Source organism: Pelodiscus sinensis, chromosome 6 (genome assembly GCF_052426305.1).
Source record: "Pelodiscus sinensis isolate ZL-2025 chromosome 6, ASM5242630v1, whole genome shotgun sequence".
In the NCBI taxonomy this organism is placed as follows: Eukaryota; Metazoa; Chordata; order Testudines; family Trionychidae; genus Pelodiscus; species Pelodiscus sinensis.
Window position 1 is genome coordinate 54,776,856 of NC_143057.1, and position 72,089 is coordinate 54,848,944.

Genomic DNA, 72,089 nt, shown 5'->3' on the forward strand with positions numbered 1-72,089 from the left:
TATAAGTTAAGGCAGCTATAAATAATAGTCAGATAATTGATCATCTAATAAATCCTGTTGCGCTCCAGCAAATAGTGCATAGGTAAGGTTTTACATCATAGCTGAATTATTTAATACGCAAATGCTGAGCCATAATATCATATCTTTGAACTATTTTCCGGAATGCCACAGGATTTGTTAGATGTTTTCATTACTTTGAAATGGTTTGAGAGATAATTTACTCACACTTCATTTAATTATGCACAAGCAGGACAAAACTGGAATACAAGCTTAGAACTTCTCTCTCAATTTTGGTATGCAGGAGTGAGTAGTGGATGCTTCTCCAGTGAAACAACAGGTCATACATATCCATGTCTACATTTCTGTTATATACTGCATTTGTATAGTAATTGGTCCTGCATCAGGACTGGTCTACACACTGCGGCAATACAAATATGCAAGTTCCTGTCATAAATGTGCAGTATATAAAATATATGACAGTCCCTGGGAAAATAATTCTAGAATCAGCATATAAAATTGCCATTTGGAAAAATTCAAGGAGAAATTTTTAAATTAGTAAGTCTAAGGGAAACAGATATATTTTCTGCAGCTACTCATGTAAATCCCATTTGCATTAATTAGAACAATCCACACAGGATGAAATTTATGCCTGTAAAAAACACAGTATAGTTATGAGTAATATGTAGTTTAGATTAATGCTTTTCTATGTTTTTTTAATCAGCTATTCACTTTAACTGCTTACTATTCATAGTATGTGATTGGTCAGATGGTATGTTTTCTGCTTCCTGACTGGATGTCAAACTTTTCAGCAGAGATTGACAAGTAACTAATAGCTAATAATACACCTTACATAATTTGGTTCAAAAAATGTGAAACTTTAGGGATGTGTATACATTGTCACAAATACCAGCAGCCTTACAAAGATTTGCAAGTAGTGAATAGTATATCCCCCTTAGATAAAAGCAAATCAAATTCAAGATAATTGTTAGAAAATATATTCATTTTCCATTGTTGAATCAGCTGTGCTGACCAGCTATAATACACCAGGGGCCTCAAAACTGCTCTGCCCATGAGACTTTTCTGTTCTCAGCGGAGAAAAAGCACATCTTTGTTTCTATGTTCCTTTTGTCCATTTTCTAGATTGCCAGCCAGCATGGTTCTGATGATATGGACAGCTACTGACAATGACCTAGATTAAGCTCAAATCATTTCCAGAAGCTTTGTAATGACAATAGTTTCCTTCTAGAATCACTGAGTCACAGAAGAAAGGCTTTATAGCCAATTTACAATTGCCTAAGACATTTAATCCCCCCAAATTTGACTCCTGCTAATTATATATATTATATTGGCTCATGCAAATTTCCACAGTGTTATTAGATAATACTTTGAAACAGAAATGTTAAGCAATTAAAGAAAACATTATGAAAGTGTGCATATGAGGGGAAAATGAAGAAAACATCCTGAAGATTTAAAAAAAAAAAAAAAAACACAGAAGGAAAGGTAGGGTTAATTAAAACTGCTTTTTTTGCTCCATAGAGAGTCACATTTAATATACTTTTCAGACTGTAAATTCAAATTTAAATGAAATATCAGCATATGTAGATGAATGTTTTTAAAATGAAAAATGGTCTGACAATTTAATGTCTACATTATTGACTATATTTTAGACCTAATTTTAAGTACTTTTTAAAATATTTACATGTTGTCATTACTGGCCCCAAAGCAATTTACTTGTGAGCTGTTAACATGAGCTGGAAAGCAATTAACATAAAAATGTGAAGCCTGTGTTTTCATTTTTAACATTTGAAAATGTCATCTGAAGACATCCATACCTACAACTGCAAACAGAATTAAAGGTGTGCAAGAATGTAGTTTAAAAAAAAAACCCTAAAAAATAAAAGGTGTAGTACCAGTAGGGACCATCTGAGACTTACGGATATAAAATAATTATAAAATCAGACTTTTTTAATATGTTTAATTGCATCAAGTTACATTATGTCCTGTGACATGAATTCATCTGACATACACAAAACTGTGCACACAGGAGACATGTAATGGGGTGGCACTCTCCTCCAGTGCATACCCCCCTTTGGCTGAGTGCATGTGCCAGCAATCTCAGTTCCAGTGGTTCTTCCGCAACTCAGCCCTGGAAGAGAGTTGTATCCCCCCCCCCCCCCCCCCCCCCGAGCTTCCCCTCCTAGAGGGAGCATCCTTGCTCCTCCTCAGGGCTTTATCTTAACAGTCCCAGCACAGTCCAGTGATCTCTAACCAACTCTCCCCATGGAACTGTCCTCAGTGCTGCCACTGTCTCAGCCAGCTAGCCAACCATCCTTGGTCTGCACATCTTCAAGGCTCCAGAGACACTGAGCTGACTCTGGTCCTTCCGCTCTTTTTAAAGAGCCTTCTTGGCCCCGATTGACCATTTCCTCTGGAGCCATTTCTCTGTTGTCCTTTTCTGGAGCAAGATGTGGCAAGGCCAGAAGCCTCAGGCAGGAGGCTTCAGGCCTGGTCCACAGCATCACAAGAGAACATTAAATTAAAAAATGATTGGCTATACTAATTAGTATATTTGGCACCCAGGGAAGCAGAGAGGGATGGCGGGAAAAGAACATATTATACAGAAAAATGTGTGTGGAGAACTGATCTGGAATGTAAAGAATCTCAGGTGTATCTCATATTTCTGAACTCCTCATTGTCCCACTACCAAGATGGCAATAGCTGCTCCGTGGTTTCTCCTATCCTATTCAGAGCTCCTTAGAGTTCTCCATTCTCTCAGATTCATTCTAGAACATATGTTTAGAAATGAAAGTAAACCTAAAACTTGTAACTCAAATTGATAGTATATTAAAATAGTTCTTAGATATGACTATACCACTGAGAATATCCTCTGCCCCCTCCCCCAATACCATGAAAATAGTGGGCACCTTCACCTCCCATTAACTTGCATAACAGTTGAGGGCGTTTTACCGTTTCACAGGAGCTATGGACCATTCCAGATCAGGCCTATTATCTCATTCCCTTTTGTCCCATCACATAAATACCAAACCCAAGAGATGAGAGGGGTAACATCTTTGTTAGATGCAAACATGCCTATAATAAAAATATTTGAGAGAGACAATGTTCTCTAGCAAATGTAAAAAAGTGAGGATCCTCATAATTATTAATCCTTCTTGCAATGCAGTCCTAGAATCCAATCCTGTGGTCCCTCCAATTCTACTGAAGTCAATGAGAGCTATGTTCATGGAGAATCTACACATTATGGCCTTTCATTTAATAAAATTGATTTTTTTTAAAGTTACCAGTACCTCAAAAATAATAGACCTTGGGTGCTCAAATGGTTATATAGCCTGCAATTTCATGTATTTTAATGTATTTGTGTGGGCAATTCCTACACACATGCTTATCAAAGCAGTCAACTTCTTCGAATAACAACTCTGCTTTTCTCTGAAGACAGAATATCAGCTAATTAGCATTTATTGCTTCCAGATTTGTTTAGTAATAGTTCCAAAATGCCTTTTTAAAATAATATTTTTCAATACATCTATAAACTACAATGAAACTGTAATGGTCCATGTCTGTGGGACACTTCCATCTTAACTCAGTTAAACAATCTTTGAATAGGAAACATTTCTGCCCTGGTATTCAGTAAACATAGCCCAGGATATCCATTTGCATGTTGCTCATCTAGGGCATGTCTACACGAGAAAATTTATTTCAAAATAACTAAATTTGAAAAAAAAGTCCCAAAATAACTTTTTGAAATAAGCTTATTCCCCAAGGAAAGCAGGAGTACACATTTCAAAATAACCTGCTCATTATTTTGAAATAACAGGCTTGGTAGTATAGAAGCTCACTTATTATTTTGAAATAAGGGGGCTTATTTCAAAATAACTCCATAGTGTAGACCAGGGCCTATAAGAACTCTATCTACAAAATAAGTAAGTTAAGACCATTCTGATACTAACGACCTCTGGATTGAAATAGGCTGTTGTATTGGGCATCTCACAACATGAAAGTCATTACTATTTCACTAAAATCCTAAGAGAATGCAATAGTCTCAGTTTCTTTGGGGACAGAAATTATTCATTTAATGGTTGCTTTGAAATGGCAAATTTATATGGAATTAGCAAACCATTCATAGCTGAAAAATGCAAATATGACACAAGGGAGACACTAATGATTGTGACTTGTTGACCTTTCCTTTCTGAATGTGTGAGGTGACTTGGAAATAATCTTGCAATGTCTATTCATATTAATTCATAATCATAGCTTTGTTAAGATTTGACATTTCATATTTTTGCATAGTAGCACAATTAAGTTAAATACTCATCATGGGTACATTGTGAATCATTGCTCTCCTCCAAAGTTCCCAATGTGCAACCCAATTCTTACTCTTCCTTGGGGGAAAAAATACTAGTTCATAATGTAATGACAATGAACTTCATTAGGTCAGTACTGTCTTTATGTTTTTATTTGCAAAGCAACTTGGCAAAATTCTACCTACCATTTTGAGAAAGGGAGGATGAGTAGAATCTATCTCCGTGGGTTAGGATTCATAGAGGCATAGAAATGCAGGGCTGGAAGGGACCTCAAAGTCATCTAGTCCAGCCCCTGCACTGAAACAGGACCAAATAAATCTGACCTGTGTTTATCTAACCTGTTATGACCTCTAAGGAGAGGGATTCTACAACCTCCATTGGAAGCTATTCCTCCACCACCATCCTTATAGTTAATTCGCTTCTCCTAATACCTAACCTAAACGTTTCTTGCTTAAACTCATTACTTTTTAACATACCTTCAGTGGACATGGATAACAACTGATCATTATGCTCTTTGTAACAGCCCCTAACAGAGGATCTGGCCCCATATCTATAAATGGCTCATGGCTTAATTTTCTATCCTACTTCCCTATACAAGCTGAACGAAGCATATTTATTTTGTATGTTTTAGGTGCTTTGACTTGATGAGCCCATAAACAAGATTTCCTTTGGATCAGGGAGTTTCTCCACGTACAGAAGAAAAGTTTGGTCACAGTGGCCAAAGTATACCACATAGAAAAACTAAATGATTTTTAAAAAGACAAAGCTACATAAGGTGAGAAATGCAACAGTAATGTTCCTTTCTGAGTCTATTTTTTTTTCCTCCATGGTGACAGACGAGAGTTGGAAATTTTTATCCCAAGCCCATCTCCACATCAGAATACTGTTCTGATTAATAGGTTAATATAGACACAATTTATTTAAACTTGGCAATTATTTTGTTGCCTTTCCAGCACTATTCTGTATTAATTTTAGTATTTACGTCAATGGGAAAGAAAGCTGCTCCTGTTGTCCCCATTTGTGGCTGCTTTCAATGCAGATAAGGTTTGTTTGGGAACCTACTGAGTTTGCTAAAGACAATCACTGGAGACAGAATCTTAATTTAACCTCAAGCCTGCAGCATTTCCCCTGGGCCCTAGATGACTGATAACATAGCAGAGGGCAAGCAAAGTACAAAATTATTGACAAATGGAAGCAGCAAATCTGGAGTGTTAAATTTCTTCTTCTAAATCATTATTTACAGGGATAGTCATGCATGCCTAAGTCTGGAGACACTGGGAAGCAGCTTAAAACAGAAGTTTTAAAATGCGGTTGGAGTTTCTGAAAGCCATCGCAAAAGCTCATGAAATACTCTTGTCTTTTCATCTTGTAGCAAAACAATGCCATGACAGAATCAAAACACACTTGCTCATAATAGCCTCTGCACAGGTTAGGTCAGCGATTACTAATGTAAAGGAAGCAAGTCCTTAACAGACAGCTTGATAACCTTTCCCATGGGAACATTAGAAAATGGTGTTAATGAGCATTATAATAGCCTGCTTCTTTACGGAGCTGTGTAAATAGATCTTTATTAATTGAGATCATATATGATGTTTCTCTGTATAATACCCGTCAGAGGGTACTGTAAAAGTAGTCTTTCTGAAGTAGCTAGAGTTTTAACTTTAACTTTTCTAAACTAAATATCAAGCTACTCTGGTGAGGTTAAAAGATAAATAACGTTTTTATTTGCTCATGGTAAAGCTAATTCATCTGACGCTCATTGTACCAATACTAGTTATTTTATATTTTCTATCTTTAAAAAAACACAATAGAAAAGCCCCCCTAAGCTTCATTTTCACCTCCTTTTTTAATGAAAGAATTTGTCATTGCAGATGAAACATGTGCAATATCCTTTACTAACTGATTAGGTGAAGAAATATAAATAGACTTCTCACTCTCTACAGAAAAATATATGTCATTTTTATTGTGACTTAAGTGCAGATTTTATTACAATCACTGTTTTCAAGCTGAAACAAGCAAGGTTTCTCCCATGTTGTCTATGTGCCAGTCTGATTAGCTGAAGATATTAAAAGAGAAAGCTAAGGTAATGTGGTAAATTTTGTGCCAAATGTTATCCAGTGAACTTGCATGGAGTATTAAAATGCAGAAATGTGGACCACATACTAAAAATGTTTTTGTTACTAGCATGAAAACATTTACAAAACATTGTTGTTCAGAGGCCACCAATGTATATACTTATGTTTCTGACTTATATTTCGGCTTGATAATACACAGTTAAATTAAATAAATAAATAAATAGATAAATAAATCCTACATATGAGATTTTAAAATGTCTTTGTAGTTGTAAAGAAAACAGGAGATTGTATTTTGATAAGGCCTTTAGTTCAGCAGAAGGCCAGGGCAAGAAGTAACCCCTTAAGAAAGTATACCGTGTTTCATATCAAGCAACAGCTAATGAAATCCTAAGAGGGTTTGTTACATGAGCCAGTGGACTGGAGCAACCTTTAACATGTAGGAAACTGGAGTTAATTAAACTGTTATGGGCATCCTATCCATCATCCCACCAGCAAGCTGTTTTCTAAACCTATTTACATTTTGCAATTGAAAAAAATGTACTTAAGGCTGCTGCTAAATGATGTTTACTGTCTTGATGGATTTGGTATTTGTGTATAACCTTTATGTTTTAATTATCTTATAGTATTTCTTGAAGCCTCTTCTGCAGCAGTAGGTATTTGATTTCCAAGCAATTAGACATTTCTGACAATTAACAGACTGCAGGAGAATTACTTTCAAATGAATTAATCAGTTTGGGAAGGTATTGGATTATCAGTACAGTAAATTTGCTGTGAAGGTTGCTTTACTAAAACTCAGTTTTATACCTTTGTGGTTACTGAAGCACATTAAAACTCAGATAATCTTACACTAGTAGACTGAGCTGCTTTGAAGGAGTTTTCATTTACATACAGTTAGCTTTCAAAAGTGTTGTAACTTTCTACCATCAGTAAGATAAACTTACACCTGGCTATTAACTGGAGTTAGTAGTAAAAATTAGATCAAACCTTTTTTCCTCATGTGAACATTTGCAAGGTGAAGATGAAACCTGGCTACTTTGGACCATTGCTTTTTCATTTTTGAAATCTTCACTACAGACAGATAGATATTTTAATTTTTATATTTCCTATATCCCAATTGCCTGACTTAAGGATTTATCAACTGTGTTAAAACATTTGGTATTTTTTTCAGCTCTTTAAAGTCAACATTCTTTCTCCTGCCTTATTTTAATATAAATTTGGGAGAAATCAGTTTCTTTTTTCATTGTTTGAGGTCAGTTGTGACACTTAAAAATAAAAGGAAGATATTCTGATTTATAGCTTTGGAGAAATAGTTCAAGAGATAGAGTTTAGAAGTAGAAGCCTAATCACTCAAAGCATTGATCCCAAGACTGAACAAAATACTAAAAGAAACACTGTAGGAAACAATAAGGTCTTAGCTGACAGATGGCCTGGATGACTTGGGGCCTGATCCTGCAGCCAACTATTCACCAAAGGCAAGATTCTCACTGCCACTCACCAGGGCCAGCTTAACCATGAGGCACAGTGCCTAGGGCCTATGGAAAATTTAAGGCCTATGAAAAATTCGTAATTGACTCAAAAATAAGAAAACTGCTAAGTCACAAGTAATAATCTGCTGTTTTTATTAGAATACAGGCAGTCCCCGGGTTACGTACAAGATAGGGACTGTAGGTTTGTTCTTAAGTTGAATTTGTATGTAAGTCGGAACTGGTACATATTGTAGGGGAAACTCTAGCCAAACATATTTTTTAGTTTTGGATAGCATAGGGAAAGGTTAACTCCCCTCTAATGTTTGTTTTGCTGTCTGTTCCCCTGTTCAGAAGATTTCACATCTATTTCTGTCCCTGTGACAAACTCAGGACTAAAGGAGTAACTCATCAAATACCAAACAGCTCTGCACCATGCTTTGAGCTAATAGCTTTATTTCCACACACCACCCAGGGTTCTAGGAGGAGGGTCCTTTTTTTGCTAACACAATGAGGCCAGCACTTTGTTTGTTTTGGTGGAGTCTTTGTTTGCCCAGGGAGCCCAGCATGTATAGGGGGAGGAGGGGCGGAGAGGCTGCTTTTGTCTGCTGTTCGGCAGCCTGTTGCTCAGGGGAGGGGGCAGCCTGTTGCTGGCAGGGGGGGAGGGGGGAGGCGTGCAGGATGCGAGGCCGCGGGGGGGGGGGGCAGCGGGCGTGGGGAGGCACTTTTCCTCTGCCCGGCAGCTCTGCGGGATCCCTGTCCCTGTGGCCAGCTGCTGCAGGCAGAGGCCAGTTGGAGCCGGCCGAAGAGGAGGAGAAGGTGGATTCTAGGACCCAGGTGAGCGAGCCCCGGGACGCTGCTGCGCTCCGGGAGCCCGGCATGTATAGAGGGGAGGAGGGGCAGAGAGGCTGCTTTTGTCTGTTCGGCAGCCTGTTGCTCAGGGGAGGGGGCAGCCTGTTGCTGGCGGGGGGGGGGGGGGGCCGCGGGCATGGGGAGGCACTTTTCCTCTGCCCGGCAGGTCTGCGGGACCCCAGTCAGAGCCGGCCCGAGGAGGAGGAGGATCCTAGGACCCAGGTGAGCGAGCCCCGGGAATGCTGCTGCGCATGTGCGGGAGTTGCCTCACCCAGTTCGTATCTAGGGATCCGACGTAAGTCGGATCCACGTAAGTCGGGGACTGCCTGTATGTGCAAATGTTGGAGATTGATTAAATGCAGGTGTATTATATCTTTAGTCAAACAACATACAGGTATAACACAATTAAATATTTACTTTGCAACTCTTTTTGTTAGCAAAATCACAGATTGCATCATTAAATATCATTTTTCTCAAAAGCTCACTCTCAACTGAAAGTAGTACAAGGGAAGATCGACACTAGAAAGATTCAACCTGTAGTCCAGCACCCTCAGAACCTGACCGGTTCTGAACAAATTTTCTGGACCCCGGGAGGTCAACATTGTCTAGTAACATTACCAACACTTCTGCTGCTTACTGAAGTATTACAGGACATTTGGGGTAAAGTAGAGTGAAATAACAGCACAGAACACTGAGCACCAGGACTGGCAGCAGCAAACAAACTTTAGGAGACCATGGGAAACTTTGCCACACCCATGTAATGTGGACATCTGGCTAACTAAAATCATTCCAGACAACAGATGCTTCTGGATGAGAGAGTTCTGGATTAGAGAGATTCAACCTATACCTAAGTATCAAGGTTCCCTGTAAGATGGGCAGCAGCATGGCCTCGCAGCTACTTAATGAGCCCTATCCAGGAGTTCAGTGGCTGCTTCACAGGTAGCTGGGGGCCTGATCCTGGAAGAGGGGTACTTCTCCCTCAGTGGCAGCAGCAGCTCCATGCTGGAGACAGTGTGCCTCTTCCAGCTGGTAGGGAGGGGACATAAGGAGAGGGGCAATAAGTGGCTACAGGGGGGAGAGGTTTAGAGGGGGAAGTTTGGGATGTCCTGCCTGGGCTGGGAGAGGAGAGGATTAGTATGATTATAGCAGCTAGGTTTGGCTGCAGTTTCATGTGAGAAACCCAGCACTCTCTAGCCTGCTGGGATGGGAAGGGAAGAAAGGGGGAGCAGACTGCATGGGGTAGGAAAGTGAGGGAAAGAGGAGATGGGTGGGTATTGACATCTGTGTGGTAAGGAAGGGGGAGTTTTTTGGGTGTCCTGACTCATTACTGTCTGGGCTGCAACTGCTGGTGCAAGGTAGAGAAATAGGTCTTTCTCCTGGGCTGGGAAAGGAGTAGGAATGAAGGCTGCATGGGAGCATGGGGCATGGGGCTATATGCGAGATGGGGATGCTGCTGTGGAAATGTCATTGTCTCATTAATGAATCAGAGGGAGCTTAGTCAAATATATCTTCCTTTTCCTTCTTGAGTCTGGAGTGAGGAGGGGATGGTGTTAAATTACCAACTGACTGGTGACATAATTACAAGATTTTAAATGTGTCAGGAAAATATGATGAAGAAGAGAATAATGCAGCACTCACTGTTAAACTTGTAGAGCAAACATAGAAAGTGACTCATCAGTTCTTGAGGTTTACAGGATCTGTGTCGACAAAGGCTTTATTTTCGACAGATCTGCATCTAGATTGATGTTTTTTCCAAAAAACCTCCATGTTTATGCTAATGAGGCATGGGATATTTAAATCCCTGCTTCATTAGCAATTTTGATGTGCCTAATCTACATCTCTCTGTCGACAGAGAGGTGTAGTCTAGACACACTCTAGGGCTGTGTCTACATTGGCAAGATTTTGCGCAAAATGTGCAAAATCAGTGGTTCTTGCGCAAATACTCTGACACTTCCGCTCAGGGATAAGCCCTCTTGTGCAAGTATTCTTGCGCAAGAGGGCCAGTGTAGACAGCAACATTCATTTCTTGTGCAAGAAAGCCCGATGACTAAAATGGCTATCAGAGCTTTCTTGCGCAAGAGAGCATCTACACTGGCACGGATGCTTTTGTACAAAAGCACATCTTTTGCGCAAAGGCACATGACAGTATAGACACTTTCTTGTGCAAATACTTTTAACGGAAAAACTTTTCCGTTAAAAGTATTTGCGCAAAATCATGCCAATCTAGATGCAGCCTAGGTGTTTTGTTTGTACTAATGGTGCACAGAAGAAAATTCAACCCGCCCAGGGATGGAAAATGTTAGAAGGGACATTACTATAGTGTTTGCATTTCACAGTTGTCTTTCAGAAACCCTAGGCTATTAAACACTGTTTCTGGCAGAAATGTGTGGCCAGCATCAGCCACTCTACTGTTATTTCATAAATGACACTGAACAATCACGAGACACAATGTTGCCAAGTTTTCAGCTCTGCGGTGCATTGCTCTGTGGATTTTACAGTTGTATTGCCGGCAACAATACCTTACTTTTCTCCTTATCAACCAATTAACTATCAGGTGAATTCTAAGTATAACTGTAGTATACAACCAAATGACTGATTTATTTTAGAATGAAGTACCATGAATTTCTTACATGGTGCACCACTTTCAAGAGCAAAAATTAAAGTGAGTGATATTAGGTGTATAGGTGACAAGGCATTTCTCCCTTACATATTTCTATATAGTCTAATTTAAGCGCCCACAATTATGAGAGTGCCTAGGGGCTACGAAGGCCTTAACCTGGCTCTGCCACTCACCAGTCCTAATGTTGGATAAGAGACCCAAATAAGTGTTAAGGGGGCAGTGTAAAGCATCACATTCAGCTGGATGTGGATCGTCCCAGTGCAGGTAATATGGAGGACAGCTATAGCACTCTCCTGAAAGGACCCCACAAAAGCCCCAGCAGAAGGAATGTCTTTTGTGGGGCTGGTGACAGCAGGATTGTTATATTCAGGAATAGATTGCAGCACACAGTGCTACAGAATTCCTTGGCAGTGTTGCATCTGATAAGGCAGTCTAGGTAGCAGGCAAATTATTGCAGAAAAATTGAGGGGAGGGTGCAAAGTTTGCTTTCCTAATTACTACATCCAAAGCTGGGAAGGAGAAGTAGGGGGAAAGAGTTAAGCCAGGGGTACCCAGTCCACATAGCAGCCCAGAATAAGGGGGGCAGAAAGTTGCCTTAAAGCTTCCCGTTTCTATTACACCTTTAAAAGATGCCACACAAAAATCTCTCTTCCAGACTTAAGTGGGAGTACTCATGCAAGTCAGGGTTACAGGGTAGTGCCAACGACAATGTGTCTCTCTCTCTCTGGAATGACTTTGGCTCTGTATAATTGTACTTTGTTTGGATTTTCTTTCTGACCAGTAAATGGCCATTTAAACAGTGGAAATTTAGAAATAAATGAAAACAATGTTTTATATTCATACTTTAAAGAACATGGTTGCCAGTATTTTATTAAGAAAGTTTATTACTGGAATTTTAATTTATAAACTCAGGCAGAAGAGATAATTACTTTTATCAGGCGGAAGGAAAAGATTGCAATCTCATTCCCTTCTTCACTAATGCTTGCAGTATTGATTCTTCACACCTAGCACCCAGCAGTAAAGGCAAGTAAGCAGGGTTCAATGTGTTCTACTATTTAAACAGACTAAGCATCTAAATGTAAAGGGTCAGAAACTATTCCTTAAAAACCTTTTTAAAAATTGCAGCTAATTGGCAAACATTACATCCTGAGCTAATTCCTGTTGGAATTCGTGTTAGCTCTTAGCATCGGTCCTATGATGTACTGTCACCCACCAGCATGATGCAATGTGACCTTGCGTCTACTGAAGTTGAGAGCATTCAGAATCTCATCACGTAATCCAGAGGCCTCCCTTGTAACCTAAGCATTCAGTCATTATCTTTTGATTTGGCTTTAGACATCTCCTTAAGATGGAGATTCGGACTCCACCTTGCAGTCCATAGGCACAGACAACACCCATCAGTTTCAACATAAGCCCAGTTATCTCATTGGGAGTTTTGCCTGAGCAAGGGACTGCAAAGATGGGCTCTCTGTAGAAACTGGTCATTTCAATGGAGTAGTGAAAAATTTTTTTTCTTGGCACAAGAACTCAGAGGAACAAGAAAGAAAGGTGATGGGTGGTAAAATGCTCTCTAAATATAAATGCCATTGGAGTTGCTCATTAAATTGGATGGTTTGCCCTCTGTTAATGGTCAATATAGCCATGTATTTTTCTTTATAAATTCTTATCTTCTACCAGCATTTATGAATACTTTTCTCTCTGGCAAACTGCCAAACACTGTATATTCTCCAGAAGAATTGTGCCGCTTGACTCCAGGAATGTACAACATCATTACAAGAAAGGAAGGGAAAGTGTCACTCAGTAAAAGCTTTCTTCACAGCTGGCTCTTAAATGGCAAAGCTGGAACAGCCTGAGGAGGGCCTTGTTTGATGCAGTGCCAGTTTTATTTTAAAGTAATGTACAAAAACTGCCCTCTTCCTTGCTGTCAAATGGGATGAGGCAGACTTTGTCAGGACTATAAGAGCTATAGCATGGCATCCTGAAGGAGGAATGTGAAAGTATATGCCTAACAAGAGGGGTGCCTTCACTTAAGAACTGCTGCCTTCTGATTGGCTGGAAATGAGAGACTGTGTTAGCTGACTGGCTTTTGCATTTGGGTCCTCTCTCTTATAAATACCTTCCCTTAAGTTACAGTGTGGAAGCTGTGTTTTTGTTCTGTTGCAGATCTGATCATCACATTTTTGAAGACTGGGAAGTAATTTTTCCAATTGGACTAAATCAGCAAAGTGGGGAGTTTGTTTTTGTTGTTTATTTGGTTTTGCTTTCCTTTCAGCATTATGGATGCATGGTTGCATTGAAAGCAATCGGACTGGAAAAGTTGATTAGTAAAAACAACAACAACAAAAAACTGTTTCGCTTATCACAACTTCCACCCAGTGTTTAGAACAGCTCTATGTTAAAAGGCCAGTGCCTGGAAATAAATGAGACCCTGGATTTCACTGTGTGACCTGAGGTCCCCTTTGGGTAACTTTTAACCTCTCCTTTGTCCAGGAGATTCAGAAGTAATCTGAGTCCTAAGGTGAGTAAACTGTGATAGGGTTGCAAAGCACACAATATAGGATACACAGAAGCACACAATGCAGGACTGAATTTTCTTCCATATTAATGATTCAAAGATGTTTCTCTTCCAGATTCTGTTATGTTGCTGGAGGTATCATTCAGAATTGATTTTTGATAAATTCAGAGTAGTGCCTCTGCAGCCTCTGAATAGGTACAGTATCTTTAAATATTTATATTGTGCTGCTGGAGATAATTATTATTCCAGCTCAGCACAGTTCTAATGCATTTAAATGTCAGTGTTCCTCAGTTTAATTCATCATGCATATATTAAGTTGCTTGTATACATATACTCAGTATGCATCTCCAAGGATGGAAAAAAAGACCTATTCATATTTTAGCAGCTGTGAGAGAACAGATTTCCTTTACATTCTTAACTGTAAATATTAATTAGAGGCTTGACATTCAATGATTTTTTACTTAAAAAAAACTTCCATAAAATAATCCATCATAAATTCCTTTATCACTATGCCAACTAGAACTATTCCATTGTGTTGTGTTCTCTCTGACTAGAAAGTTAAAGACAATGTGTTAAAATAAAATCCATTTATTTATGTAGTTTGTTTCCATGGGGAACAAAATGGCTCTGCTGTGATACCTAGTAAGTTATGAATACAAGAATGTCATGCTTTATTATCTATTTGTGTGCTTTCGTTGAAGCGCAATTATGCTATTTCTTATACTCCCAGTCTGTCTTCTGGGCTGGCAGAATAGAATCTGAAAACAAGTTTAAACATTTTTTTCTATAGTCTCCAAATGCAGGACATTACCAATAAAAAAATATTTCTGCAAACATAACTGAGATGCAATTTAACCCTGTCTTGCCAGTTTATACTATTTGATTATTTGCTTTAAGCAAATTATTAGAAAATGAAACCTTTCACTCCGAGGTGGGCTGCCAAATGATTTTCAAGGTCAAGTGTAAGTACACAAAGGAAACAAAACCTCATTCCTAAACCCATAACAGCCTCTCTAGTGCTGCTACCTGTGACATTGACTCTATTTAATTCCTTTAAAGGGGCGTGAAGAGAGTCATGACAATCTGGTCTGGGTGTAGCCTAAAACACTAAACTGAAGATGTCTATTGTCAGCATGATGCATAACAGTTCAAACCGAGATCCATGGATTGATTTTATCAGTGTTCATCCACCCAGTCTGTTTTTTCAGCCTAATGTTGCATCTCCAGGAAGTGTAATTGTAATTGACCAAAAGAGAATGTCAGGATTAATTACTGTACTTGTGCTATTAAAGGAAACACATTTTTGAGTGTCTCGGCCTTTATTTATGGTATTTTATTATTCTAACATGTAATATGTGCAATTATTTCTAAATCATATTTTGTGGAAAACAAAATTCTGTGTGCATTGCAAGATGTCAAATATAATATGCACAACATGTGCACAGAACATTTTCACATTTTTGCAAGTCATGAGAAATTTAGGAAATTAGCAGGTTTTTTTAGCTCTTACAAGGAATATGCAAGCATTCTATGCCTTCTAAGTGGATTTACTCTAACTGCCTAATTCATTATGCTAAAACCATGAAGCAAATTTCCTGTTCAAAGCCCAGCTCACAGGCTCTCTGTTGTCAAGTATTTGAATTTCAGATTAGAAATGTGTTCATTTGGATAGCTTGAAAGGAAAGCTTTGTTGTCAGCTTTGCTTTATGTTCTGCCAGCAGCCAAATCCATCTTCTTCAACAGTCACCAGCAAAATACCAGACCTCCACTCTGCTCTCAACTATCTGGAAACAGACACAAATGCCTTTGGCCTTTGCGGTCTAAGCACTGGTTTGAGGTTTGTGTCCCTCCAATCCCTTTTAATATTTGTTTAAAAGATTATTTCTCACAGAGAATAACAGTAAATGCCTAGGTTATATAGAGAGTTTTCTCCCATCTCCAATCCCCCGTCTCCTCCCCCCTACCCCCCAAAAAAAGAGAGGGAGAGAATCAAAGCATTTTACAATGAGAAACTGGAGCCAAAACATTTTAGTTCTATTAGCAGATCAGGAGTTTGTTATGGCATAATGAAATTGCACCATTTTACCCTCAGAATGTTAATAATTATCACATACTGTGCTATAACTATTCCATTCATTTCTCATTGCTAGCCACGTTTTGCTTATTGGTCTTAGAAAAACACACACACACACACACACACCCACCCCCACCCAGAGACCCCACTTCATTCAAAAGAAAACGAAGTTACCCGATACACTAGGGATTGAAAGAAAAGAGTACTTAACTAACTCTGGTCAAGGGGCATGGAAGAGGTGGGCAATACAGTAATGGAACTCAGACAAAATTTCTTTACATGGGAGGGTCCCTTTAGGAAGTCTTCACTTATTGTAAGATATTTCTCCTAAGTTTAGGAGCTGTATTCTGGAAACATTCAACACTAAACACGCGTCCTTTATTAATTTACAAAAACATTCACAGAAGGAATGCTGCAACCTAAGATTTGAACCTTAATTATTTTTAAATAGTTGGCAGCAAGAACTATGTGTTGTAATAAAGGTCACTAAGGAATTTGTAATCCTTTTGCTTTAGAATACAATAACTCTGCTAATAAACTTTCCAATATAAGAAATTGCCATGAAGTTCCAACATCTGCCTCCAAATTTTAAGAGTGAAGAAAAAAATCAGGTCACAATGCTACACCTGTTGGTACAGTTCCCAACACCTTTTTCTCACTAATCCCAACAGTGAGCCTAAGTCATTCAGATCCAGCATCCTCCCTGAATCTCAAACTATATGATGTGAATGCAAATAATATTCAACTCTCATTTCTGTCTGCCTGCTAAATACTCTGTAGCTCTTCTGTGGAATTTGTTTCTTCCCCCTCAGGTTACACAAAGAGTATTAGAGAGCATTAATATCAATTATGCAAGCTTTAAATAGAGAACTAAAGAATTCAAATCCAAACCATTTTAGATTAACAATTGCATAAAAATATTGTGCTGCTAATATTATAAAATAAAACTATTACCACTATACTGAAGCACAACTGCTCTACATCACCATAGTTAGAACCACACTCCAAAATACCGGATACTTTATTTGTTGTATGGTATATTTTACTGTATACTAGTGTTCTACAGTTCTCATGTCAGTATGGTTGCCATTAGGGTTCTAGATATTGTTCCATTGATTAAACACTGATTTTATTATTTGACCAAATCCTGAAGTTTTCATTCATTCTGGGCTCAGCCCTTGTTCACAGAAAACTGAGTTATGTGAAAAACTGAGTCATTTCTGAGCAGATACGATATTTTTATTCAGTAGCAGTGTGTTACTAGGTAGATAAAGATGAATATTAAATCTTACTAATTATGAACATGTTTTGTATACTGCCTCCTCACTGCCCCCCACTAAAGCTGCTATCAATGGAACAACATAAAACCCACCTTCTAAAATACACACACGTAAGAGCAAGTAAAAGATTCCACTTGAAGTCCTCCATAGAGATCTATGCAAGTATAAACAGAGTCCCTTTGAAATCAGTGGAGACCTCAGTAGGCAAAAAAACCTGTCTACATGGATCTCTTTTCAGGATATTGGATCAAGCTATAACAGAAGAAAGAACAGATTAGAAAAGCAAGTAATTATTTTAAACACCTTGGCTACGTCTACACCGGCATGATTTTCTGGAAATGCTTTTAACAGAAAAGGTTTTCCGTTAAAAGTATTTCTGGAAAAGCGCGTCTAGATTGGCAGGACGCTTTTCTGGAAAAGCACTTTTTCCAGAAAAGCGTCCGTGGCCAATCTAGACACGCTTTTCCGCAAAAAAGCCCCAATTGCCATTTTCGCGATCGGGGCTTTTTTGCGGAAAACAGTACTGTGCTGTCTACACTGGCCCTTTTCCAGAACAGTTTTCTGGAAAAAGACTTTTGCCCGAACGGGAGCAGCATAGTTTTTCCGGAAAAGCACTGATGATTTTACATTAGATCGTCAGTGCTTTTCCGGAAATTCAAGCGGCCAGTGTAGACAGCTGGCAAGTTTTTCCAGAAAAGCGGCTGATTTTCCGGAATAACTTGCCAGTGTCAACACAGCCCTCATGGTTGTGTGTAGAAAGGCAAGATGTTTTTCTAAAGAGGAATGGATAAGAAATGAGTAGATAGCTAGTTCCATGCTTTAAGACTCACACAACCAAATTCATGGTCACTGGTAAGATCTAGAGCTGGATAGAAAATCTTCTTTGGCTATAAAATGCAAATAATTAGATCCATCAAGAGTTTTTGGTAAATTTGACACCAATTCACACAATATTGGTGACAATATTTCGGTCACGGAAAACCCCAAATAATTTTGTATTTTAGAAATAAAAAAAATATGTTTGTATTTTTAACCAATATTTGGTTTGCCAAACAGGAGTATAATTTTGTTTTAGGTCAACTCAAAGCAATTTATTTTCCAAATTAGCTGGCAAACAAAAAAGCTAACTTATTTGCCTATCTCTAATGGAATCCTCAAGCATCAAGTGAGGATTCAAACTATAATATGCTTACATCTTTACAAAAATTTACTGAAATGATACTGTTTATGGCAGGTGGCACAGTTACACAGTTTTACAAACTTTTTCTTGATGTGTGAGCGAGTTTTGATTCTTGGAAAGACATGCTGTGTTAGTTGTGGTTAGGGAAGATTTTTGGTGCAGTCAACTTCAGGAAAGAAAGGGCGCCATTGGCGCAGCAGAAAAAAGTTGATCTATCTTGGGCTCTGAATAGTGTTCATTTGAGAGGCAAAATGGTTCATTGGAAATCTGGGATTAGTGTTGAACTGAGTTTCCTGGATACCCAGTCTACAGCAAATTACACTTAGAATATGCCCAGACTCTGCATCACAAATTTCTCCACCAGTGGGAAGTGGACCAGCAAAGCCCCAATCATATACTGCAGTTCAGCAAAGGAGAGACATTGGGGTAAAAAAAAGCCAATAAACCCCATTAAACCACAATATTGCAACTGCATTCCCATTACTCCAGCATTATGCAACAAAAACTACAGTTGTAGCACTGCCACAGGCTGGTACTAGACAACAAAATTGTTTTTGCTTCATAATGTTATTGATGTTAGGGATAAAATATCAGGGCAGAAGAGAAACATTTAATACAAATATTTGCAAAACAGGGTTTAGAAAGTATTTGGAAGAAAATAATATTCCTGGGGACAAAGGAGAGGGATGATAACTCTTAAATGCAGAGGGGAAATTTTGGTTTTCCTGTGTCTTATTGTCTACATTCCCATTATACCCTACATCAGGAGTGGGGAACCTAGGGCCCAGAGCCAGATGCGGTCCCCAGCTTGCCTGGATCCAGCCCCTGAGGGTCAGGGCCCTCCCCAGCATTGGGGATCCTGTGCTGATGCTCCAGACCCCGCCCCTCACTGCAGGGCAGGAACACACAAAATCTATAAGCCCAAGCCTGCCTAGGCTCTGGTGTGCGAAGGGAATGCAGGAAGTGTCTTTATCTATCTCTCTCACTTGGGGGCCATGTCAGAGAGGGTTGTTTTGTTTTGCTTCTCACTGTGGGTCAGTGGCCCACGAGCCAAAAAAGGTTCCCCACTGTTGCCCTCCAGTATCATTTTTGAAGTTTATTTCATTTGTTGCATTGGCAATTCAGCTACCGAGTAAAAAATTCAAACCATATTCTGATGCAAGATCAGAGTTTTAGCCTGACAGCAAATGTAAAATCTCATGCATTAATCACTTAAAGAACAAGTAGGCTCTACTGTAAAAAAGAAAGGCAGCCCTTGCAACATTATGCAAACATTTTACAGTGATGTACTTTGTCTTTTTTCCCTGGTCTGCTCCAATATATAAAGATATAACAATTTGTCTACTGTACCTTTGATACCCTCTGCCCCAACCTCCTTCCCTGTCTGTCCATGAGCATGATCTTCATTATGTTTTCCCCTTCAGCAAATCTCATTAACTAATCTGACTAGTCCATAGGAGCCCAGCGCTAGCAAAGATCTAAAAAAACAGACTAGTTACATGGCCTCAGGATGAGACAAACAGAGCATGTCAAAGAACCGTCAGCCCCCATGCAAAGGAAGAGTTCAATATCTCTTCCAGATTATTGCAAACTGACTCAAGAAACAGTCAAGCCAGTTACAAGATTTGACCTGCAACAGTGGTAAAATGTTGCAATGTAGCCTCCAGCAGCTGAGGGACAAAATCTGGATGATAAAAAATATGAACTAAGCAGCACACACTTGTCACACTGGACATTAAACAATAGTTCACAAAGAAGCAATAAGTGATAGGTGATTTGAATAGGGCTTCATTTGCTGAAGCCTGAGTCATGAAACCTGTTTTTTAAACGGTTTCTATGTGTGATGCTGGTCCAGAAAACAATTCTCACTGTGGGAGACTTAAGACAGCACCCTGGATCACAATGGCTCTACCTTAAACAATATTTTTAAAAATTCCACTGTGACATGTTATTACATTTGAAGGATGATTGGTGTATAAATGTCATAGGCAACTGTGGTTTCTCTTCTCTCTCAAATGGATGAGAAAAAGGTAGTGTGACTAGAGAACCTCATACAGATAAAGCTCCTAACCTACAGCTGAAAGTTCTGGCCAAGGAACAGACAGCTAGATATTCAAGGTGCAGGCAGGACAGAGGCGACCAGCATCCTGTGGGGCAATGAGAGAGGCAGAACAAGGACATTCATCCTCAGCAATTAAAATCTAATGGGGATACTTGACCCATCTAGAGGTGCACATGACCTCTCATGCCCCCTTTCATGCATCACATAGGGGAAAGGGATCGGAAAATTTGTAAAATTTGTAACAATCTAGGACTCCTTATAAAAAATATATTTTTTAAACTGTAGATTTTACAATCTTGTGGAGTAACATTTACACACAGAGGTACTTCTCAGGTAAGAACAACAGAAACTAGATTGAAAGCAACAGTGAAGTTTGCTAACAAAAAAGTTGACAATAACATCTTGTGCCACTTACACAACCGTGTTATTTGTATAAACAGAACAAAATTCAGGATATTATACAAATAGAATCCAATGCCTCTTCCAAACAAGGGGGCAGATTTCAGTAACTCAATAATGACCTTTCTACTAGCAATAAGAAAATCAGTTCAGACAACAATGAACCAACCTCAATCCTCATTCAAAGCTCCTTTCAGATCTTGAAAGCACTCGGAGAAAGCCTTTTCGCTCCTCCCTACAAATCGCAACTGTGGACATCTTCCCTTCAGGCTCAGCCCTCAGTAAAAAAGGCCTCCTCTGTTGACTCAGCTGCCTTCATATCTGCATTCTGATTTTTCCCCTGAGTCAGGGGAAGGCAGTGCATTCTGGGACTCCTTGAACCTGAATAAACCCTAAATGGAGATTCCATTGAAACTGGCTAGAAGACAAAATGCTGGGCCCTTACCTACTGACCTAGAATAACTGAAGTCTGAGGGTTTATTAGAGAGCCAATCAGGAAACTGGGTATTAGAGGACCTGCTGCAGGTCAAAAAAAGAATTGGGAGGTCAATGGGGTTGGTATGGGGATTTACAGAGACAGGTGGGATTCAGGTCAGGAGGAAAGAAGGATGACAGACAGATAGAATTACAAGGAGAAAAACTGAAAGGAGACTTGAAAAAGTTTAAATAAAGCAACTGTGTCAAGGCTTTCATTTTACAGAGTCAAATTTTAAAGCCCTTTGAAGTTCGTACAGCAGCATTTTCAGCCATGTTACAAGAATTCCAAAGCTTGGCAAATGTGCAGCTCTTTTCCAAAAAACCTCACAAGATGAGGGTTTAAATAGGCAGAAGTACAATATGTCATTTCTACAGGTATAGTTGCCAGGCAACCATTCTCTTCTACAACACAGACACTATGTCAGCATTGATCAAGCTATAGAACAGTTAACCCATTAGCAGCTCAAACACTAATTACACAATCTTGAGCTAGCAGGTTCATGAAGTCAGCAGGATTATAAAACAATTATTTTGCAAAGCATAAGGTTATACCTAGGCACAACTAAACCATGCAGATCTCACAATATGGGAGAAGCCTGACTGGATCATAAAAAAATTAATTTTCCTCTTGTTCAATGATTCACTGTAGTGAAGCATGTGCCTTTCTCTTCATAATTTAGTGACAAAGTGATAAAGCAATGTGAAATATTTATAATAAATTAACACATGCCATCAGGGGTTGGTAGAGTAAGTTTTGTCTTGTTCACGGTATGCGTTACTGCTCAGTTTCACTTCATGGTTATCTCTTCCATACCATTCAGAAGGCGACAATTTTACACAAGAAGAGGTCCCCTGATGGTATGTATTAATTTATAATAGATAGAAAAGGAAGGGAGCATTTCTGTACATCAGGCCAGTAAAACACCCAAACTGCTCCCTCAAGGCACATACATACACACATTAAAACATTAGCCATGGCACTAGAGTTAATAAGAGCTATGATATACAATGCAACCATACAAACAGTGCTTCTCAACAATCCATAGGCAGCATTCATTGCACTAGATCAGTCCTTTAATACATGGAACTGTATATCTCAAAAGAAAATGCATACAATAAAATAATCAAGTTCCATGTCTCTACTTTTACAGTAAAAATAAACAGTAATATCCTGGCTATTGTGGATCATAAAGCTTGTCTATTATTCTCTCTTAGTTCTTTATAATGACTTCAATCACTATAGTGTTTTAGCACTAGTGGGGATCATATTGTCCTAAGCCCAAATCACACATGCTTCCTGCAACTGGATAACAAAATGAGAGTTTCCAAAAGGACAGAAAACAAGAAATGGGATTAGTGATTTTCCAACACCTTTTTTTAAAAAATTATTTTTGTCTAAATCCAGTCATAGTTCTGAACCCAGAATAATTGTGTATTGCTAAAGTTATTAATCAAATCTTGAAATTCTTGCTTACATTTTTAGCACTAGTGGTAGCTTTGCCCGTGTAAGGACTGAGTTCAAATATAGGTTTGAACTTGTTTGATGCATGGTGAAGCACTAGCCAATAGAGTCAGAAGATACCATCCAATGCCATGCAACTCTGATCCATGTCCTATGACCGAGACAAGGAAATAAATATCAGTCTCTTATCAGTACACTGCTCAAACACTTTACAATCAAAGAATATAATGATCAGGACTCACATGAGAATGGAGACACATGTGAACAGTTTTAAAATAGCAGACCACAAATGTCAGACCACAACTTTTTTTCTAAAGAAGGGACAACACCCTTCCTCTGACCAGGGAGAGCCCATTTCCCTGCCAGTACAATCAAACATTGCTGCTAAAACAGAAGAGAGCATTTTATGTAAATGTAGCAGTGCATTCACCATCATGCTTTAAATAGGCAAGGTTACTTGAGCCAGAATCTACTCTCAGTTACGTCCGCATAAATCTGGAGTAACTCTAGTGACAACAGTGGAGTGATTTCAGATCTGGCCAGTTATCTCAGACTAGAATGCAGATCTCCAATGTCCTTTAGTTTGACACCAACAAAATATTAATAGGGCTGTCAATTAATCTGTATTAACCCCTGTGATTAATGCAGAGCACAAGTAACGCATTAATTTTTTAATGCATTAATCGCAGGTGTTTCCGGGGTGCTGCCCCTTTGAAACACCGCCAGGGCATTTGAAAGGGGCAGCACAGTAGGAGCCTGGGAGCAGCTGGAGTCCCCACCTGACCCTGGGCAGCAATGTCCCTTTGAAACACCATCACTACGTTCCAAAGAGTCAGCGCCTGGGGTCATCTGTGAGGTATTGTCCCTTTGAAGCGCCACCCTGGCATTTCAAAGGGGCAGCACAACGCAGCCCGGGATTAGCTGGGAACTCCAGTTGATACCAGGCTCCCAAGGCGCTGCCCCTTTGAAATACCAAGGCAGTGTTTCCAAGGTGCAGTGCTGTATGGAGCCAGGGCTAGCTGGGGATTCCAGCTGATCCCGGGCTCCTGCAGTGCTGTCCTTTGGAAACACTGCTGCAGCATTTCAAAGGGGCAGCCCAATGCACAGCCCGGGGATCAGCTGGAAACTCCAGCTGATCCCGGGCTCCATCAGCGCTGCCGGTGCCCCTTTGAAACATTGTGGTAGCAGCCTTTCAAAGGGGCAGCGCTGCACGGAGCTGGGGTCAGCTGGGAACTCCAGCTGATCCTGGGCTCTGTGCAGCACTGCCTCTTTGAAAGACCACCATCGCGGCGTTTCAAAGGGGCAGTTGCACTGATTCTGGGGTCAGCTGAGGACTCTAGCTGATCCCAGGCTTCATCAGCCCTGCCCCTTTGAAACATCGCCGGAGCATTTCAAAGGGGCAGTGTGTGTGATTAATTGCGATTAATTTTTTAATCTCGACAGCCCTAATTATTAATTTTTAATTTGCATCTACAAGTTAAACTTGTTTTCTAATTCTGGTTCTAGTTGTGTTTCTTCCTATGGAAGCAAATGCCTTGTTCTTTTCTCTCTTACTCCAAAGAAAAGTATGCCATATTGGTCTCAAAATGACCTCTTCTACAGAGCATGATCTTACATGCACTGTGTGGGAGAAGTTGCATTGGAGATGCATTTCCATCTTGGCTGGTGTGTTACACTAGTACCCACACTTTCCCATTCAGGACTATGCAACAAATTTAGTGAAAGTAAAAATAAGGGTGCTGTGATAACTTCTCACAGGGTTCACTCACCAGTGCAGTATCCTCTTCTGGCTGCATCTGGGGAGTAGCTCTGCTGGCCAAGCACCCGCATTCTTCAGTCACTCAGGCCACAGCTCTTCTTGCTTTTCAAGAGTCACAGTGCTTCTTCTATGTGGCTTGGCATTCTAGCTAGGTCACTATACAATTTCCTTCTTCCAATGTAACAAAATCTTACCAAGCCATCTATCTGGGCACCATTTCAGGCAGTTTTCTCTTTCCAGGCTATGCAGTTTTCCTAGCAGCTAATATGGGAACCCAGGTTCTCCCACTATTCCAGGTCCTAGTCCAGGGACCCTATGACCACAACCAGTGTCTGCATTGTCTCAGCCCTTACTGCTGTGTTTTTCCCTGTGCTTCCTTCCTACTCCAAACTCTGCAGGCTTTCTTCTCCACCACCCCTCTGGGTAAACCTCTTCCCTCTACATACATAGCCTGGGGCTTCTCCTCACTACCCCCAGGTTTTCTCCTTCTCTCTTCAGTAGGGTCAGAAAGTGACTGAAGAGTCTCCACGGTCCCCTCTTCCTCTCCTCTCCTCCCCCCTTCTACTCTCCCTTCCTGGCTTTATACAAGCTCCTATCAACTCCTTCCCAGGTTGGCTCTGTCTTCAATTAGTGTTTGTCACAGTTAAGCTTCTCCCCACAGGAGTGAAGCCTACTAAGTTAATTAGCCCCTTCTGAGTCACCTTAACCCCTTCAGGTATGGTATAGGTTCCACACTCCATTACAGCCCTTTAGAAGTTTTCTAATGCACATTTCTAATACACCAATTATTTACTCTCTAAGTCAAACTAGTAAATGTCACTACCATAGTTACTTGTGCAAATCTACTGATCATTGCCTCCAGGGATACAGAATCAGATACTTGCTTCGCAGTTTAAAGTACAAGACAATCTTTAAGGTTTTTCTTGGTCATCTATATAGGGAAACACTCATGCTACCACAGAGGTGTAACTCTAAAAGTGTAAAACAAACAAAAATGGCTGAGAACTTAAAAACTGGAAGGTAGCAGATAGAAAATTCCAGTGATGACCGAGAGCTCTCAAACGCAGTTGGAACTATTTCTATCACTTCACACTGATTCAGACATACTATAGGATTCAGAGAAACACACACAGTGACAATCCTGGAATCTTATTGTATAGGGAGCCAACAACTCTACTCATGCAGCAGCAATGGGAACAGTATGGAAAGCACTTGGGTGAAGCAAATGATCTATCCCACCTCCCTTGCCTCAATAAATTTCAGGGTTGATAACCTGTCCTATGTGATCATTTACTTGAGACTGATGGGACTGAAACAAATAGGCCATGGAAACCATAGCCATCTGCTTTGTATCACACCAAATAGTTGCAGTGTTTTATACATAATCAAAGCAAAACCCCAGTATCCTGCAGACTTGGTCCTTCTGAAGGCCAAATAACTAGTCAGATTGTTGCTTTTTTCTAGATCCCACTTCTGGTGACAGAACTGAGGGACCAGAAGAGAGAATGTCACAGATGCTTCAGATTTTATTAACATAAAAATACAGAAGAGCATGAAAAGTGTTCAAGAGATATTAATGCTCCTCTGATCTCTTTCAAGTGAGGGAGTTATAGGAAGTAACATGAAGCAAGAGGGAATAAGAGAAGGAACATCAGAAGGTCAATAGAAACAGAGCTGGAGGATATAATAGGGTCTATGGTAGAAGAAATGTTCACATCTCTCTTTCTTGATGGGATTCTATTCTTCTACCAATCATACTGTCAGAGCCAAATCCTGCAGAACGTTCAGAAACTCCTGTGAGGTGTTTGTGTCCAAGAATGGGAATTGAGGGAGTCCCCCAGCAACTTACACAATAAGGATCTTTGCCTGGTTAGGTTTTGGACCATATGGTGTTTGCTTTAAGCACTTCTGCAGGCATCCCACACAACTCCCTCGTTGCTAAACTTAGTACCTCCATACCCACTCTCTGGTGCCCAACAACCCCCTTGTGGCACAGCATGAAGATAGTGATCACAAAAATCTTCACCCCAACATTGCACATGGGCTGCTACTTTTGATTATGACATCTCTCTGACCTTGGAGAATTGTCCTCTGAACAAGCAGGTATTAGCCTCATATCAAAGAATCTAAGACCCAATTTGAGTTGTCAAATAAAAGCAGCTTTTGATTGCAATTATAAACTAAAACATAATTAAAATAAAACTTTTTTTTAGGTATGCATGGTAAAAAGTGACCTCTGTTCTCTCAAGGACTGACTAACCAGAAAATGTGTCATTGTTTTAATGCCTTCTTGTTTGTCTAAGAACTGTGAAGTGAAGTGACATGGTATTATGCCATACGCCCTCATCAAGCCAGAATTATATTACTAGTTTCAGATGACTCAAACCTTGTCACACGCACCTGCTGTTGCCTTTTTAATTAATTCTTTCCCCTTGCACTAAATATTATTTCGCATCTTGGAGATGGATCATGAGAAACTAATGTCACTTGACCTTTGACATTTTGATTGTATATCATTTAATATTTGTTGCTCTTTTTTTTTTTTTTTTTTTTTAACTCTTTGGTGCAGTCCAATACTTAGCACCATGAGGCACTAATCCTGATATGGCATTACTTTATTTAAAATGTAATTGAAAACAAACATTGTATATTGTACCCACCCTCAATAAAAAAATTAGTTCTTTAGATAAAAATAGTAGTGATAAAACCTATCAGAGTATCTTATGATTATATAAACACTCAGACATAACCATAATTTGTCTCCCATGTGCTAGATGGAAACTAATCCTACAAAGTTCTACTGCTAAGTAGTGCACTGCAAATCCAAAGATATCTACTTTATATCCATGAATATCCTCATCCATGGAAATAGACATGGATCGCCGCAGACCAAGTTTGTGAAATGCAGATACAAATTTTGTATCCATGCAGGGCTCTACTGCTAAGAATAAACTTGGTATTGGTCTAACTCATTCAAGTCAAATATCAAAGTGGGTTCAAAACTTCAAGTTCGAATTTAAATATGATTGGATTTATATTCTACATAGGAAAGACTGAAAAAATGGTACAGAGAGGGGAAAAAAAACAAAGAAAACAGATGAAAGAAATGAAATAAGTAAACAAATGAAAACAGGAGTGAGCAAATCAAAAATATAGCAGAATTGCATGAAAATCTGAAGAGAAATGAAGAGTGTAAAAAACACACCACTTAAAAAAATACTACAATACTATGCTTGGGCCCACTTGGACCCAGCAGTCTTTGGGGAAGGAGAGAAAGAAAGAGAGGGTTGTTCATCTAGCCCTAACTCATAACATTAGTTACATCTGGCATTCAGGGTACACGTCTGGCTCTGTTGATCTGTTAGCCATCCTGCAGCAAAAAAACTTCAAAACCAGACTTCAGAGAGAAACTGCTGAGCTACAGTTCATCTGCAAATTTGACACCATCAGCTCAGGATTAAACAAAGACTGTGAATGGCTAGCCAATACAAAAGCAGTTTCTCCTCTCTTGGTGTTCACACCTCCAGATCAGCTGCTAGAAGTGGGCCTCATCCTCCCTGATTAATTTACCTCATTATCTCTTGCCTGATTCTTGCCTGCATATTTATACCTGCCTCTGGAAATTTCCACTACATGCATCTGACGAAGTGGGTCTTTGCCCATGAAAATTTATGCTCTAATACATCTGTTAGTCTATAAGGTGCTACAGGATTCCTTGTCACTTTTGCAGATCCAGACTAACACAGCTACCTCTCTGATACTAAACTGATGTAACTTACACCTTCTTCCAGCCCTCTCAATTTATACCAATTCAGACTCGGACCTAATTACTGAGGTAAATCAAACCCCATTCACATTGCTTCTGATTTTCATCCATTGAGTTATGTCTACAGGAACTGAGGCTGGTGTAATTTCTACTCAGAGGGCTAGGAAGAGAAGGGTAATAAATGGAGGAAAAAGATGCAAGAAAGTGTAAGTTAAAGTGCACCATTCTTTTCCTTAACTTACACATTCTTAGCTTAAAAGCTACACTCAGAGTCTCTTACACCCACTTACTGATATGTAACTTACGTGTCACTTCTGAATTCGTCCCCAAGAATAAAACCAGTGCATTTACTAAAGAGCCCTAGACATACTGATCCTTTGTGGTTTTTCACTGATCATTGTACTCTGTTTGGCTCTGAATGTACCTTCTTTGAACACTCAACTCTCCTTTGTCCCCATTTTGTGTGGGTTAAGTTTTCATTTTCAGCTCCTTTCTAAACTCTTTATTCCAAACCCTGTAATCTTTCTCCTTAGCCAAAAAAAAAAAAAAAATCTTTTTTTGTTCCCTTATGCTCGTGACAACCACGGACACTCCATTTTCTGGCTGACAGCCACCAAATTTGTAACACTTTTAGATATAGTCTTTGCAATTTTTGTTCTTGTCATTTTCTTCATGTCTGTAGCTAGCTAATATGTAGCAAATGACAAAACACAGTCAATTTGCACTCAATCCTCTGATGTCTTCCAAAAATAAGCTCTTCAAATTCCCACATAAAAATTTTCTACACACCTTCTAAGATACCTTTGGTCACTCAAAAACTTCACCTAAAGCTAGAAAGATGGTCAATTACAACACTGTAGCTGGATGACATCCTATACAGGAGCTGCAGCCTCTCTGCATGCAGCAGAATTGATTAATAGAGTCTCATGATCTCCTTTTTAGTGGAAGCCACATACTTTGGAATATTACAAGACCTACTAAAGGCTGCAAGTTCTCAAACCACAGCTTCCTTGCAAGTGCAGTATGAACCCAAACTAAACTTGATTGACACTGTTTGGTTCAATTTGCATTTCACTTGCCCAGCCTCTTTAGTTCCTACCCATTACAAGCTACCCTTTATGTGAAGAGAGATAAATCAACTATTGTACCCTTTCCTCTGACTTTAACTCTGTCATAAGCATAATTTGCCAACTTTGTATAAGTCATCTAAACTCTGTGTATATTATACCCTAGGGCTGATGATCCATTTTCACTTTCCTTGACTAACTGGAGCTTATCCATTCAAACCCCAGTATCACTTTGTTCCCCTTCACTCATTTTGCCTGTCTGAAATCTGACTTTGCTTCTGTACCTTCTTAGATGCTAGAACAGAAGTTCTTTCTTCAGCAATGGTTTCATTTATTCTCCTCCTGACCTTCAGTCAATTATGCTCCAGCGTGTACCCAATTTCTTCTATTGCTAGTTACTACTAAGGGAAATGGCTAACTACTCCCAGGACACCCAAGTTCCTATCAATAGCAAATTCTCTTAACTCATCTGCCCTTAGTCAAAATGCACCTCTGTTCACTGTCCTGTAATCCTTCTGAGACCATCATGGGACTAAAATCCATCCTCACTGATGCAACCAGTGGTGGTCTAGCCATTATTAGCATAATTAATACTGGCTCATACTTTTCCATCTGTCCTGATATTTTTGAAACACTGCAGAACCTGTTCTTTTGTTAAAGTCTGACACAATGCTTTGGAAAGAAATCTGAACACCTAAACATACAACACTATTGTTTGCCAAACTGGCCATAGGCTTTAATGCCCCATCCACAGCATAACAAACACTGTATTAATCAGAGAGTCAGTATTTTGGAAGGCTGATCCTGCCGTGTGGGTAGCTACAGAGGAGGCAGCAACAGAAAAACAGTTATCTTCATCCTCAGCATTAAGGAAGAAGAGGAGGCTAGCTCTCTCCCCCCATAGCTGGCTGGGAGAGACCTACTCTTCAAAACACAGGCAAAACAGAGTTTTTGTTTCAGTCTCAGGTTTGAGTTCATTGACATTTGTTTTAAACACAGGCTTGTCTAGATTTGTTGGCCGATTTATAGTTTGGCCTCAACTGACAATTAAAGCTATTATCCATGCCCAAAGATGCCAGTCAAATAACATTCATTCTTATACACATACTTGATCTTCAAAAATTCAGGACATTATTTTCTCAATTCAGAACGAAACTCAACTGCAGTTTGATCAGTAGTTCTCTCTCTTTATAATCATTTGCACCCAACACAAGATTGTATTCTCCAGATACTTAGTACCCCATCTTGTTAGTCTTTTGAGAAACTTCTACATCTTCATCATTCAGTTATTTCCTTTGTTTCATTTCTTTATTTTTGCTGATTTCCTATACTTCTCAGGGATAACTCTGCACAATTTGTGTTTACTTCGGCAAAGTCCAATATGCTCTCAATGTTCTACATGGCAAGTCTCCAGTAAAAATAATTTCTACAACAAGATCAATACTGTATTTACTTTTATCCTTTGCCATGCATACACTGTATTTCCAATTTCATGTCAGGTTATTTATTAGTTCCTCGAAACCATTTTCTTTATTGTGCATTACTTTCTCCCTTCCAAGAGGAGTTTATAGTTTCTGTGCTATATTATGATCCAAAATTTCACCACTGCATAACTGACATGGTCACACACAAAAAAAGATTTCACATCTTTCCAGAAATTTACAAGTAGCCAAACTAATTCTGTAAAGAGCATCCAATTTACTGTTTTCATTTCTTTCCATCCAATTACACTCTAGAATCCTACTTTTTCTATTTCCATCTTTGTGTTAGGTTCACATAAAAAATTAGATTGCCCTACCAGATGTTCATCTTCACTGCTGGTTTCTTGATAGCTTCCCATCACTCATTGTCCTTTCCACTTTTACCTTGAACAATTTTCCTTCTCAACTAGAGTTTCTTCCACAGCCATTTCCTCCATGCACTACTTGACTCTCTCAAATTCTATGGATAATGAGTTTTAAAAGCTTGCTACTTATTAAGGCTTGGTATCCTGAATTATAATAGCAGCACTACTTTCCCAGTTAAAGTATTTGGTCTGACATTTGTAGGGATAACATATTAATGTATTGAAAATGATTTCCCCCAAATGGAAGTGACTCCCCATAATTTGTTCCCCACAACTTAAAGTTAAGTTATTAGTTAAGATTGTTAAATGTTTAGATTTATTATTATTATTGCCCCTTTAGAATATAATCTATTAGGTCATGTATCTTAGAACTGTTACGAATATAATCCTATGTAGCCAGAAACAGCCCCCCCTCTGTGTCCCAGGGCATGCTCAAGCTTGTGCAAGGGGCTGCTTGAAATTGACATTGCAGAGATACATTGTAACAATGCATTGTCAAGCCACTAACTTTGCTATCAGAGGGGTAGCCGTGTTAGTCTGAATCTGAAAAAGCGACGAGGAGTCCTGTGGCACCTTATAGACTAACTGAAGTGTAGGAGCATAAGCTTTCGTGGGCAAAGACCCAGTTCGTCAGACGCATGTAGTGGAAATTTCCAGAGGCAGGAATAAATATGCAGGCCAGGATCAGGCTGGAGATGATGAGGTGATCCAATCAAGGAGGATGAGGCCCACTTCTAGCAGCTGATCTGGAGGTGTGAATTCCAAGGGAACAGAAGCTGCTTTTTGTTTCGAGAGAGCCAGACGTGTACCCAGAAGCCTCCTGCTACGGGACAAGCCCAAGAAAGAAACCAACAGAACACCACTGGCCATCACCTACAGTCCCCAGCTAAAACCTCTCCAACGCATCATTAGTGATCTTCAACCCATCCTGGACAATGATCCCTCACTTTCACACGCCTTGGGAGGTAGGCCGGTCCTTGCCCACAGACAGCACACCAACCTGAAGCAGATTCTCACCAGCAACTACACACCGCACCATAATAACTCGAACTCAGGAACCAATCCTTGCAACAAACCTTGGTGCCAACTCTGCCCACATATATACACCAGCAACACCATCACAGGACCTAACCAGATCAGCCATACTGTCACTGGTACATTCTCCTGCACATCCACCAACGTAATATATGCCATCATGTGCCAACAATGCCCCACTGCTATATACATCGGCCAAACAGGACAGTCCCTACGTAAAAGAATCAATGGACACAAATCTGATATTAGGAATGGCAACATACAAAAACCTGTAGGGGAACACTTCAATCTTCCTGGACACACAATTGCAGATCTAAAAGTAGCCATCCTGCAGCAAAAAAACTTCAGGACCAGACTTCAAAGAGAAACTGCTGAGCTACAGTTCATCTTTAAGTTTGACACAATCATCTCTGGATTAAACAAAGACTGTGAATGGCTTGCTAACTTCAAAAGCAGCTTCTGTTCCCTTGGAATTCACACCTCCAGATCAGCTGCTAGAAGTGGGCCTCATCCTCCTTGATTGGATCACCTCATCATCTCCAGCCTGATCCTGGCCTGCATATTTATTCCTGCCTCTGGAAATTTCCACTACATGCATCTGACGAAGTGGGTCTTTGCCCACGAAAGCTTATGCTCCTACACTTCAGTTAGTCTATAAGGTGCCACAGGACTCCTCGTCGCTTTAACTCTGCTATGGGAGCCAAGCCCTGTAATTGACTAATAAACCATCTTGTTAGTCTTTAAAGTGCTACATTGTCCTGCATTTTGCTTCAACTACCCCAGACTAACACGGCTAAATTTCTATCACTATTCTAATTGACTAAGGGCATTGTTACATAATTGACGCCTGTTCTCTTCAAAACAACTGTAACTAACTCAGCACTCAGACAATGTTTCAAGAAATGCCACCCAGAAACTTGACTTTTTTGTAACTACAACTCTTAAATATGTAAAGTTGTTATTATACAAAATACTGTATGGGAAAAATTAATTAGGGAATGTATGTAAGAGAGAGAGAGTGCTTGGACGATGAATGAATGGTTCTGAGAGGTGCCAGCCTGAGAATACAGCAACAAAGGGCTGAAGAAGGCATCAGGTGCCAGTGCAACCAAAAGGTGTCAAGTGGAGAAAACCAAGTACTGGAGGTCCACCCGATGAGATCACTGATGAGCACCTGGCAGCCACCCTGGAGACATCAGCATACTGCAGCAATTTCCATAGACTGGCATAGGAAGAAATTCCTATAAGAACTGGACTAAAAAATTATGGAATCAGAGTCCAAGGTTCTGCTGCCAGCCCACCAGGAGCTTCAGATACGCATCTGATCAGGACTTCGCTCCCCACTACCATCACTTGTGTACAGAATACCTGGCCAGTATTCTGTCACAAGCAACTTCCAGGCTGGTAACTATACACAGAACTTGAATGAATGGATGTATGAATGAATGTTTCTCTCTCTCTCTCTCTATATATATATATATATAAGTGTATAAGGGTTAAGTAGTGATAGGAATAAGTAGTTAAACAACATTGTTTGCTTCTATCTTTATTTTTTTATTATTATCTTTACAATAAATGTGGCTTTTTGCCTTATCCCCCTCATAAGATCCTGCTTGCTTTTATTTGGTACAACAAACACATTCACTTGGATCATTATTCCACTTGCCCATCCTGCTACATGTGATAGTAGCAGACCTGAGCACTTCAACCGTATAACTTTAAATGATAAAGTCCCATTTTCAGAGACTAGGCCAATAGACCATGGCACTCTAATGCTGTGTCTGAATAATTTCAAAGACCCAGTAGAAGAAGAAATAGTGGAGAATGAAGAGACCTTCCTAAGGTGAAGCTACTTACTCTGGAAAAGTTAAGGGGAATGTTGCTCCCTACTTCCCAGAGGTCACAGGAAAGACTGGGGATAGAATGGAGAAAAAAGATGACAGGTGCACTCACGACAAAGTGCAAGATGATGAACTGGGGGTAGAAGCACCCACTAAGTTAGGTGTAAGATAGGTGAATTTTTGAGGAGACACTAAGATAAGGAGTCTTCCTGTTTCCTGCCTTGCAGTGAGGGGAAACACATGGGCTGTGTCTACATTGGCACCCCTTTCCGGAAAAGGGATGCTAATGAGACACTTTGGAATTGCAAATCCGCGGGGGATTTAAGTATCCCCCGCGGCATTTGCATTTACATGGGTGCCGCTTTTTTCCAGCTCGGGGTTTTTGCTGGAGAAAAGCGCCAGTGTAGACGCGATTTTCTGGAAAATAAGCCCTTTTCCGGGAGATCCCTTATTCCTACTTTCAAGGGAATAAGGGATCTCCCGGAAAAGGGCTTAGTTTCCGGAAAATCGCGTCTACACTGGCGCTTTTCTCCGGCAAAAACCCCAAGCCAGAAAAAAGCAGCAGCCATGTAAATGCAAATGCCGTGGAGGATATTTAAATCCCCCGCGGATTTGCAATTCCGAAGTGTCTCATTAGCATCCCTTTTCCGGAAAGGGGTGCCAATGTAGACACAACCAGTAGGAATAAGGGATCTTCCGGAAAAGGGCTTATTTTCCGCAAGATCCCGTCCAGACTGGCGCTTTTCTCCGGCAAAATCCCGAGCCGGAAAAAAGCAGCAGCCATGTTCATGCAAATACCACAGGGGATATTTAAATCCCCCGCGGAATTTGCAATTCCAACTGGTCTCATTGGCATCCCTTTTCCGGAAAGGAGTGCCAATGTAGACACAGCCATGGAGTCTGATTAGATTCCTATTTGAAAATGCCACATAGAACAACTCAGATAGGTAAATCATCAAAATACCGATGAAACATGAGAATGTAATTTTCACCCAGTAAAGCTGCTTCTTGTTTTTCTTTGCCAGGTGTTTCATCCATGAATACACAAACCCTGATCTATTCTGTAGATAAAACCCAAATTGGAGGCTATCAGGGCTGGCCTATGGGCAGAATGGGTGTACTGATCAGTTACCAAATTGCAGGCAAGTGATAAATACCAGAATTGGGGTTAAGCCACATCAGGATACCAATACATCAGGGTTGGCACCTGATTACAGATAACAAGCAAACAGCAAAATCCAGGCTAACCCAAGGTCAGAAGCCAGAGTCTAGGGTCTACACAGCAAGGCACAATCTGAAACAAAGACAAGCAGGCAGTCTGCAGTGTTGTTCAAACAGCTTCTCATGTTGGCTTTCTTGTTTATATAGCAGTATGCACCAGTCAGTGGACTGTGAGGGGCCAAAATAGCTCTGCTGGGTGTCACTTCCTCCAGAACTTAGCTTCCCAGCGTCCTTTATCAGAAACCCAGTCTAAACTTCCTATCCAGAAGCTTCAGTGGCCCAGACCCTCCCATCCCATGGCCCCAGGTTTTAGTCCCATAGTTCTTACAGAGGAATAGCAATGGGCAAAGCCAAGCAATGCAAGAGTAAAGGCTCAGTTGGCCCCCCAACAAGAGAAAATTTAAGAATAATAAACACAAAGCCTTATACCTAGGGAACAAAGAAAAGAGAAAAAAGGCAGAGAATGTAACCATACAGCCACAGCTAGTGCATTAATTAATTCTCATTGAAACTTACTAATATTTCTTCTCTCCCAACAAATAATCAAACCCCAATTTTGTAATAAGGAAAATATTGGGCCACTGAGGAAAGAGAAGTTGTTCCAGACTTATTTTCAGAAGTGGTTAATTATTTTAAAAAGTTTGAGAATTACAATTATCTGGTTTTAGATGGACACTTCCTGTAATCAAATTAAATTAGCTGATAATCAGGATCACAGGAAGTTATATGATCACCATCCAGTGGTTAGCATTATTATATTCAAAGAGATGGGCACATATGAAATATATTACACTTAGACTTACTGTGCCACAATCGACAGTGCAGCTCTCTGAACATTTGGAATCCATCAGTGGAAATTTTAGCCTCATTGGTTTCAGAAATTCCTGTGGCTTGATCACAGCCTAAGTGCAGACAATGTCTTCCGCTTCATGTGCCATGTACTGGGAGAAAAAAAATTTGATGACACATTCCAAGTAAGAGGTTGCAATGGCTAGAAAAATAGCATTGGAGGAATAAAAACAACATGAGGTCAGAGTCAAAATAGGACCCAGAAGAACACAGAAGCAACACAGTGTTTTCTTAAGGTATGTCTACATGGCAATAAGGCACCTGTGGGCGGATGGCAATAAGACATCCCAGGCCAGATGACTTGCACTCAAGGGGCTTGGGCAGTAAAGCTATAAAACTGCTGTATAGACAGTCAGGCTTGGGCTAGAACCGGGGCTCCGGTGGGACTCTCCCCATTTTCAGGGTCTTAGACCCCAGGCCTCCAGCCCCTAATGTTCATGAAGGAGGGTCCCAGAAGTCAGGCTCCAAACCAAGTCTAAACATTTACATTTACATTTTACAGCCCACGAAGCTTCTTCTGTGAACTTAGAACAATTGCGCATGGATCTGTGATTTGACCAGGTGACTCCATACTCCATCTTCACATGTAATTTTCCACAGTAAGAACAATGGGATTCCTGCCACATGGCAGAAGCCATAAAAAACCCTGGAAACATCTCCATGTTGCCTCTTTCCTGCTCCAATCACAGGACTATGAACTATACTAATGGGAGAATTCTAACAAAGGGACTAGGGTCCTTCAATGATTTAGAAGCAACCAGAGACTTGACTTAAGCCAGCAGTTTGTTCCATCACTGCTACATTCCTGAACTAAGAACTCTGCAATTATTTTGTGTATTTGATTCCTTTAACAGGTTTCAACTCTCACCTTTCTCTCTTTTTATAAACAAACCTTTAAGTTTTAGATACTGAAGTGTTCGCAACAGCATGATTTTGGAGTAAGGTCTGATCTGACCTGCATGTATGGCTGGTTCTTTGGGGTCAGAATAACGTATTTGATAAGATGGGTTTTAAAGAACCACTCATCTTTACATTCACTGGGGAGATTTTTGGAGAGAAGGGGTGATACGAGGACTGAAATGCCTCAGCAAATTGATCTTCTGATTTCTTGTTAACTACAGTGAGAAAGAAGCTTACTTTTGTGACTAGTTTGGTATATCTTATGGGAGAATAACCACCAACATTTTGGTGTGTATTTGCTGGTGTGACCTGAATTTGGTGTTCTCAGTTGTAACTCAAGGACACAGTTACAGTGAGTTTAACCTACTCTGAGGAGCTGAATGAAAGGAAAAGAAGCTTAAGGGTATGTCTACACTGCATTCCTTTTTGAAATACCCTATTTTGGAAAAAGAAACACTGTCTAGACACGGTTATTTCAAAAGAAAACCCTTCTTTTTAAATTATCCTTACTCTTCATAAAATGAGGTTTAAGGGTAATTTCAAAAGAAGGTTTTTCTTTTGAAATAACCATGTCTAGACAGTGTTTCTTTTTTCAAAATAGGGTATTTTGAAATAGTGCCCGGATGCAATTATGCAAATGAAGCACGGGAAATTCAAATCTGTGCTTCATTTGCAATTTTGTTCACCTGCATTTGCATTGCTCTCTCAAAAGAGGAATGTAGTGTAGACATACCCTAAGAGAATGATGGAAGATGAGATCTACTTCTGCGACAAGGCAGACTAGATTCATAGGTCCTGCTAGAGGTTCATAGGCCCTACCTCTCCCCAATGCAGCAAAGAGCAGACTAGAAGTTCTCTATACAGCCTAAAGTGGCTGGAGAGAAGTAATCAAGCAGCAGGGCTGCTGAAGTGACCAATCAGGGCCAGAAGAAACCTATAAAAAGAAGCAGCCAGGGTAGAGCAGTCAGTTGCTGCCTGGAACACATAGAAGGAGGGTTAGATGCCTGGTGGACTCAAAAAATAGTAGGACTGCAGACAGCTCGCTGAAGGCAGGACTGAGTCCAGGGAACTGGTTTCAGAATCTAGCCAAACCAGGCAAAGGTACTATGATGGTCCCTGAAGCCCTGGTTGAACAATAAGCTGAAAGAGCAGTAACTGAGACTACCAAGTTAGGCTCCCATAGGGTAGTTAAAGAAGGCAGTGTCTCTAATAAGGAAGCCCCATACTGGGGGGAGAGGGAGGGAGAACTAGAGATTATCTACTCAGAAGGGGGACAATGTATGTGACTTAGGAGGAGGTTTTAGTTGCTGAAGACCCACTGGGCCATGCTTGTAAGAGGCAGGTGCCACTCCATTATAAGAAAAAAAAGAAAAGCAGGCTCACACTTCACCAGAAAAGGGGTGCCCATGCAAAGTGGGTGCTGCCCCATTCAAACTGAGTGATTGAAGGTACTTATCAGTCAGAAAGGGGGCACTTGTAAGAGGTGGGTGACAATCCAGTTACAATCTCATTTTTACTCTACCAATTTAGATTCTCTCATGTTTCTTTGTATCCAGTTGCTGAGCTTGCACATCACCTCTGAATCAGATCCACTTTGTGAAGAATCTATAATTCACATTGATTTACCTGAATTATTAAAGACACGGTATAACCTGGACCTAACATCACTTAAAGTCTAAATTCAGTGGATCTCAATCTAATATGTGCAACTGAATGGCTACGTCTACACTGGCCCCTTTTCCGGAAGGGGCATGTAAATTTCACTAGTCGTCGTAGGGAAATCCGCGGGGGATTTAAATATCCCCCGCGGCATTTAAATAAAAATGTCCGCCGCTTTTTTCCGGCTTTTAAAAAAGCCGGAAAAGAGCGTCTACACTGGCCCCGATCCTCCGGAAAAAGTGCCCTTTTCCGGAGGCTCTTATTCTTACTTTGAAGTAAGAATAAGAGCCTCCGGAAAAGGGCACTTTTTCCGGAGGATCGGGGCCAGTCTAGACGCTCTTTTCCGGCTTTTTTAAAAGCCGGAAAAAAGCGGCGGACATTTTTATTTAAATGCCGCGGGGGATATTTAAATCCCCCGCGGATTTCCCTACGACGACTAGTGAAATTTACATGCCCCTTCCGGAAAAGGGGCCAGTGTAGACGTAGCCAATGTGAGTAAGAATGGTGCACTTATGAGCATGTATACTACAATGCACCTGAAGGAAACTGTAGAATACAGTATCGGTCACTTTGATGTGTAATTAAAATGGCCAGGAGGATGGCAAAATCAGAGGTTATCATTGTTTATTAAAGTTACACAGAGAAATTGGAATTATAACAAACTAGAATAACTTAAGACACTTGAAAAATGTAATATGTCCACTATGTAGTTTCTATACAGATTGAAGTTATTACTGGTAGGCCAAAAATCCTCATGATCGCACCTTTTTGGTTATGGATGTCAACTGCAGTTATTAGGGAAGTCACGGAAGAGTCAGTTTGTTTAAAACTGTGAAAGAAGTTGGCTTAAGCACAAAATATTTCCAAGTCTAAAAGTATTTGAGCAGCATTATACATGAAGTTACCTCAGCTCTAGAGAGCAGCAACCAGACTCCATCAAATAGGGGTGACACCTGTTAAATATTATTGAAGGCCTTTCTTTCTGTAAAAGACAAAAGTGAAGAAGTTAAGAGACACTGCTAGTACTGCAGCAGCCTTGATGAATTCAGCAGATTCTGAATTGTCACTTAGTTTGTCAGCAGATCTCAACGGAGTATATGTACAAGACTGTATTTTACAGATACTTGCACAAGCATAGAAATAGAGTAAAGGCAATAACAGCAACAGAAGCTTTCCTGAAAGAAATCCAAACAAAGTACATGGACTCACTAGCTGACCATTTCAATATATTCTCATTTCAATATATTTTGAATCCAATATATTTTAAAAAACAGACTGGTCAATAGGGAATCATGCCAAGTTAGAGTTTCCAGGCATATTGATTTCTGCCATTCTAACAGTAAACTACATGAAATAGGGAAGATGTATGAGCATGTATTTACTCTGCTTCCTGCAGTTTGATAGGCTTATTCACTGAAAGCTTTGTCTTGACAAGAGCCAGCATGGTACTCTTTCAATACAGCATCTATTTGGAAACTTCATATCTGATGAAGATGAAGATGTAGACTTTATGAACTAAACATTTAAGGTTTTATTGATGTTCTGATGAATACTAATTTTCAGTGAAACTACCGGATGACTAAAATTAAAAATATCTCAAATACCCAATCAATTTACAAGACAATGATAGAGAAACATTTCTAATATGTGCAGATCATCATTACTACCTACTTCTTGCTTCAATAAAAATGTTTCCCTCTTTGCAAATATATGAAGTATCAACTTCTAACTACATTATTTCAGCATAGATCAAGTAACTTAATGGTACCAGCTATTGAAACAGATCAACAGAACATGTATGAATTATGCTAGGACATAGAGGTTCAGTCTTAGCCAATAACCACAACTCCTTACTCACAATTCTTTAAAAGTATACTTCAAGACACTTGGTTTTTGGGTAGCAGATATTTTAATTGATAATAGAATAAATGTTTATAGAATAATGAGGTGTTTTAATTTATACAAATATGCTGTAGAAGAGTGGACTCCCCATCGGTACACCTCCTCATGGCTGGGTGTGGTACAACAGCTGAGTCTTCTTTAGTGCCCCCCGCTGCTGCTGACTCCAGTCCTATAGTGGTGCACCTCTTCTAGCACTTTGCCCTCCAGCCAGATCACATTTTCATTCTGCACTTCTATCAGGGCAACAGAAAGTCCAACAACTAATTCCAATCCTGATGTCAAGTCTCCAGCCCCGACTCTAGGTACAGTGGATTTAATTGTGCTCTCTCTCTAGGCTCTGAGTTGTCCTTTCCCCCTTTAATATCAGAAAACCTCATTACACCATCCCAGTGGCTGGTAGGGGAATCTAGACCTACCCAACCCACTGCCTCCCTGGACTCCTTACCATTAGTCTTTCCTCAGACCTTTTCTCCTAGGTCCCTCCTGGGCTTTTTGTAATGAGCTTCTTGCAAAGATGTGGTTTTGATCTGTGTGTCAGGGTAAGCCAGAGGATCTTGTTCCAAACCTATGCCTCCCAGGTATCTCCACTTTCAAGTACATAGAGACTGCCAGGTTCTTCCCTCTCTCCCTGTAGCTCCTCAAACTCCAGTCCAAGTGTCCTTTACCATCACTGCATCTTGGGCATTGCTGCCTCTTGCTTCCTTCTACCTCAGGACAACCAAGCCCTTGCCAGAGTCTTCCCTGACCCTCTCTTCAGAAGCCTCCTTCTGGCTCAGAACCTTCTGCTTTTGGCTTTAAACTTCAGGCTTTTCTCAGCTTTTAGTCCAAGAGTGGAAACACCCAGCTACCTTCTCAACCAAGTTCCCTCCCAGGCTTGTTTTCACTATCAGGTACTCGTTCCTTTATGAAGACTGAGCTCCTTCCCAGTTGAGTTTGATCTTCAGTTATACCTAACACTCATATAGGTGACTCTGGGTGTCCTAACTGGTCTCCAGTTTATTTTAAGCCATGGTTATCCAGTGTGGGGTTTAATTTAGTTTATCACAATACATATTTATTACATTGTTGTGAAAAGTTTAAAAAGAACACCAAGTTAGAGTTAAGCACTTAAAGCTAGGAAACACCAGTATTAAGCTTGTCTGTGCATTCTTAATCTAGTCCCTTAGGAATATGAATTATGAATTACATTATCACATACTATCTTTCCCACAGTACACCTGCCTCATTCAGTGCACAGGCTGGAAGTTGATCAAGGAATGAAGTAGGGATATATCACTAGCAGCTCCAACCTCTTGGCATTTGAAACAAGCTGTTTCCTCCTTGCCCCCTGCATTCTGGGACACCACTAAGAACAGTGCCCTGGTTCTCAGTTCCAGTGCTCAGGGTCATAGTACCTCTCCTTCTCAGATGCTGGCTGGAGCTGTTGAAAGGAAAGTTCCACTCAAGAACATAATGGCCATACCAGGAGAAAACAATGTTCGATCTGGACCACTGTCCTGTCTTCTAACTGTGGTTGATGCCAGATGCCAGTGATCCAGCCCCTTTCATCCAGTCCCAGCTTCTGGCAGAGGGAAGCTTAGGGACATCAAGAGTATGTCCATTTTAGCTAACAGCCATTGATAGCCCTATCCTTCCTCTGAACTGAATTATTTTTTGGACTCCATTATACTTTTGACCCTCACAATATTCCCTTGGCAATATGTTCCACAGGTTAACTATGCATTGTGCGAAGGAATACTTCCTTATGTTTGTTTTAAGCCTGCTGTCTATTAATGCAATTGGGTAATCCCTGGTTCTTGTGCTGTGTGAAGGGATGAATAACACTTCCCTATTCGCATTGTCTATATCATTCATGATTTATAGACTTCTGTCACATATAAGCTCCTGCAGCCCTAGGCTGAAGCAGGTTCTGTTGCTCTGTGGAAATGGTGTGTGTGCAGTCTGACTATCATGTAGGATCTGAGAGTGGAAGGGAGAAGGCTCAGTGCCAATGGAATCATTGAAGAATGTGCTGCCACGGTATAACATGTTTCTACTAATCATGTGCAAACAGATTTTCAGAAGCTTATTGCTTTGATCACATTTGAGTAGTTTTTGTTTCGTTTTGTTTTGTTTCTCCAGGGATGTCAGACGTCATCCCCCTCACCAGTGCCCTCACCAGTGCAACTCCCCTGCCCAATTCCAAGACTCTGCTTTGAAGCATGGGTGTACTAGCACTTCTTAATCAAAGTTATAAGAATTTCTTTCATATGGGCAAAACAGTGCATTTTCCCCTCATCTCATTTTCAAAAGGGTTGAAGTGATTGAGCTAAAGATTAAACAAAAATAAGTTAGCCCAAGGCAGCATCCGGAACCGAAAATCTGAATGGTTTAAGTTTGGCCAAGTTCTAAGCAACTGAAAATATGGGCTAATGGAACATGTTGGGCAACATTAATTCTAGGCCTCACTGGCTGCACAACCTACCAATAACCCTACTATTCAGTGACAAAAAATAAACCAAGAATAGTTCGGACTTCCAGCCCTCATTCTGGAGAACTACATGAAAAACTGGACACTGTCATAGAAATACATTTAAATGATCATAGAAAGGAGCTTGCTATCTAAATCTAAACAGCATGTACGCTGTTAATCATTAGTTAAATATGACTGACCAGGACTCATCTACACCTTGCATTTTTTGAGCAGTAGTGTTCATATTAGCAACAACTAATATGGACATGAACCAGTTCAATACCAGTTGTATTTATGTTTAATGACTTATTGATCATTTCTTCTTAACTTTTGGTCTGAAATGCCACACAATTATATTTTATGCCTGAAGAAAACACAGTCTAGAACTCAATCCAATTTTGCCTTTGCCAAGAAGTTTATTCACTCATTAGACCTTCTAACAATACAGGCAGTCCCCGGGTTACGTACAAGATAGGGACTGTAGGTTTGTTCTTACGTTGAATTTGTATGTAAGTCGGAACTGGTACATATTGTAGGGGAAACTCTAGCCAAACATTTCTCCAGAGCTCAGTTTTATTCTCCCACACCTCACTTCCCTCAGTCCTTTATTCTCAAGCTGAGGTGTCTGCTGAGAAAAGCTGCTCCGCGTCTCCATGGTCTGCTGGGGGGGGGCACTAGCTTCGCATCTCCCTGGTCTGCTGGGGGGAAGCAGCTAGTGCGGGGTTGCTTCACCCCGTTTGTAAGTAGGGATCTGATGTAAGTCGGATCCATGTAACCCGGGGACTGCCTGTATCCACAAATCCAAATATGCTTTTGATTGATTTTACAACACCAAGGAACATTTACCATGAACCCCTGTATTCAACAACTGCATTCTGATCAAATAAGTTAATTTGCTCAAAGAGACAAGACATCTCAATCCCTGACTTCAAGTAGAATAATTTTCTTTTTAAAAAGTGCCTCGTGGACATACAAAAATATGTAGGAAGTGTTGTTGTAGCCATGTCGGCCCCAGGATGTTAGACACACACAGTGTGTGAGGTAAAAATTGTCAATTAGACCAGCTTCTGTTCATGAGACAGACAAGCTTTCAAGCTCCCCAGAGCTCTTCTTCAGGTCTGGGAAAGGTATTAAGAGTCACAGCTAGATACAAGAGCAAACAGATAGTTTAGCCTAAAAAGTTCACCCACATTTTAAGGGACTATTCAAGGTGAAGTGACCTATTAGCACCCCTGTAATCATCAGACAAAAAAGGAGGGGGGAGGGGATAGGTCAGTGAGTTTCTGATTATAGTAATAAACCCTAAATCCAGTGTTTTTAGTAAGACCATGATTGTTCATGTCTAGCAAAGTTAAGAATTTAAGCTGCGAGGCTAATCTTTTAAAAGTGTTGTGTAGTTTTCTTTTTAAACTAAGGACTGATAGGTCAGTTATAGAGTGGTCGCTTTATAAGCAATGTTCACCCACTGGTGATCAGGATTCCCTATAAACTGAGCACTTGGGTGGTCACCCAGAACAGATTCAAATACTGCCTAGCTGATTGGCAGAGCTCCCACAGCTGTTAGCATGTGTTTCTACTGGTGGTGCACATCCACACCTACTCGATGAACATAAACTTTATTCTGCACATTTATGGAAAAAATTGGAGGGATTTTTGCTGGTGATGGTGTTTTTGTCTTTTATCATTTTCCTGTGAGAGTTCTTTGGCTTATTTTAATTCATTTTAAAATTAATGTCCGGAACCTTGGAGATGAGCCACCAGAAGCCCAGCGCAGATGAAGTCAACTACTGTGGAGAACACTGATGAGTTCATTTATCCGGTCTGCAAACCAAGTGCAAACAGTTGCATCAAATCAGATGTCCTTTGATGAATAGATCTTGCCACCTATTGAATTAAGTACACGTCTTGTTGGTGGGCACAAAAAAAGTCTTTGTGCTAAGACAGAATTCAGGATCTATCAAACCAGAGTACTACTTCTATTTCTAGACAGGTCAAAAACTTGCAGGGAAACTTGGAGCAGCCAGCTCACTCTCACTATCTCTACAATTCTCAGTAGACTATGCATAATTGATTTTGATGATTTTGGAAATGAATTATTATTAACCAAATTAAGGCCATTTTTATTATGAATGAGAATGTTCAAGCTGGGTTTTCAATATGGTTTAACTAGTCTACTTCAAATTCACACCTGCAGTTAATGAGGATTAACTCTTCTGGAAGTCCCTGTGTAGACAGGTCCTTATTGAAATAACAGAGACGTGAGAGTCTGACTCTGATACTCTATCTTAATCACAAGGAGGCATTTTAATTTCCTAGAAAATCTCTACTCTGTTACCATCTCATTCTAGGTAAAGTTATTAAGTTCTCCCTTAATATACACATTATTATTCTTATTTGGCCATTCATGCAGTCTGAATTAAGGCTGTTAAGTAACAGTTAATTGACTAGTCGAGTAGTCAATGTAATTTCCATCAACAACTCGATAGGCACTTCCACATTCCTCCTTTGAAATGTACAAGAGCCCCTGCTGGAGCTCTTGTACATTTCAAAGGAGGAATTCGGAACTCTGCATGCAGCCTGTGGCCAGCGGAAGTCCCACTGATTCTGGGCTGCACACGGCGTGCCAGCTTTGAGATGCACACGAGTCCCCAGCTGACCCCAGGCTTTGCAATGCACAAGAGTCCCTGCTGACCCCAGGCTCCATGCTGCACTGCTGATTTGAAATGCCACGCAGAGCTGGGGTCAGCTAGAGACTCCCTATCTGACCAGGGGTTCCATGCGGCATTTCAGCAGAATCCAGGATCAGCTACGGACTCCCCAGCTGATCCCAGGTTCCGCGGAAATGCCACGCTGGAGCTCAGGATCAGCCGGGGAGGCCCCAGCTAAGCCCAGGCTCCATGTACGGCAGCGCTGCACAGCTGATCCCCGGCTCAGCTGTGCAGCACCGTCCCTTTCAAACACTGAGGAGGTGTTTCAAAGGGACAGCACTGCACAGCTAAGCCGGGGATCAGCTGTGCAGTGCTGACCCTTTGAAGTTTCCCTCCCTTTGCTGCCTCTATCTGATAGAGACGGCAGGGGGTGGTGGGAGAGAATTGACTAGTTGTCACCTATCCCACCCTCCCCGTGGTCTATGTGGGACAAGGTCTCCCTCCTACTAGATAGTATAGCCCTGTACTGAGTTTAATCTTGACTCCCCTTGCATCCCCTTGATGGCCTCTGGGGCTGGGCCTGTCTCACCACAACCCACCACTTGGGGAGCCATCTGAGCTTATGGCAGCTGGTTCAATAAAAAGTTCTGACCCAGCGCCTCCTCCCCTTAGCACATTCCTCCATGTCCGACGCCTCTTCCCCTACACGGGGTTGGCTGGGCCGTAGCCCTATTAGTCTTTGCAGCAGGTGGTGGCTTAAGCCTATTTCCACCCATAGTCCAGTCACTACTGGGGTAGGAGAACTCAGGCCCTTCCTCACAACTGAGCTCCAGCCCAGGACCCTAAAGGGTACGACCACAGGGCCCTATCTGAATGGTGAGCAGAAAAGATGCACTCACAACCCCTCTCAGGGGATTGTCCTCAGTGATTCCCCCATCCTGGGCTTCTTCCTACCAAGGTTAGATGCTGCGTTGGTGTCTGCCGCCTGTTGGCCCCGTCTGGGTGTTCACCCAATGCAGCTGGTGCAGGGGTCCCTGGGACCAGAGTAGTGGGGTTGCCGACTCACAGGGCCCCAGCAGCCACATAGTCCCAAGGCCAGTCTTGGGCACCCCCTCACTGGGGTCGTCCTTCTGGGCTTCCTCCGCCTGCCCCTCTGGGTCCGCTGGGGTTGGGGCTGCTTCCTCTGCCGTCCGCCCGAGGTCTTCCTCCCCCTGCACTGTGGCTCCACCTCCCCTGGGGCTACTGGCCCTTGGGCCTTCTCCTCCCTGCCTAGCCCCCTCACTCCTCTTTCCTCATCCTTCATGCTCCTCTTCCTCCTGCAGCCCCAGCACCGTGTTTAAAATCCCCACAGCACCGCTAGAGCATGTACAGCAGCGTTGGGGAGCGTCGGACGGCGCAGTCGCTGACATCAGCGCCCCTGGCATCTCCGTGCTGCCGACAGGGACGGGCTCGCTCCATCACACTAGTCTTTAACATCCCTAGTCTGAATTCTCTCTCTTTTCTCACCCAATACAAGACATGGTAACTCAGCCACACATTCATAATGATTTAAGACTCTAGGTAACACTATTTACCATATAAGAACATAACTTTGTCCTACACGTATTCCATTCACAATTATATACACAGGTCACAAAGCTTGTGGTGGGACCATGGGTTACTTCTAAAAACAAGTAATTTTAGGACAGTATCTATGTTGCTAAGAGCTTTGGAGAAAGAGAAAAAACAAACACTTTTTCAGGATTAAAACTATAAGAGGGTTATCAGAGGGATCAAAATTCAAGGCTACCATATAATCTCTCTCTCTCAATCTCTCTCTCCCACTCTCAATCTCTCTCTTTCACTCACAGACTCACAGAATCAATTTGCATCTATTTGAATAGCTTCAGCTCTCACACACTTCTGGATAGTTTGAAATATCTGTTGATAATTGGTACCGGAGGGTACTCGGAACAGAATCATTTTTTTTTAAGTTCTGGTTGTTAGCTATGTTTAATCTCTTTCATACAAAGTGCAATACTTCTACAAATCACTATGGTTCCCTAACAGTTGCACACCTTTTTAAATCACTTAAAGTCCTTTTCAGATAATGCACTGTGAAACTAATGCTGACCTTTTAAAATTGTGCCCAAAGTCCTAGTCAAATGAATTGTTATTCTGGCCATCCTGCTTACTGAAAAGATGGCCTATGCTATTCCCAGTGCATTCATTCCAGAAACGTTAGCTGTTTAATCATTATTCCTATATACCTGCTTCTAGCCTAGCTCCATTTAAAAAAACAACATTTACATTCTCTGCCTTTTATCAGGCATTTTTCTGGATGCTTATTACTGGCACATCAATGTAAAAATCTAACACATCAGAAAAGGACGCTTTAAATATGTAAACTGAGCAGACAGGATATCACTAGCCAAATGCTAAATGCTAGTAGTTTGAGAAATCGTAAAATCACCCTCAGTTTTCTCAGGGGGAGGAGTATACACACAAATGAGGGCATTTTAATGTAACCAAAAACATGAAAACACATTATGCAAATTCAATAACAAATGTAAAATGATAAATTAGCAAGGTACTATTTAATTATTACTGTGACTAATTCCTATAGATCATGCCACAGCAAATGAACCTGAACTTGTTCTGGTTGACTGCAGTGTTTTGTTGAAACATTTCCATTTGGTTTTGTTGCTGCTTATGTAGATCACTGAAGGAGATAGCATCTGTTTAATGAGCTCCCACTTCATTATAGGGCTGTACTACTTACTAAGTTATTCTCTTTAAGCATGCAGGCTGTGTAATGTGGCGTTGTTTTAAAGCAAATACTAATTTATGATTACCTGTCACATTAGGCCATTGAAAATTGTACTCACGCTGGCTGGCATGAGCAGAATGTTAATGAGCTGATTATGGACTTCAGTGATGTCTCTTGTTTACAGTCCATGAAGTAAATTCAGATCCTAAGCATACTGGCTGCACAATGAATGGCGCTTTAGAAAGTGACAGCGAGAGAGAGAAAAGCACCTCCACATGTAAAATCACACAGGCTATTGTCTCTGCAGCCATCCAATTCAAAAATGATTTGAGTAAACTATTATGGGATCATCAGAAATACTCATTAATATCATTTAGAAATGAAGCTAAATGGCTATGGAGCTAATAATTCACTGTCATTTTCAAAATGCAAACATCCAATCATATATGCTTTCTGAATGAAGAAGGCCGGTGAGAACACAAATTCCAAATCATAAGAATATTAGTATTTTACTAGAGTTATATGGCTGACCTCCAGCTTAGGAGAAGGCTGTAGAGTGAACAAAGGTGAGGGAGATCCAAGAGTCAACTAATGCTAATAAAAGAGTAATAAGGATCATCTGCATATAAACTGATTGAATAGCATCTTGGGACAGTTTAGAAAAGTAATTTCTCAACACTGTGAAGAGCTGTCTCTTGGAATAGCTAGGTCTGGAGCACACAAGAGAAGAGGCTATCATGAACTTAATTCCTATGTAATACACAAGAGTTGGTTCAAGAGATGGCTGTAGAGCAGTGGTTCCCAACCTTTTCCCAATGGGGACCCATTTTGACAATTCAGGAAGACTTGGTGACCCAGGGCAGTTCAAAAAAATGTATGAATGGCTCCTTAAGAGCCACCTGAGGAGACACCTGGTGACCCTTTTGAAATGTAATGGTGACCCATATTTGGGTCCCCGACCCATAGGTTGGGAAACCCTTCAGTAGAGGATTCCCTAAGTCAGGGGTAGGGAACTGTTTATTATCACGGCTCATTAACTCTCAGGAAAAAAATCAACTGCAAGCCACATGCAAGTGAAAAGTAGTGTCTGATCCAAAACCCATCCCTTATGCCCCCCTGCAGAGCCATGAGCTCTCCCACCATGGCCACTTGCCCTGAGCCTTTCCCAGCTAGTCCACCAGTCCCAGAGTTCTAGTCCACTCATCTCAAAGGAGCACCAGGATGGCACATAGCCTCAGAGCATCACAAGGGTAGGCAGTCTAACAGCCCCCCCTCTCCAGTCTCAGAGCTCCAGGAAAGTGGGTGGGCAGTCCTGCCATAGTGCCTCCCAGCCCTGGCTGAAGCCCAGGGGGACTGGAGGAACTACATGCTTCATGGTGGTCACCAGGGTTGAGGGACTTTGGCAGGGTGGAGTGTGGACAGGTCCACGCCTGTCTGTTAACGGTGTGACAGACCAGGCTGGGTCTGAGCACAGCTGAGGGCATCCGCTCAGGGCAAATTGCTTAAACTCAGGGCTCCTTCCTGCCCCTGACTGGAGGCCATTCCCAAATAGGCCACAAACCAGTCACACAGAGCGTTTCCACTGCCTACTTTCTGGCTAGCCTGAAGCCTCATGAGCAAAACCCCTCAGACACACCAGCTCTTCTTATGCCCCAATCAGTCCCGGGCCTAACACACAGGTGAGGGGTTATAGAACTTAATCTCACCTAACCCGAACTGGCCTTTCCAGTCTCCAAGAAACTAGCCATAGTTCCCAGGTCAATTTATACTCTGGATCTTACCCACAAGATCACACTGAGCCAATCCTTTAGAATCTACAATCTAAAGGTTTATTACTAAAAGAAAGAAAAGCATGAGAGTAAGATTGTTAAAGAATAATACATTACATGCATCGAATCACCCAGGTCTCGATACAGGCTTGCAGCAGAGATGTTATAAGTGCTGGCTTAAAAGTCTCTGGTGTACATCCTATGTCAGGATGGGTCCACAGTTCTTTCCAGCTCATGGTTTCCTAAAATGCTGCCTCTGGGATCAAGAGCTGAGCTGAAGACCAAAATGGAGTCTGCCACAAAGCATTTTATATCCTTCTCCTGGGTCTCTTCCAAGCTGGAGTGGGTCACATGGTCAGTGGCCATGCATTCCTTCAGGTATGTCTCTGGCCTTTAGAGATCTATTGTCCTTGGAGCCTTGCTCATCAGCATAGCCACTGAGCAAACATTTCTTGCACCTTGCTCTGCCTCAGACAGAGAAATTTTCCAGCATCAACACAGAGTACGTTTATAACTCCACATACTGATATTATACAAGTATATGAATAGCATATACAGAATCAGTAGAGCATAAGCTTTTGTTTGACACCTCACATGGCCTCCTTTGTATACCCTTTGGGGCAAATACTTCCCTGCCCCCTATGGGTGCAGCAGTGATCTGGCTGCTCCCCTTAAAATCCTGTAATATGACAAATGGCATAGAGAGTACACCTGTAAAATTCGCAGATGACACCATGCTGGGAAAGGTTGAAAGTGCTTTGGAGGATAGGATTATAATTCAAAATGATCTAGGCAAACTGGAGAAGTGGTCTGAGTCTATATATTGGTGTCAATTTTTAGAGAGAATTTTGAGAAGATACCTACATCTCAGAGGTAGATTTTCCAGGAAATAAAAATGAAGCACTGTCAGATACTGAGCAGTGAGGAGACCAAGCAATAGCAGTTCAACTCTACCATCTACTGCACTGATGACCTATCCCATCCAAGTTACCTCACATGAAGATGCATTACACATTCTGTTCACTTTATTCATGAGTACTGATATGAGTACTTCCTCCATATGTCACTTCTAGAATGAGGAAGACACACAGATTTTTGGCCTCCCAAGGGTTATGATAACTAAATCCTTCGAACGTGCTTCTTTCAAACAAAGTGTTTGAAATCTGTAAAACATTTTGCTAATTCAGATTACAAGAACAAGGAATGAGATAAACAGCATATTTAGAGTCTAAGATTTGTGTCTTTCAGTCTTCATGAGTATAAACACATCTCTTACATCTCCGGGTCTCCATAGCTATGCCTCTCCCAGTGCAAGAGCAATTTAGTGCTTTGTTGTGATTTAACCTTCCAGCTAAACTTCAGTTAGAGATTGTGTTATCAACAAAATAAAATAGTCCAAAATAAGTCTTCCAGTCCTTGTCAGTCTTCCTCTCTATTAACACACAGTCAGCGTAACTCCAAGTAATCATGTCCTTGGCCTTTCCAAGACCACCATTTACCTTAATACCCAGTATCATCCAATAGTCTTTTCCTTCTTCCGTTCTACCAAATTCCTCATTCTAATACAGATGGTCTGAAAAGAAACTTCCTTCTTTTCTCCCTCCATGGAAGCCTCTGGTCTCAGGCTCCATAAATAATGGCCAAATACTGATGCTGTAGCCCACACCAGTGGTATATTGCTGTTGTATCACTGGCTGGAGTCCTTCTAATTCCTGCCTCCTCCCAGACTTTTTCTATGGACCCCTTTCAGGTGCTTCCCTAGCCCCATTTGTGGAGAATCTTTCACCAGTTTACACCCCACCTCATTGCCCTGCCTCCAACTCCGTGCAGGTTTTTCCATTAACATCCTCCTCCTCCTTACAGCTCTCTCATTCTTTCTACCTGGCAGAACTTCAGGCATCTCTTTACATAGTCCTGATAGTCACGCAGGCTTTTGTCATTTGATCTGGGACTACATTCCCCTTTATTCCTCTGGATTAAAGGGCTCAGCTCCAGGACCAGCCAGGCTAGAAACACTCATTAAAAGATCCAATTGATTCCCCACTGAGTTCACTGCTGAGCAGAAAAAGAACAGCAGACAGAAACCTAGTACAGTAAAACCTGTGTTATCCGGCATGCTCGGGGATTAGGGCAATCTAAAAATTCCCGTTATCTGAGGGTCCCATCAACCCAGGAAAAACCAATGGACAGTAATAGTAAAACTCAAGTTTTTAAATATTGGTAGTTTTGTAATGTGAGGCAGTTGGTCTCACATTTCTATTTTGAGTTAAAGATGATTAGTACTTCTTAAATAAAAAATTGTTAAACCAATCATGGTAAACCAAGCCAGGCTTGTGCGCCTGAAGATGTGACAGTGTTGCAGCTGGGGGCAATGCCAGTTAAAGTTTTCTGGTTAACAGAGTGCTGGATAACAAAGGTTTCACTCCATGAAGAAGAGGGAACAAGAAGTGGCCAGCACCACAGAAACAGAATAATTCTGTCCTAATAGTCAAAGCTCTCTATAGGATTGGGCCACAGTTACCCAGAGGCTACTTCTCTCTGTTACCTGATGATGCATGTTCCATCCTCTATGACCATGAGAGCCACATTTTCCTGGAATCACTAGAGGCCATGAAAGGAGGTTTAATAATATGAGGAAGCAGTTTTCACAGGAGCTAGACCTAGATTTTAGAATTCCCATACAAGACAAGAATGACTGCAGCCTTAAATGCAAAACTTATTTCTCCATCTTAACTGTTCCTTGTTCAGTTTTCATTTTATAAAGTAATCTCTTTAATCTTCTGGCTTGTGAAGGAAGGCAGATAAAATGATACTGTTATTTCTATCTTTAAATAATGAGATGCCCAAACACTCTAGTGACAGGTAGGCATGTAAATGACTAGAGAAATAGATAAAACAGCACCAGACATGCAAATACCCTGCACAGGCATATGCAATATGATTATCCCCATTTTGCAGATGGGGAAATTAAGGCAAATAGTTAAGATTCTTGCCTGAGCTCATTCAGGATCCTAGTCACAAGGCTAGAAATAGAATCCAGGCTCCTGAGTCTCTGTCCACTGGGCAACACTGTCTTCCCCGTTAGTCAAACTCTAATAGTCTACTGTATTAGTTATAGAATTATTGAGAATTTATTAAAGACATCTTAGCATCTCATTCAAAGCCAAAAACAATGAAGAAATTGAAATAGAAAGTTATTCAAAGTAATACCATCAGGTACTGTACGTACTGATAATCTGAATATCAATGTGGTCAACTCTAAAGGTTATCTCTTGGGTGACATGTCAATTTCATATGATTATCTTGTAGGGCTGCTAAAATGAAAGCTATGGAAATAAATTTTGAATCACTTTATATCTTTTCAGGTGGCTGACTGGATATTATATAAATTATAGATATACACATGCACAAACATACACTACATTTAGACACGTACAGTAAGAGATAGTGATGATCTAACTTAATTTTTTTCTTTTTATAACTTAGGAAAGAAACCAAAATAGCACTAAAAAAGCTGTCTGATGCAAGATACCTTTTTATAGATATTGACAGATTCACACAGAGAAGTGCAAATTAAGGACACATTTTTTATCTGTTTTGAACAGCCATGCTCTAGGAAAGGGGGAAGCTTGGTTTTAAGCGTATGCACCATTCAAGGCAGGACTGATTTTAAGAGGAGTTGCACACAACTATTTATCATAGGCAGAATGTAACCCTATTAGGGGTTATGTTCTTGATATACAAACCTTTACCAGGATAGAGAAGAGCCGTCTTCACTTTGCAGTGGGCTAAGAAAGAATATATAGATCTAATCTGTATATTTTTATTCATTAAAAAGGGGCACTTTAAAAAACTCAATTTTTTTTTGTGGGGTTAAGAAAAGGACAGGACAGCAGGACTTTTATGCATAGGCAGAATGTAACCCTATTTGGAGTATTTCTTCTAGGTATATAAACTTAGGCCCTGATCCTGAAAGTTGCTCCTGCATGCACATTCAGCCACAATGTCTTGTAAAAAATCATGTCTACAGTGACAAGCTGTTTAGTTTGAATTTTATTTGCTTATCATGTCTATTGGTGCCTACTGCCATGCACTCATGACACTTAGCTTAAAAATTAAAAAGCTGAAAGAGTAAGCATTTTTCAACACAAAAGACCAAACTATGGAACCCAAATGACTGTTCCCTCAAATACAGTAAGATTATACTCACAACTGAACTATGTTTTCATAGTTTGAACACATTCCTGCCACCAGAGTTTTAAAACAACCACAAAAGAGTAAATTTGCCAAGTATATCTCCTTGAGTCGTACCCCATGACTCCCTTAATACTAATGAAAATTGTCTAAATACTGTGAGGGCAATAGAAAATGCCTTTGTGTATTAAGCATCACGTTAATTGCCTTTGTGTAATTAAGGCATGTGATCATCGAAAGTTGTGATTGCTCTCAGCTCCCACCTCCATCTCTCTTGCTCTGAAAAAAAGGTTACCTGGCTGATTTATGCAGTATCTACTCTCTTTTGCACATGAGTGCTTTTTATAAACATACATACTCCCCACTCTCAATGTGACAGGAAGACAGTAGAGTCTTCTGAATCTGAAAAATTAAGAATACTTGTTTGTTTGCTTTTTAAAAATCAAACTCATGCTTACACACTGAACAGGTTTGATTTATTTTATTTGTTTAGGCCTTTTCTTATGGTCTGGGAGACTTTGTATTTAGCCAGAATAAAATGAAAGACATTACCCCTAGCAATAAGTGGGTAAGTAGCAACCTTCCAACAAGGTAGCTGATAAACCATTTGGAGGAAATCATCCCAGACAGGTTCAACCATGTGGTAAGGAGGAAACAGATTTAGCTAACAGTGTTAATGCCTTTGCCAACCCACAAGGCCAAATGTGTTAATGTTTTGGCTAAAACCTTTCCTAGGATGTACAAGAGCTGTGTCTTCTCTTTGAAGTGCACTAAGAAAAGGATGAATAGATATGTTCTGTATAAATTTTGCTCTCATTAAAAAGGGATATTTTAAAACTTCAATTTTTCTTTGCAAAGAAATCCAGCAGCAGAAAAGTTTCACCTTTGCTGAAATCCTCTCTTTTGATTCTCTCTTTCATTGGCTAAATTAGTGGAGAAAATAAAAAGAAAGTGAAAGAGAAAAGTGTCTGGTGTCTCTGCTTTGAGAAGAGGTCCTTAAATAATCACAGAGACAGTAACTGATTCAGTCAGAGGATTCTGTGAATAAAGAAAGTGACAAGCAAAACTAATTTGAGAAGAAAGCTAGTGAACATTCTCCCATGTAAAATCAACAAGCAAGCATTTCATTTCAAAAGGACATTTGAAAAAATGTCAGGACTCATGACGCTCTGTACTTTCAGAAATATTGAATATGATGATTATTTTGCATAAGATGTCTGAAGTAATTGTCAAAATGTCTGAGCATATTATTTAATAAAGTCATCCATCTTCAATCCTGATAATCATCACAGGAGGCAAGTTTCTGGAGTGTGATGATCAACTATTATTATAACTAGAAATTAGAACAGGCCAGAAAAGAAAAATAGAGCAGTTCTTGAAATCTACAGAGAGGTCAAGTATCCTGAACATTAGACTTATCACCAAACTATAAAGTTACCAGCACTGTCTTGAAGTTGGAGCTGGTTAAAACCAGAATTGTCATTCTAGGGGGAATTAATTTAGATTTTTTTCCAAAATGCCGTTGAAAATGTACACATTTCCATGAAATATTTTGATTTTGAAAACTGTTTCATCAACAATTTTTCCAAGCTCTGCTTTAAGTACTCAATGTCAGGCATGCCAGCCCTGAAAGCAATACTTCTGAGCATGACACTACGAGCCAGATTTTCAATAAGCCTATGTAAATTGTGTCATGCAAAATTTGTGAGATCATATTCTATCTCTGCTGCTCAGCTTATGTTTGCAAATGTAAAGCCTTCATTCATGCAATCAAGAAAGTTAATGATAAATGCATTAAGTGACCATATTTTTGTGGTGACCCTTTGTGGAGTGTCAAAACAGTCACATAAAAGACAAAAATATCCTTTTTTTAAAATGGTGGTGTCACTCCCGCTAAATTTTGACTCAGCACCAACATGTGCACTTCCGATGCAAAGCTTCCCATAAACAACTATTTCTGTGGACATTTGCAAAACTCACTGGAGCTGCCATTCTCACAAATAAACACACACAAACATAAATGAGCTTGGCAGGATTGGATTTTTAGCTGTAAATGTCAGTAAATGTCAATGTTACCATACATTCACAAACCACTAAAAAAATATTGATAATGAAAAATGTTGCTTGACACCCCGTGAGAGTTTGATATATGGATATTTATTTTGTATGTTTTGATGTGCAATGTCAACAATTAGTGTTTTACCAACTATGAAGGCTTAGCTTTTTTAATCTAAATATCTAATGTCATTAAATAACTTGTCTGGATCCCCACCCCTATTGTTTCCCATTCTCCGACCCTCAATTTCCCACAACTGTGAACATTTAAATAGATAAAATTTTGAAATGCTTAAAAATAAACAGTGATGTTATCCATCAAAATTATTTTTAAAATAATCAAATTCTGGCAAGACTACACATAAATCATCAGAGAAACTTACTGAATAGTTTTTAAATGCCAACATGAATTCAAATGGTTTAAATTTACTGAATATTTTGAAACACTTCTTAAAAAAAAACCTGGAAAAAGTCCTCTGATATAAACTGTCCACATTATATTCTCAGTCATTCAGGTACAATGCCAACTAATGTAAAATTCTATTTTGAAACTGTTTTTGTACACAAAGAGAAAAGATTTACTGTTAAGAGGAACAACATTTTATTTTAGATCTATGGAAAATAAAACAATATGCAAAAGTAAAGTTTCCATGAGAGGGGACAATCTCATAATATGCAGCACAAAATGGCAGCTTCTTTGTAGAAATGTGACGGTTCATAGCACAAAACCACATAAAATCACAGATACCTAACTATATGTACCACAACACCCAGGAGGGCACTGCCTATTTACTTTAGCAGCTGCTACACTAATGCAGAATTCGGCCCAGTACATCCTAAACATGAGATCAGCAAAAAGCTTCACAAACATTATCTATCAAACAGCTCACTGGCTTTAGGTCTATACGGACAGCAGAGACTTCATCTCTTCCCCCTCCTACTCAATGACATATAATAATGATGACACTAGTGAGCCTCCAAATGCAAAATGAAATAGCATTAATTAGCAAAGAGGCATTTGCTACTTTCATTTCAGCCTTACAGCCATGCTGAAATAATGATCCTGGCAACATGTTAGCAAAACATGAGAAACATTTTAAGAAGCAAATAATTTAATTAGAGTGTTCTCTGAGGCAGTTTATATTGCATGACCCTTGACCTTTTATATTGCTGTACCTAAACTCAGCATGGGATTCACACTTCCTATTCCTGTCACAGAATCTCTCCATCTTGTACCATTTAATATAGTGTGCTCCAGGTGTTCTGTGGTGAATGAATAGTTATATTACTACCTGTCAGACACAATCACACTCTATTCATCATTTGCGGCTGGCTGCGTGAAGCCCTGCTTCCAGCAGGCTCCCTCTCTATTTCCTTGTTCAAACGTCTGCAGTGCTTTCGGCCCATCTGTCACGCCTGTCATTTAGAGGGAAAACAGTATCAGCACTTTAAATATATGGAGTTCTCTATTGAAACAGTGCTGTGATAGAACTGTCAGCATTCTCACTATCACAGACAGTAATTCATGACTGGTCAGAGCTCCATTTAGGTTGCTATTACTATGTTGACCCTGCAGGGTCATGCTGAGGGTCCCCCCCCCCCGTTTCATAGTTAGATCTATAAATAGTGCAATTAAGCCTGCAAGAATTACAAAACATTCTCCATTTCTACCATTCATTCATTCGCTGTTCATGATTTTTAAAATAAGAATAAAAATATCTTAAAAAGGATTGGGTATTAGTGTTTGTTGAAATGCATAAGCAGTTTCAGTGGAGTATATATAAATATTAGAGTGGAGCTGGTTTTGCAGCCCATTCATAGGTAAAACTTCCATTGCCATGGAGAGGAGTTTTGTCTAAGGAACGACCCATTGTCTCAAAAAAAAACCTTTAAATAAGTCATGTCTCAGTCATTAAAAACCTTGGTTGTTGACATAATACAAAACAACATATTATGTTTTCTAGCCAATTATAGAATTGACTTTAAAATAAAATGATCTATTGAAGTCATTACGTTATAGAGGTTTTTTTATGTCTGGCAATTCCTGATCCTTTGCCAAAACATCCAACAATTAAAGAAACATACAGAACAGAACAATTCTCCAGGAAACAAAGAAAATACATCTGCTTTTGGAGTGGACACAGAAGGAACTCTTTTTGATCTCCCAATGTAACCTTCTCATGTAATTCATTAGTAATTAGTAAACACCAATCTCCCTGAGTAACTCAAAGTCAAGTATTAGCTCAAGGAAGTGCTATGTGCTGGTTTTTAAATTCTATAATTTGCATCTTTAGAAAATATGATAAAACTTATGTGTGAGAGGCAGCATGGGCCAGTGAATTAGGCACTAGATGAAACCGGGTTGCCTCAATCTCATATTCCGACACTGACTTCTTGTGTGTGACCTTGGTCAGTTCACTTTCCCTCTCCCACCCTTTATTGTTGTTTTTTTCTTTTCTAACCCTTCTGGAGTAGGAACTAAGGAGTTTATTTATAGAGGTATTATCCCTTTACAAAGATTTTGATCAGTCTAGTGAAACTCATTGTGGTTTATGTTGTTAGGGTTGCCAGATGGTTTAACCAAAAATACCGAACATACCCCCCCCCCCAAAAAAAAAGAACCCTGAGTGTAATTATGCAAATATTATATATATATATATATATATATATATATATATATATATATATATATATACACACATATATACATATACATACATATATATATATATATATATATATTAATCAGACAGGAGGCGAAAATACCGGACTCTCCGGGTCAATACCGGACACCTGCCAACCCTATATGTTGTAGAAGCCACCTGAAACTAGTCAGAACAACAGTAGCTAGGAACAGCATGCTGGTATATATTTAGTAACCACGGTTATTTGGAACCTGTCCATGTTCCATTTGTGTTAAGTCAAGATCAAAAGACAATAGAATGTATATTTGAACATTGAAGTCTTGCTCTCAGGCTATATCTACACTGCTGGGTATTTTTCTTTTTCTGGAAGAGGCTTTTCCAACATTTGGCCCATCTACACGGGGCCAAATGTCAGAAAAACCTCCTCTTTCGGAAGAGCCCTTATTCCTCATAAAATGAGGAAGATAGGGCTTCCGAAAGAGCACGTCTGCTCTTTCAAAAAAAATTTCGGAAGAGCAGAAGCATTACCTATAGTATCCCAGAAAAACTCAGAAGTGTAGACATACCTTCAGTATGCTTATTTCCTGTGTGGTTGGTTACCTAAGTCACATGGCAGTGTAACTATCCTGGAATTGGCAGTTCCCCAAACTCACAAGGAAATTTCAGGAAAATCAAATGCACAGATTTCAGGGTGGAAATGCACATTTAGAATCAGAATCATGACACTCTCGTAAACATTTTTAAAGTAAAATTTGCTAAAACAAATAGTTGCCCAAAAAGAGGCTGCATGTACCAAAACTAATTTGCATTTTTTTGTCCAAATGAATATATTTTTGCAACACAAACACTGTTCTGGACTGTTAATGTTGGTATTCCATGGGGAAACCCAAATAAAGTTTTAATATTATTGATGCAAAGGTCATATGGCTGCAAACACCAACGCTAGTAATAGAATTTTCTGCTCATTGAGCAATTTCATTGGGAGAGAAAGAATGTATCAGTGTTTGAGAAGCAAAGAGGTACAACACAAACAGTCTTGTATTGTTATTTTCTCTCAACACTCCTTTTCTTGTCCTCTGAAGGCAAAATTGTTTGCTTATTACAGATATAGAACAAATTTAATTATTTCAGCCAGTTTGTGACTATTTTAGATTCAGAAAGAAAGGTAAAGTAATATAAATCATCCCCTTCTTGTTACTGGTTTTCTTGAATGTCTCTTTTCTCGTCCACTCCCCCATGAATGCAGATGCCATAGACTATTACAGACACTGAATAAATATAATTAAGACGTAATGTCATCTAGTTTCTCTTTTGGGGGGGGGGCAGAGGGGGAAGATGGTCATAAAACAGAGGCACAAAACAGCTCCCTTTTTGTTGGCCTTAGCGTTATAATGAATTCTTCAGTTTCTGTCTGCCCTCAATCTGTAGGCAAAAGCCTTCACTTATTATAGGAGCAGAATAAATGCAAGTCTCATCTCATTAACTGTCATATTACCAGGCTCTGTGCCACACCATTCAAGTTTCACTGAGCATTCAGAATTGCTTAATTATGTACAGTAAAAACAGTCTGTTGAGACTTTCCCTTTCAGATTATTATGGTGGCATGAGGACAGAGGTCATCGTCATGACACACTCTTGCCTGGCACTGTGCTTTAACTCAAAATGACAGAGGCCTTTTGTTGGCAATAAAAAAAATTAAAGAGCATTTGAAAAATAAGATGTTTTCCATCCAGTGATAAGAGCCACTTTCAAGTCTGTAGACTAACAATTGATTCCCCACCCCCCACCCGCATTTCTGCGTTGGTGTTAAACCACACGGTGCATTCCTTATAAATTATACCACCCTATGTTAATTATTGTGTGCTGACACTGCTTGTCATTACTAAGCCTACTACATGCTTTGTGTGCTCAGATTTAATAGCTGTTTGTACTGCAGAATGTGGCAGAGCTGTACAAGAGACTGAGACCGGTCATTGCTCACGTCCCTTTCTTTATGCTTTCACATTTTGTTCTATTTTTAAAACAAACATGCAGAAAAATCCCAGATGTGCAGTTTACAATCTGGAAATGTCACTGTATTCATTCAGTCAAAACAGACAATACCTTACTGAGCAAGCATTGGAAGCCTATGATAGATTATTTCTAAAACCCTCTATAATTCTTCACCCACCTACTGGATAAAGATTTTAGATATGAAAAGCATATATACATATATAACACACACGTGTATTTCTTCATGTCTGTTTCTGTATACATGATCTGTTTGTTTCTGCTTCCCATTGAAAAATTCTGAATCAGCACTCCTTCTAAGATGAAAAGCTTTGTCTTCTAGTCTATTCATTTCCAGAGCAATAACTTGAGAAGGAGGCAGGCTGCTGGTAAGGTTAATCAGTTAGCCAGCATGCTACATTGTGGAGAAGTAAATCATATGGACTATTCCTCTTCAGCCAGTAATTTTGTACTTCATTTCTTTCTTTGAAAACTAGAACCCACACTTGTTTCCACTTAGCCAGGCACACAAGAATGTATAAAAGGAAAGAAAAAAAATCACCGCAATTTCACTAAGAATTTTACCTTACTGAGCCAGTTAAAGGGAAAATTGATCCTTTCAGATGATATGTATTCCCAAAATATTCTGGATTAAAAAACAACAAGAAACCACCTCTAGACTTTCTCATGAGTGTACAACATCTATCACTGTATTTTAGAACAATTTTATAGTGAAATTTTGGTAGAGTACCCCCCAGCTTTGCAGGGAAAAGGGAACACTTATGAATCGTTATAATTATTACTACTGATATTAATTAGGTCAGAGAAGTGTTGGTCTAATTATATTCTCTTCTTGGGATGCATCTGCCTTTCAGCTCTCTTTTTTGTGGTCTTTTTTTTTTTAAATTCAGACCTCCCCCTCCCCCACATTCCATGTGGATACACATTTCCTCAAGATTTAAAAAGCATGGTATCTCTTGATGATGTAATAATTTCATGACATTTTACACCACGACCAGGCCCATGCTGATGTATCATACATTTAAAAGGGTAGCCACAAATAGCAAGAAGTAGTGTGCAAATTCTAACCACTCTGTCAGTGTCAAAATAAATTGGGTTTAGATGTACTTTTAGGAATTGTTTACTATCCTCCAAAAATACAATCCATTATTATTTAGCTTTAGAAGTTTTGGTTCACTATATTATGTGCCCTTTCAACAGTATCACGGGGTATGTTCTCCACTGCATCATTCTCATGGATGAAGACTCAGGATTTTCCACCTCTTAAGGTCGCCATGACAATAAAAATGTAAGGTTAATAGTATTGAATAAGCCATTTCAGGAAAGCTCAATATGGGCAAGTGAATACGTGAGGGGATTAACAGTAGGGCATAATGCCTTTCATCTATCAGTTCCTACTTTGAACTCATTTAGTCAGAGATGAGGAGAGTTCTGTTTAAATGGCAACATTTATTTCAATTATACAATTAAACAGAAATTCAGCACAGAAACTTTGGTTGATATATGAAATACAAAAGCTTCAGGGGGGTAGCCGAGTTAGTCTGTAACAGGAAAAACTTTAAAAAAACAACCAATAGTCTAGTAGCACCTTAAAGACTAACAAAACATGTAGATGGTATCGTAAGCTTTCATGGGCACAACTCACTTTGAAATGAAATACAGAATAGGAAATACAGAAAGAGAGAAAAGGGGTTAATCCAGTAGGGTTACCTTCTGTTGCAGCTGCAGTACAAATAGGTAGTTGGATTTATTTTTTTTTAAATCTGAGGCAAACAGATAAAGGTAAAAAACAGTTTTTCTACCATACAAAAACATGTTCATATATATTAAAAAAAGAAATAATCTTGAATTAGGATAAAAAAAATTGAAATCTCATTTTTTTTCCAAATTCTCATTTCAACATTTTTAATTTTTTTCGTCAAAATTGACCCTTTCCTGCAAAAGGTTTTGATGTCCAACAAACAACAATTTCTGACAAAATGTATTTCTCAAAAAATGTCCAACCGTCAATATATCACAGCCAAACATACCATTCACTTCTCAAGTATAAAAACTTAAAGTCAATGTAGTAACAGAACATTTAAAACTTAGGTCAGGATTTTCTTTAGTAATTTAGGTGTTATTCAATTGTAAACTCTGGTTGCCATAGTGAAATAAAAACGGTTGGTACTTTTCATTACTTGCAAAGCAATATGAAAAATGGTTTAAAACAGTTCTGACAGCATGGCTGTGCCATGACTGGCAAGTTTTTCCACAAAATCATTTGATTTTGTGGAAAAACTTGCCAGCTGTCTACACTGGCCGCTTGAATTTCCACAAGAACACTGACGATCTCATGTAAGATCATCAGTGCTTTTGCGGAAATACTGTGCTGCTCCCATTCGGGCAAAAGCCCTCTTGCCCAAATCATTTGCACAAGAGGGCCAGTGTAAACAGCACAGTACTGTTTTCCGCAAAAAAGCCCCGATCGCGAAAATGGCCATTGGGGCTTTTTTGTGGAAAACCGCGTCTAGATTGGCCACGGATGCTTTTCCGCAAACAGTGCTTTTGCGGAAAAGTATCCTGCCAATCTAGATGTGCTTTTCCGAAAATGCTTAACGGAAAACTTTTCCGTTAAAAGCATTTTAGGAAAATCATGCCAGTGTAGACGTAGCCCATAACTCCAGAGAGCTCATCATTTCCAAGGTGTCCATATCCTGTTTCTATTCCATGAAGGGACTTCTGAAGCTTTAATTACCAGTGTACAGAAGCCTTTATGTCAAGGCTTCTGAGACACTCTGAGGGATTATTTCTGAGCCAAATAGTGAAAATTATTGCTATAGTATCTATATGCAAGAATCCTACCATGAAAAATTAGACAATTGCAATGGCTTAGTGATGCTAGTTAGGGGAAATAATTACCCCTCCTTTATTGGGATCCCTGCTCCAGAATTTTTAAATAAAAATCTCAGTAATTACAGCAATGAATAAATGTGAATTGATTTTACTATACAAAAGTTCACCCCATTCCCACTGGAAAGCCTTTTGGCTACGCAATGAAGTGCTGCATTGATGTGGGTATTAACCCATTTTCCAGGGGTGGAAAGTGCAACTGTTAGGCTGACAGTCAATCAGCATGTCTAATCTTATATTTATGAAGGCCAGCTGATCAGATTATAATGGCAGTCACTCTTCAGTACCTCCCCCTTTACTAATTTCCCCTTTGTCATTCAGATTCACCGACACCGTGATTTGCTAACATATGATTTCTGCAAACCCTGATGTCGTGCAAAAAGGACTCTTAAGTACCACAACTCAAGTAAACTTTATATTTTAGCTTCTAAAACCAAACTGCTTGATTGTCCAGGCAAAGGAAAACTGCAAAACAAGTAGATTATCATTCTCTAATGCGCACCATCTAATCATTATCAAAATTCAGTGGCAAAGTTTCCGTAAAAAATATTGGAAGAGAACTAAATTTTGAGTAAATGCTTACAAGTGTCACATTTCAGGAAAGACACCATTTATAATGGGGGGAGGTGGGAATAATTCATCTTTCCGATAGCTTAAGATAAAAATATGCACATGAAAAATGATAAAAAGAGCACTGTATAAGTTCAAAAATCAACTTTTAGTTGTACTCTAGCTCAGTTATCATGCCAATCAGTAACCAAAGCTGAAGCATAAGTAATTCTGGTTTGATTCAATTGGAGAGGTTTGTCTCTTTTTGTTTCCTTTCCATCACCTTTGTACTTACTTATTCATTAGATCTTTGGAGCTCTCTTTCCTATCCATTATGTTGAGCCTGTCAATAACTGTAGTGCTGACCTCTGTATAGCTTTTACATTAATATAGCCTACTTTGTGTGGGTTTTAAACTCCAAAGTGTCCTTATCAACACTTCAGTGAGTAACTTTATGCACATAACTGGCCCCTATAAACCTACTCCCATGTGTATTTACAGAGTTGAAATGTTTAAAAAGGGAAACGTGAGGATAATTTATATCAAATACACTTACTGTGTATTTGTGGTAAAAACAATATTATTCAACCTGCCAGAGATGCAACAAGGATGTAACATTGTGATGAAAATGATGTAAGCAATTTGTCCTGCTCATAATGTCAGTTTTCCATAGGTGGCAATATGAAAATTTTCAGAGGTGGGAGAAATACATCTGACAAAGTAGCAAGATGGATTCCATGTTGGAAAAGCCTTAGAAAGTAACAAATCTTAATTCTGTGGCTAAACTAGGTCTTTAGCAGTAAACAACTGTCCAGGACACTTACTAAAACTAAGAGAAACAACATTCACCAAGATAGTTGACTTTTTTCTTCTAATGGGCCTAGAACCTATGAAGTTATGAGGAGAGAGAAGTTACTTGCAAATTCTTGTATACCCCATGATGATTCAGCACATCTGTGTGCTGATTGAAGAGAACCAGGAACACACAACCACTGACAAACATTTTTAATAGGAATTTACTATATTATACGTACTCCTTGATATAGCCACAGAAGGCCAACAAAAACTTATACATTTTTACCAAAACTTTTTTTTTTTTTTTGAGAGAGAGAGAGAGAGAGAGAGAGAGATTGATTTCCTTTGACTGGGATCTTTTTCTGTTTAAATCTAAGATGACATGTCCTTGACCATACGTCTCCTTTCTCTTAATCAACAGCATGACAGCCAGTAAGACTTTAAAATGATCTGTGGCTACTTGATAACTAAAATATGCCATTCAGCATTCCAAGATCTCATCACTTCTGTAATGCCACCAAAGTACACCCGGAGTGTGCTTCTAGAGTGTCTTTGATACTAGATGTATGGAACCACATTTTCAAAAGTAGGTGCCTTAGATGTTCATGCAAATTAATGCATAAACTGGTGAATAACTGCACAACCACTAATTTACACTTAAGAGTGCCGTATATATGCAGCTACAGTTTTCCTCTCATATAACTACTGCCTTGTATCATGGATCCAAATGTTATGAGTACAGCTTAAGCATCCATTTTGGAAAAGTTGGTCCAAACTATTTCTGGTTACAGGGATGTTTTGCTTTGCTTTAGTAACTTACTAAAATGGTGATGACAACAGAGCATGCTCCATTAGGGCTGGGCTATATTTTGTGAGATTATAACTTTCACTCCTCAAGATAGCATAAGATAATTAAATCCTAGCATGGAAATATATTACATTAATAGTGGAAACAAGGACCTTGACAGAGCCGGGTATTTTAGAAACTTGATGGTTTCTAAAATTTTTCAAGTGTCTGAATTACAAGACTTTGTTTCAATTAGTTAAGAATGTTTTCAGTTTGTTTTAAGTTCTGACTTTTCCTTCTCTCCCTTCTACAATGTCTAGTTTGAAATTTATATAGACACACATTTACTAGTTTAGTTCTCAATTACCAATTTGAACATTTTCCATTTAATACAATAATTAAAATATATTCCATCTCTATCCAAGGAAAGGTTAAAAAGTTGAAGAGAACATTCAATACCAAATATAGTCCTTCAAGCTACATATTACTGTCTAAGGCAAATAAACTTTTATAATTGACATTAGGAGTGTTGGCAGCATCAAGGTTTCCCTCAAAACTTCTACTGAGGTGGTTATGTAATTCCCTATTCACTGTGCTGACTGAAATTTCAGTATAACTAGCACAGCATCCATCTCTAATCAAATTTTTTCACTAACAATATTTTAAACATGACCAGTGTTTAAACAAGTATTTGTCTTTTGCTTAATAATAGTCTTAAAACTTCCACAGTATGTCCTGAATTAATTGAATTTAATTCAGGTCATTTAGGGTGGGCATATCCTGCTTTCAAAAGTGTATATCCCATAATGGGTCAAGCATCATCTATGTGGATTCATTGCCATGGATAATTGGCTTCTCCCAAGGATGCAAAGGATCATGTATAGACATTGCTGACTTTGGCGAAAATTTTGACATTGTTTTACTATTTCTTCTGTTTTATGCATCAATCCCCAACCACCACATAAAACTGGCAAGCACTTTCCCAAATAGCCTTTTTGTAGCTTAAATGACCTGAGCTTTGTAGAAATAGTGTTAATACCCCACATTAGACAAATCTGAATAATAATCAGGTTTATTGCAGGTTTAATGCCTCAAGCCCAACCAAATATTGGTCCCCATTATTCTAGTCAAGTATACAGACAAAGTAATAGATGACCACTGCCCCCAAAGAACTTGCATTCTAAATAGATGAGACAAACTCAGAGTGGGGGAAAGGTAGAACACACAAGCAGAGTGAGCAATGGAATGGCAGGAAACAATATGTTAGTGCCACAATTTTTTGTAGGGGGTATAAATGTTGTTTAGTTAGGAGAGTATAAGCTAAATGGAAGGGAAAGGGAGATGGTGGGGGGCCTAGGGGAAGGAAGAGAGGGCCAGCGTAGGAGGGGCAGGTGTGGAATGAAACTGAGGTGAAACAACTATGAGGAAAAAGGTGGGGAAAGGCTGAAGCAAACTGCCAATCAGCTGAGGACAAAGAAGTCCAGTCAGAACTATAGGAAGTTCTCAACATGTCCAGAGGTCCCTGCTTTGGCAGTTGCTCTTCTTTCTGGCGGTTTATTTTCTACCCATGTGTTGGGAGGTGCCACCTTGATCCAGGAGCACCCAGAGTTTGTGTGGGTGGGTAGGTGTCTCTCCTCCACAGCTCTGGATCCAAAAGGGGGTGCTGAACATAAAGATACACTCTCCTCTATTTTAAAGCAAAGAAAGCTAGAAACAGCCATTTATGTACATGAGTCCATTCTTTGGAACATCATGCATTGGATCATTTTTACTTTCAAATTGTACCAGGGCAGTTGTCACACATCCAAAGTTAACCTTCTCAGATCTATTCTGCTTCCTTTTAAAATGAGCAGAGTATATATAGGCAATGAAATACATATAAAAAGCCAATTAAGCTAATCCATTATTGGAAACACGTTAGATTTTGTGATGGAAAATATTCATTTTTTAATTGCACTTCAGTTTGCTAATAATGCAGCGTGTCACTACACCATTATGTATGTAGTTTTGAGGGCTGATGAATTTTCCTGTACATCACAATTTCAGAAAAACCTAGTTTTACAAAATGTGTTAAAAAATATGCATTCACAGTTTCTGACAAACCACTAAAATGCTACTTATCTGTTTTTGTAGCTTCATACAGGATACATTGTAAATATTAAACTATAGTTAACTTGTGAGGAGGTACAGAATATAAACAGATTAGGAGCATTATTAATTATTATTATTATTATTATTATATAAGCAGATTAGGTACTCATTCCTCTGCCCTTTAAACAACAAGTCTTATTTAAATTAATGCTGTTATTCTTTTTAAAACTGTCTTGGATTGAAAAAGTAACTAGACGAGAGCAAGAATTCCTTGTGACTACATCTGCTCATAATGCCTAGCCCATCTCTGGTTATTCCTGTCCAGTTGAGTTTACAATTATGTTTCCAGAATGTGACCCTATTCTTTCCCCTACGTTAAATATATCTAATGATTTGTATCCATAGCAAATGCTGAGTTGGGGAACAAATGGATGATAAAGATACTATTATTCCTTTGTGCTCATCTATTCCATTTAAGATTCTTGTCATGCTCTGGGCATTCTAGCTGTCTAATACTGTTCCTTTATTTCCAACTGCAAAGCCTTCTCTACTGTCCAGAGCATTTGGTACACTGCCTAGCACCAAGCAAAATCTGCTTGCAATGTAAGAACATGTGGAGAAATTATGTGTTTTTGTCACACCCTATTAAACGGTATTCAAAACACAATGCCCCAGAAACTAAATTGATTGTAGGTTTTATAACCCTTTTCAGGCTAATGGAAACAATTTAGTACCATGAACGAAAACATAGCGAGTGCAGCTGTGGGAATCTTAAATTGCTCGGCTCAGCAGTTCTGTTCCGGCTTAAGTAGGATAAAGTAGTTAAAGTTCAGTTGGATTCCATTCTTCCAGATCTTTGACAGATCGTTTCAGATTAATGTCTTCAAAGTTTTCAGCATTCCCCATAAAAGATTGTTTCTGTGGAATTCCTGATGTGGGCTTTTAACTGTTTTGCACACCAGGGATTGGGGATGGGTAGTAAGGGATGATCAGCTGGTATATAACACATTTTAAATTGTCTTCCTCTGTTCAGTTTATTATTATATTATTCATGCACTGGGAGGTTGAAAAAAGCCTATGTTTTCATACCATTAAGGGTCTGGCTCAAAGCCACAAAATACAGGAAATGCAGAGACAAGACAAATTCTGTCCTTAAGTCCCCCCTTCGTACTTTGATATTGTAGTTGACATAGTATATAAGATCAGACCATTATTCTAAGGACCATGACCCCAAAGGCTGATCTCACAAGCTATTAGAGACACACAACATTTCAGTATTATTCAATCACATTTCTATATTTAAAATTAAGTGCCATGATTAAAATCTTATCAGGGATGAAGGAAACACGAATGTAATTAGTTTGATTAAGAACCTTCAATGCTAAGCTACACTTCACAAAACAAATTCTGTATCTAGCCACATATGAGAAGAAATCATTCATATGGCCATTAGCTGCACTGTACTACCAGAAAAAAAACATCTGCGAACATTATTTGACAAACTGATCACTAAATGAGCCCTTAGCTAAAGGAGTTTTTGGATTGCCTTTAGGAAAGCAGGATGCTGTGTAACACAAATGCTTACAGATGCAAAACACTGATTGGAGAAAAAATGTTCAGGAAGAATAGTAGTAATAAAGCAAGCCTAGCATGAAAATGTACCCTTTCAAAAAGTAAGCCATTTATGAGACGCAGTAGTAAAAAACTGCTTAATTCTTCTGTGCCTCGAGGGAGAAATCTAAGCCTTTTGAGAAGTGATGGAGAGAAAAATGAAGCCAATGGTGTGTGTGTCAGTGAGAGAATGCTGTGGAAACACAGTTAGTAATTTTACTATTCTTGCTTGCCAAGAGCTGACAGGTGTGCAGTTTCTTATTGTTCTGAAAGGCAGCCAGAAACCAGTTTAATATGCATCTACTTCTTTACAGTAGGAGAGAAAACAGCTGTCTCTCTGGCTCATGATACAAGACAAAAATATTGAGACAGGCTCTTCTTTACAGTATGTTATCGTCATCTGAATGTCTTTGTTGGCGCTCTGAACAAAACATATAGCTGAGGAAGAAAAAGGCTGAAGCCTAGCTCAGATAAAACCTGATCTTGCAACCTTGGCAACCACACATAGTTTCATTTATTTCAGAGGGACTACTCCCTTAAAGAAGGGTTTTCACTTGAGGAAGGGTTGAAGGATTGGGTCCAAAGTTTCAACAAAAAGGATCTGAAGACTTCCTATAAACAAGCTAATTCAAACCTGAATGTATACAAAGGCAAGAAAATATTAAGACTGAGTTATTTCAGATAAACATGCGGTAGTCATTTCAAACACAGTTAAAGAATGACTCCCATAAATCCTTCAGTTTTCATACTGCTGAGAGATGGTTGTGATTAATAAAGCCTTTGAACACAAAAGGTTTCCTCACTCAAGAATGATGTGTGCTTTTCCGTAATATGTGGCAAAGAGATCATTTTAAATCCAAACTCCCTAAAGGAGGGTTTAAAAAAAATCACAGTGTACCAGATGCAATAGGCTGTAAGACACATTCAGCATAGAAAGGAAATTTAATATAACACAGCCTGAGTATGCTACAGTATTAAAAGCTCATGATAACTGGCTGGCAGATTGTCATGGGATATGCAGAAAATATCTGCAGTGTGTCCAGGCTTCTAAGGCTTGATCATTTGATACATGTATATTTAGGCAATATGGCTTGGAAAGTTTATATTTACCAGGGGGAAGGGACACAATAGTACATTCATTCAAACAAGAAAATGGGATGGAATTTTAGAAACACTGATGCTCTCCCCAAAGTACTGACATTTTATCAGCAAACTTCGAAAAGGCTGACGCGGGATGACTGAATATTGAGACAATGATACAAGCTCCCTCAGGTTTGCATTATAACATATTATAGCAATACAATCATAACATCAGTAGAGATGGGATTGAGTTACCCACCAAAACAAGGCAATCTAGACTTAAGAACAGAGCAGTCCTCCAAAAGAAGGGCAATTTGACCCCTTTCTAGATTTTGCAGCTCTTAGGATGTATTAGCAGGAAAGTAACCATTTCACCCAAAATTCCATTTTTAAATTAAATTTTAACATAACCAAAAAAACCCAACTGGGGCAATTGTTTATGGACACAGAAAAGGAAATGTCAGACACAAAAGGATTCCTTTCCTCAGTCTACTCTTCCTGAATAATTTGTTAAATCACTGAGGGTACGTCTATACAGCAGGGCTAAAGTCAAATTAAGATACCTAACTTCAGCTACGTCAATTGAGTAGCTTAAACTGAAATAGCATAAACTGAAACACTCTTCCTTTGACTTCCCTTATGCCTCATGAAATGAGGTTTAGCATGAATTGGAGTAAGTCGTCCTCCAGCTCGACATTATTTCAAAATAAAGACTTGTAGTATAGCCACACACTACATCGGTTATTTTAAAATAACTCTGATGTGTAGATGTACCCTGACAGTGCCAAATACCCTCCAGACTGCAGTTCCTTGCCTTTATGAAAGGAACACTAGTTATTTCCCTTCATATAAAATTACCTACTCCCAGCCTATAACTAGACACCATTTAAGCTGCAAGACTAGCAACTCAAAACTGAGTTAGGAGCAGAGTAAGTGAAACAAAATACAGGACCATGTAGCACTTTAAAGACTAACAAGGTGGTTTATTAGATGATGAGCTTTCGTGGGCCAGACCCACTTTTTATTTTTACTTTCTTAACCCTCTTCTATTAAAGAATCACTCTGAAGTCAGATCTAAATTCCCTGGATTTGAAATTAAGATTTACTTCTACATTTGTTTCAAAATGTGCCCCTTACTA

General features: G+C 39.6%; 1 long non-coding RNA gene across 1 annotated transcript; it reads right to left on the bottom strand.

The window, feature by feature from the left end:
- Positions 1-30,836: 30,836 nt before the first annotated feature.
- On the bottom strand, positions 30,837-58,027 carry LOC112546942 (uncharacterized). The gene is made up of 4 exons (XR_016349796.1): positions 57,783-58,027; positions 39,627-39,703; positions 36,117-36,254; positions 30,837-31,311 (listed from the first exon to the last, which is right to left on the bottom strand). It is a non-coding gene; the product is annotated as an uncharacterized LOC112546942 (long non-coding RNA).
- Positions 58,028-72,089: the final 14,062 nt, after the last annotated feature.